General features: G+C 38.8%; 3 protein-coding genes across 5 annotated transcripts in view; all 3 read right to left on the bottom strand.

The window, feature by feature from the left end:
* Positions 1-4,320: 4,320 nt before the first annotated feature.
* Positions 4,321-10,292, bottom strand: ube2ia (ubiquitin-conjugating enzyme E2Ia). Of its 2 annotated transcripts, none has more exons than XM_041217772.1 (7): positions 10,118-10,292; positions 7,202-7,277; positions 6,722-6,805; positions 6,336-6,408; positions 5,933-6,042; positions 4,851-4,930; positions 4,321-4,615 (listed from the first exon to the last, which is right to left on the bottom strand). In XM_041217772.1, the coding sequence occupies exons 2-7, from the start codon at positions 7,265-7,267 to the stop codon at positions 4,552-4,554; spliced, it is 477 nt and encodes a 158-aa protein (XP_041073706.1). In that variant the 5' UTR covers positions 7,268-7,277; positions 10,118-10,292; the 3' UTR covers positions 4,321-4,551. The 2 variants fall into 2 exon arrangements, with proteins under 2 accessions (XP_041073706.1, XP_041073707.1); XM_041217773.1 differs by lacking the exon at positions 10,118-10,292 and adding an exon at positions 9,841-10,074.
* Positions 10,293-15,610: 5,318 nt separating this feature from the next.
* Positions 15,611-34,654, bottom strand: LOC121330949 (BTB/POZ domain-containing protein KCTD5-like). Of its 2 annotated transcripts, XM_041277956.1 has the most exons (7): positions 34,371-34,654; positions 26,344-26,452; positions 25,985-26,076; positions 24,919-25,014; positions 23,441-23,557; positions 21,104-21,229; positions 15,611-18,194 (listed from the first exon to the last, which is right to left on the bottom strand). In XM_041277956.1, the coding sequence occupies exons 1-7, from the start codon at positions 34,590-34,592 to the stop codon at positions 18,165-18,167; spliced, it is 792 nt and encodes a 263-aa protein (XP_041133890.1). In that variant the 5' UTR covers positions 34,593-34,654; the 3' UTR covers positions 15,611-18,164. The 2 variants fall into 2 exon arrangements, with proteins under 2 accessions (XP_041133890.1, XP_041133891.1); XM_041277957.1 differs by lacking the exon at positions 23,441-23,557 and having other exon boundaries at positions 34,371-34,653.
* A 3,821-nt stretch (positions 34,655-38,475) lies between these two features.
* Positions 38,476-53,213, bottom strand: part of LOC121330948 (3-phosphoinositide-dependent protein kinase 1-like) — a 16,323-nt gene continuing 1,585 nt past the window's right edge. Inside the window, exons 2-14 of the mRNA XM_041277955.1 lie at positions 47,672-47,974; positions 46,413-46,455; positions 45,859-45,996; positions 45,365-45,509; positions 45,083-45,180; positions 44,821-44,896; positions 44,631-44,699; positions 43,336-43,432; positions 42,896-43,069; positions 42,269-42,486; positions 41,918-41,975; positions 41,281-41,433; positions 38,476-40,572 (exon numbers count right to left, since the gene is read on the bottom strand). Coding sequence (XP_041133889.1) covers positions 40,459-40,572; positions 41,281-41,433; positions 41,918-41,975; positions 42,269-42,486; positions 42,896-43,069; positions 43,336-43,432; positions 44,631-44,699; positions 44,821-44,896; positions 45,083-45,180; positions 45,365-45,509; positions 45,859-45,996; positions 46,413-46,455; positions 47,672-47,974 — 1,686 coding nt within the window. The 3' untranslated portion in view covers positions 38,476-40,458. The remainder of the gene's footprint in view (positions 40,573-41,280; positions 41,434-41,917; positions 41,976-42,268; positions 42,487-42,895; positions 43,070-43,335; positions 43,433-44,630; positions 44,700-44,820; positions 44,897-45,082; positions 45,181-45,364; positions 45,510-45,858; positions 45,997-46,412; positions 46,456-47,671; positions 47,975-53,213) is intronic.

Genomic DNA, 53,213 nt, shown 5'->3' with positions numbered 1-53,213 from the left:
CAATTCCATTCATGTTAAAAATACATCTTGACAATGCGTTTCCTGGGGATTTGATGTTGTTGCAAGTAGTAATATATCAAGGTGATCTGGTTACAACAGCACGGTAGTTTTAATTCATGAAACACCAACAAATATGTTATTAAATGTGTTGACAGGGACTGCAATAAAATTGTAAAGACACATCTATAGCGGAAACTATCACGTCATGATGTAAGGCCATTAAGCCACCCTTTGTAATGCCAGAGTTCCACGTTTATAGCATTTTGAATTTCTGTTAGTTGGAGATGAACTGGTAACTATTTAATGGAGGAATGGGTAACATAACTTGGTAGGCCAACGGCAAGTTTAATCAAGAGACACCAAATTGCATTCAACAGGATTATGTACAGCAGGCACCACCCAACTTGTGGTTCTGTTTGCAGTAGCACTGCAAAGTTGACTTTTTAATATGTCAGATCCCCAAGAGGGGTCACATGTGCAGTGTCTTTCATGCCTTCTGCCACTAGGAGGCGTCCGGAGTAAACTGCAAATTCACAACTTGAAGGGCAGGGGTCTCCAACCCTGGTCCTGGAGAGCTACAGGGTCTTCTGGTTTTCATTTCAACCCAGCTTTCACTTACTTAATTGCACCAATTATTGGCTTAATTAGTCTATTAACAGGTGTTCCAGATCCTAAGCCACTGATGATGTAAAGACACTTAGAAAACCTGCAGGATTGGGGCTCTCCAGGTCCAGGGATGGAGAACCGTGCTGTAGGGTATAGTCTCCCTGTTGCTCATTAGTGACTAATTAACATGCTTCTGTAAGTTCCACCCCAAAAGACAGGAGATAGGCGAAACAATGGTGTATTTAAATCTAATTTAAGGAAACACATATCCTGGACATCAAAGTAAGTCCTATTTAACATGCTAATCCCTGTACGCAATTAAAGGAAGATGGGCCTGAAACATAATTAGCCCAATAATGGAAACGAGCAGAAGCTTTGTTTTATAACCCCGTTACATTGTTTCCAGGCTATCATGACGCCTACGCAGGACATTAAAAAGACTGAACTTTTGTTTTTGTTCTGAAAACATTTGCATACGCAGGAGTACTATTTTTATTTTTTCAAAATAAAAGGGCAAAGGTACTGCAAGTTTCCTTGCATAAAATATATGACAGATCTTTAATTTTTAATTTCCAGTTGAACACACAACAAATTTGTTCCACTCTGTTTTTAATGTGGTTGTGTATTTCTATTCTTACATGTAGGAACACAATTACTGAAAACAGAAGGAATTCATGCACTTGGGAAAATAAAAGTGCAGGAGACACTAAGCAGAACAAGCATTGTGTGTGTGAGTAGTTGTATGCAGTTATTGTTACTAGAGAAATATCTTTTTTTTTTTTTTTTTTCCCCCAATTCGCCTTCTTAAAAAAAAAGCTAACAGAAACTGGGAATTGGGAGCAATGGGCCAAGCCCTTTTTCATGACCTTGTCTTTTTAATATAACATTAGCTGTCATATAATGATTAAAGTGCTGGTACTAAATATTAGGAGAGCAATCAGCAGCTGACATTTATAGGAGGTGGTGTCTACAAGCTCAGTCCCTCACAGAGATCTCAACCCAAACTCAAGCAGCTTACTATGTATATCACTATTTGGCTAATGGCATAGTGGAAAAAAAGTCAAAATGTCCCAAAAAAGTATTTATATAAAAACAAACGAACAAAAAAAAAAACACACAACACACTGCATTCACGTAACAGATACAGAACGTTCTGTTGTTGCTCAGGAATAAATACAAACCAGTGCAGTTTAAAATGCCAGACCTTTAAAAAAAAAAAAAAAAAAAAAAAAAAAAAAAAGCTCTCATCAACTGTTCACTCAGTGAGCATTATTGCAATTGAACAACTACTTGCACTGTAAACAGACTTGACATTCATTTAAAGGGTATAAAAAGGACCCTGCACACCATGCATCACAAGGTGATGGACCACTACATCGCTGTGCCAGACTGATTAAAACAGTTGCAAGGTATAGAACATGGCTTTGCAGAAGCACTACCACACCACAAAAAAACAACAAACAAAAACCCCAACCCTCAAAAAAGTGAATGAACAAAGTTGTGCATTTTAGACTGGCACAAGACTGCTTCAAAATAGTTTGTGTGCTTCCATTTCTGCAAAACAATTTTTATATTCCATTTAGGAAATTGTAAAGTTAATGAAAGTACAGTTTGGTAGCAAAGGAAATAATATTTGTACATCAAATAATAAAAAAATCCATGCAACCAGCAGGTTACTTCATTTCTAGAACAATGGATTCGGTATTCACAGCTCGAGGCCATCTGTGAGCGACTGAAGCAGCACATCAAGGATGTTCCATTTCCTCTCAGCGAGCAGCAGCGTAGGAGAGACCCACTTTAAGGTACTTGAATTATACTGCAGCAGGCCTGGATAGAAAAACCTCAGAAAGGTGCAGAACACTGTGAATGCACTCAGACTGTCTCACCTGTTTACAAGCACAGAAGAGCTGCACTCAGTTCTTTAGTAACCCAGTAGGTCAGGATAAACTACCCAGAAAAACAGACCTTTCAATAGAATGATTGAGGACTAGGAGATGGCCGAACAATCAAATGCCTCAAACTCACTTAGTTTGAGGGTTTAGTGCCTGGCATGCTGGATGAGCAAGTACACCACCCTTAAAAGATGGTACCAAGGGGTAGCTACAAGGGTGGAGAAGGGGGAGGCAGACAGATGATAATGAATCCAACACAGTCCATTGGAGGTTTCTCTGGCCGGAAATGGGATGACACAATGGTGTGTAGGGGGCAGTTTCAAGGTGCATCAGGGGCAGAATACCACCATTGGTACAAAAAAAAAAAAAAACCACACACCACCCACACCTAATGCAACAGGCTATATGGGGGAGGGGGGGATAAATTGCAGTCCAGAGTTGCTTTCTTGCTAGTTTATTATAGCTGAAAAATTGATTTTTTTTTTTTTGTGCCAGAATACAGTCAGGCCCTACAGATGTACAAGCCTGCAGACAGTTCTGTTTCATAGTCTATACATGCTGGAGTAAAGCGAAGATCACTTAGGTAAGAGCTCAGAACCAGGGCTTCTCTACTTTACAGTATCTCATGCCACGCATGACCTTCATTATACCCCCTCAAAACAATATTCTACATTCTGGAGAGCAGGGCTCTTACTTTGATCACTAAACATTATGGGATTGAAATAATCTGAAGAAAATGCCCCCCCCCCCACTATTCAATCTAAAACTATATAAACATACAAAATGTAAAAAAAATACCAGTGCTGACAAACAAAATCCTTCATAAATTAAAACTGTCATCCAAGTTTTTTTGCATTTTTTTGAAGTGAAACACTTTACCGTACGAACTAAAAATGAAGCCATTAAGCAATCAAGAGTCTGTCACTGTACCCTAACCTAAAATCTGGAATGAATGCCATTTAAACGTATAGTTTAGCATGGGACTTCAGAACAGCAGAGACCAATATGTAAAAGAAAAGTTGGGTTTGTGGTCCAGCGGTTAAAGAAACAGGCTTGTAACTTGGAGGTCCCCGGTTCAAATCCCAGCTCAGCCACTGACTCGCTGTGCGACCCTGAGCAAGGCACTTAACTTCCTTGTGCTCAGACTTTCGGGTGAGGCATTGCTGTAAGCAACTCTGCAGCTGATGCACAGTTCACACCCCCTAGTCTCAGACTTGTGATGGTGACCCACTATGAAAGGTGCTATATAAAAAAAAAAAAAAAAAAAAAAAAGAAAGAACATTCCAAATGTATTTGGTTTTGCAGAAGTATTCTCTTCAAATAATTAACAAAGAGCACAAGCTTTGTATAAACAGTTTATTTACTCTAAACACTTACATGAACAAAACACAATCTAAAAAGACAAAGAATCTGATGCAGAAATAAGCCATTGCCTGCCTTTGAATCACTGTGGCCATTGTGCAGCACAAATGTTATAGTACTCCGGTTTTTTTGTCAAGGCAGCAAAACGCTCTATATTACAACATGCTGAATACAAGGCTGCATCAGAGATGGAAAGTAATCTATAGACACTAGTGTATTCATAGAAAGTATAAAAGTTCGTAATTTTACAGCAGTTGAAATACTGACATTAAAATAAAAAGCAAGTTTTACATCATTAAAACCATGAAAACAAAGATACAAAGACTGAAGGAAGCAACCCTGTGTGAAGGAAAAGTGTGTAATTGTATTTATTATTATTTTTTTAATTTATTATATATATATATATATATATATATATATATATATATATATATATATATATATATATATATATATATATATAATCTCACACACACTTAAGCCAATTTAGCAAATACTCATTCTGGGACTTTGATGCGAGTGGCAAAAACATAGTAAATGGCACACAATGCAGTTTAGCTTCACCAGTTCTTTAGTGAGTCTGCCAAACCACAAGAGGGTAACTTTTTGGAAGGGAAAAAAAAAAAAAAAGTGAAGAAAAAATATATAATCTTGTCAAACCAATCCCTTCCATTGTTGGTGAACTTGATGCTTATGGTGGGGAGAACTTTTTGGCTTGTGCTCGAACCCTCTTTTCATATTCTACTCTGTTTTGGCTGAAAGGGAAACAAACACTTTAAGAAAAACATTCAAGAATGAGTTGCTGACAGACTGGTGGTGAAGACCTCATCAGCGCAAATCAGTCTGATGCATCACTGTGGCCCTATTCCGCCATCTCCTTAAACACATTGGATATATGTCTTAAGACATTCATTTAATCAAGCTGTTCCATCTGGGTGAGGAGGAGAGACGAGAAAGGGGGAAAGCAAGGTGCACAGGACTGAATCTTACCAGTAAATTGTATACGCCTCTGCTTGAGCAGGATCCTGGATATTTGGCTCATTAAGAAGTTCTTGAATTCCTAACAAGATCTGAAAAAGGTAGAGAAAAATAAATAAAATTGACCCAAATTCAAAATATGCAATTGATATATATATATATATATCTATATATTAATATATATATATATATATATATATATATATATATATATATATATATATATATATATATATATATATCTCGCTCTCTCTCTCTGATTACCCGTTGTGAAATACCCGGATCGTTCTCAGGTAATGACTTGAATAATAAAAACCCACTTAATAGGCCGTATTCCATTGTTGTTAACTGGCTGTTCAGTTTTAAAACGAATGCAGTAATACAGCAGTCGCAACAGCTACCGTAAGTTGAGGCAGCTGGGTTTTGACAGCAGTCACAAGAGTTGGGACGTGTGTCTGTTTGATTGTAACAATAAGAGTGCTGTTCCGGATCACTAAATTCTGTCTTGTGAATACATAACAAAGGCATTCAAGCAAAGCATTGGGTGGAATTTCTATACCAAGCAGCAGAAAACTTAATTTGCAAACTCCGCCAAAGAAATATTTCATTCAAAAAGGAGGAAGCACACCGTGTTCCACATTATTTTTATTCTATTTATTTGCTTATTTATTTTAAGAAAAGGCTACTTATTTCATCTTTTTGTTAAACTGCACAATAACTGTAGAATAAGCATTCCATATTAGAAGCCACACTTAATGATCACATTATCACCGACATAAAATCAACAGGATGTTATGTTTTCATTCCCATTTAGTTCCGAGGATAGTCGCCGCAGTTATTATTGCGGTGTACTTGCAGCTCGCTGTGTGTTACTGTTTTCTGTGAACACTGATTCCCTGTCAGTTAAGAAAAGGCTTTATGCAAAGCTTGTTAAAGTGGTCTTTATTAAACTGGCCAGAGACCCCGTGCTTCCAACTATGTTGTCATATTTTCTACATTCTTAAATTCAAGTTAATAAAATCGAAACCCGGATAGTAGAGAGTACCGGGTAACCGACCTCCAATTTATATATAAAAAAAAACTATTGTGTTCACCTGCTTAATCGTAATTGCTGGCCTCCAGTCTTTGTCTTCCTCTAGAATCGATAGACACACTGTGCCAGACGGATATACGTTAGGATGAAACAGAGGGGGCTCGAATTTACCTGAAAAATAGTATTGTCCATGATTACACATATTCACACAGTAGAGACACCGTTATCTGTAATTATTCCAATAATTGCACACTTCAGGTCACAAGATTAACACTATACATTTAAAAACACTGTACTGGTTAAATGCACATTATTTCAAATTAGGGCATTCAGTTTCAAGTATAATTTGGTTGCCTAAACAATCCAATGCAGCCACTAATAAAATGAGGTTATGCTACATCTTAGACCAGTGGTTCTTGCAAGAGAGGGGCAGCCGGATGACTTCATGGTGGAGCAGAACTTACACTTTGGAGGGGATGAAGGGTAATCATCCTTGAAAAGCATCCGCAGTTTAAACAAGCCTCCTTCCCATGGAGTCTGGAGAGAGAGAGGACATTATTTCAAATGGCCGTTGACAGTAAACTTTAGGATTTATTTATATCGCAGGCATGCAGTCCAAAAGACATTTATACAGGAATACAACCCTGGAGAATATTCCATTAAAACACCCATCATTGTATTCATTTTAGTAACACTCCTCTTTCGGCAGTCAGGCCTTATGCAACAAACCTATAACAATGTCTTTGGACACTAATCTTAAAACGGTTGGACAGCTTTTTGTGCAATTGCCAAGTTGATTATATCAAATAAATAACAAAAAGCTCAATTTCATTGGTTGCTCCAAACCTACCCCTTTCTTCCCTGGAATGGCACACTCCCAGTTCATGAGATTCATCGTCCCATCTGGGTTTTTTGTTGGCACAGCCACAAACCCCTGAAAGAAAAATAAACATTTATGCAGCTGCCCCTGTCAAAAAGCTCTACCTTTACAAACTTTTGCCCTTTTGGGTGGGATATGTGCTTAAACATACTGAGCTCAAGCTTATTATACACAAGGAGCAACCCCCCGCCCCCGGGTGGGTGGAAATTGCAACGTTAGGGGTGCAGTAAACGAGGACGTAACATTTTTAAAATTTTCCGTAAAAATTTTACAAAATTTTATCTGGTCCGACCGAAGAATAAACTGGTCTCAATGGATTTACACATTCCTAAATGTTCGTACACTCCCAGTCATGAGGCCACACCATCTACTGTATGTAAACATACATTTAGTTCGGGGGGGGGCGGGGCCCCGGGATTTATAAAAGGGAAAACAGTTCTTTGTACTTACAAAGGGATGATCTTTCCGCCAGGCTTTTCTTTCCTGTGCAAGTCGACTTAAGGCAATACCAGACATGACTTACTTCCTGAAACAAAAATGCACTTTTAGGAAGGCCTGATCAAGAGGTAGCACATAACATACATATCTATGCAAGGCAATTGCACATGATTAAGATGCAGAACCTTACATTTGTAAATTTATTTAAAAAAAAAAAAAGAGTAGAACTGTGTTAAAAACAAAAGTGGACACAATTGTCTAACAGTGCCACCTACCGCTTGATAAATGCTCGTACAACTCATTACATAAGAGGAATAACCGCTAACCAGAAAGTAAATAAGCAACATGGCTTTGTACCTACAGACTGCATTTCAGTAAACTATGAAACATATTAAGCATGCCAAGTGACCAGAGAGAATTCCAACACATGCAGCGCTCCAAGTACACCCAGATCTCGGGCAGACACCAAGATTTCATTTACAGGCCTTCACAATAAAACGCATCTGAAGACCTCTTAGATGTGCCTCACAACACGCTACAGAACTGCTTGCACCCCACTATCTAACTGAAGTTCAAGTTGACTTGGGTCATATTAAAACATGCATTGCATGCTTTCTCTCCCAGGAACAAGTTCCTTGTCTACCTCTTGAAATCATGCAATCAAAAGCTTGCTGGTTCAAAAACAGGTCGTGCAGAGTTGCCAAAAAAAGACTGTAAAAAATACTCCTACATCCTTGTAGTTGTCAGACATCAGAAGAAACCAGTCACTTAGTGGCAGTGAACCACACTTCTGACTGACACACTGTTTATCCCAACTGTATACGGTCCTATTAATCCAATGAAAGCGAATGTTCCATCGTCACATCCGTGAGATTACCACATCCTGAAAACTTGCTTCCGAAATCATGTGAATGGCTATCACGTGGCTTCAACATGTGTTCATTGGGCATCAATTAGAGATCGCACATTAGATATTAGTCCTCTTGCAAGGTTAAGAGAGTGATCCCCATAGTTGCCCCTTCCTGCAATTGCAGAATGTGTACAGTAATCTGTCTCACATCCGCCCGAACCGTTTATCCACCATGTTCAACCTCTTCAGCAATGTTAGTTTATTACTGAACAAAAGACTAGTTCAGAGATTCTAGAGCCTACCAAAGGTTTTCCTACACTGGGTTGTATATGTTCTGTGTGCAACCATTGTTGGTAGTGTCATGTGAGCTGTTCCATGTGTGACATGTAATTAAATCCTGTTCACCTGCAGGGCTATCAACTTCAACCTCGGTCTCATTCCTGTCACTCAGCAGGGAATGAACGCACCCACACGACTATTCTGTCAAGCATTAATACCTTATCTTTCGAAACAAGGGATTTAGGGGAGCTCCCTAATAAACAAACAATCTCAAAACAATAATTGTGTGAATATTAAATTGTTACAGCTGTGTATAACAGTACTGAGTATTCATTTCTCCACCTTTTTACATACCCATTCTGGTCCCACTGCAGTCGGATACTGGATTTTGAAATTTATGGTCAGTCTTTATCCAAGATTTTAAATTATATAACAACTGTCCCATAAGTTATTTGACAACGGGCATGTTGCTACATGCTGTAGAACACACATGGATATGCAATGTTAACATCCTTTGGGTTGTATGGAGTAATAAATGCCCCACCCAAAACCTGGCCTTTCCTCAGTACCTGAAAATACTACACTGAAAACCACAAAACTGCAAGCTTCTTCAAAATACAGACAGACCTCCATTGCAAAACCAAACGCATCAATACAAAAGATTACCTTCAGGTACCTTGATTTTTAACGCAGGCACATGTGATAGCAAAGTACTCTGTCGGTCTCTTCTGACACCAAGACAACTTGAGCAACGACTTGAATATTTGTAATTTAACAGCAGTACTGAGGTTAAAGTGAGCACTTGTCGATTTCTATTCAAAACCAGTCAAAAGTATTTGTTGTAGAACTACACAAAAACCAATACCTTTGTGGTACATACCGGTACACCACATGCATCGGTATTATCACAGTTCTAGCACTTTCTGACCATGCGAACAAAAAATATATACGCCAAGTGATAGAGTCAGAAAAGCGATGTTTACCGTCCATTAGACTTTTGAATTCGCCAACGAAAGCGCACGACTCCATGAAATAATTAAAAAAAAAAAAAAAAAAAAAAAAAAAAAAAAGAAGAAAACGTGCAAGGCTGCAGCGGAAAGGCCTGTGTCGATACAGAGACAATCGCTGACCCCAAATTAATTATTTGATTAGTTTATTTACGTTTATAGCAGCGCATATCGAAACACAATCCGCTAAAGTGCTGGAATTACCACCGCTAGGTAGAAAATAAACTTGAAACAAAATGCCCGATTCCTTTTTCCGCACTTGCCTCCACGCCAGCGTCCATATCTATTCACAGACCCGTCTCCCTGGTAATCGAGGGACACAGTCTTACTCCCGGTGCTTTCCACTGGATGTACCCCCCAGTTAGTGCTCAAATAACACACGGCACACATTACCGTCACTTACACCTTTTGCCTGGTCTCTCTCCTTCCCTAACGCACATTTCTGTTTTCAATTTAACCCTATGCTAGTATGCCACCATAAACCGGTATCAACAAGGAGGTAAAACGACACATACCCGGATTGTTGTTTTAGTAATCTCGGCACTGATTCAGTTTATTTAACTAGTTATTTATTTGTGTCCCCCGAGACAACTTTCAAAGCAGCGTTTTAAAAAGCTGAGGCTGCCCATTTTAGCCCGCGTAAGACAAAGAAAGAAGCCAGACCATGCCTCCCCCCCCCTAGCCAATCCGCACACCAGCGGCGTTTCTCCTAACCACGAACAAACTCTGCGGATAGATCCGAGACAAAATGATTTTAGGGTAAAAACATAAACGTACCCGACAAGCGCTTACCTTATTTATGTAAAAATGTATATTGATTACTTTAAAGCTTATATATCAATAGGGTTTTATTGTATTTCTTATTTTATTATAATTGTTATTATTAATTATTTTTTTATTTTTTATTTTTTATTTTTTTTTTTTTATCTCGGGACAAAAACCCGTGAAGTTTCCCTCCTGAAAAAGCTCCGAAATTCAGAAATTCACCCAGGCTAAATAGGACCTCACGTAAATCCGCTGCCCGCCTGAATTCTATTAACACCTTTTAGGACCATTTCATTCAGAACTGGAATCGTTTGGTCTCTTTTTAAAAGGATGTCATCAAAATACGTGTTTCTAAACTCTAGTCTTCAATCATTTGTTTAATTGATCAGGTAAACCACGTTTTAAAAAACGACAAACGTCACACTATACATTTCAACAAAACAAGACTAGTCAGGAAAAACAAACAAACAAAAAAAAACAAAAAACAATCACATTTTAATAATTTGTAATTTCAGCGTCCATTGTGCATTTTAAATGAAACAATTTCATGTCATTAAACGTCTATGCAGGCACCTAGTTAGGCGACTATATATTTAAAGGAGCCGCGTTCCCTCTCAAAGGGAGTGTCTAAAAAGAGTGTTCAATATTCAAATCCGAAAAAAAATGGAAGTACCTTTACAATACAATTTGACAAGTAACGCTATTTTCAGTAGGTGCGTAATAACCCAGCAGTTTAGGATTGTGTGTGCTTAACGATTAAACACGGTTCTCAATTCAGTACAGAATTTTTGCAGGTGTTTATGCTAACATTGCTTGATTTAGATCTGTGTGGTTTGCTCAATTTAATTCTGTGGGTATCCCCAGATTATTCCTATAAACAAGTGGCTGCAAATATTCAGTCTGGTTCACTGGTGCTGTAAAATGCTCCAAAAACCTTGCTGTGACTTGGGTTGCCACTTTTGAGGTACACAAAAGGGACATCTGAACACAATGGGAGGTTATCAAGAATTTAACCTCTCTTTATAACTCCTACATTCACCCAATAGGAAATATTGATAATATTACTATTCTAGCACTGACAATCAATTGACTTGCACAGGTGGTGAGAGACGATCTACTGTATTTTACTGTACTAAAACAACAAAGCCAGAAAGCCACAAACACAATACAAATCAGCATGCTGCTTGTATTTATTAGACCATTCTGATCATATTGTTTTTGGATTAGTTTCATGTCCATTTGATTTGCATGCCAGTTTTCCATAAATCTTCCACAGGCAGCTTGCAAGGAGAAAATCGTGGTTGAAACCTACACCTGGTGGTGCAGGGTTTGTCCCATAGGAATCTTTTTCTTCTTTATCTAGTGTTGCTTTGAGTACTGAGGAAGGGTGTCTGTTGCTAGTTAAAAATAAAATAAATAAGAATAAATAAAAACATGTTATCATTCCATTGTGGGGTTTGGCGACATCATTGCTCTTGTGGTTTATAATGTTACCAGAGCCCCTTAATGGAATTCAAACTTTGGAAATACCTGTGCCCTTTCATTATTATTATTATTATTATTATTATTATTATTATTATTATTATTATATGGATTCAACATTGCAAGTGTGATCTTCCTAATAGCTGGGGTTTAATGTACTTTAATAAGAGCAGGTAAAGGCACTTGGCACATCACTCTCATTGCTACCATAACAAGCAATCCTGTTTAATTCCTTTCATATTTAGCCACCTTATAATTAGCCACCTGCTATATTTAGACATGTTATATTTAGATGCCATCCTGACCAGTGTCTGTGTGTCACCAGCAGCTTGATCCTCAAGTTTTGTGCAACCAGGCTGAACCCCTGAGCACAGAGAATACGCAATCCTGGAACTGGAGCTAAGAGGCTCATGGCTGCTGGTTCTGATTAAGAGGGGCGCTTAACAGATCTACTATCACAGCAGGGGTAATAGCAGCTACCTTGCAATTAGCTACCTGGTCACAATTTTATAAAAAGCATATCAGGGAACCTACCACTGTACATTGTGTAAAACATGTTTAATATTTACCCCCATTAGAGTTTTTATGCCACTGTTTTATTTATTTTTTATTTTTTAGCTAAATGGGAGTCTTTAGTGATGATCCCTGGAGCCACAGGCCTGCCTGCAGTATATTTCTTTGATAAGGAAGCAGTTTATTTATGCGGTGCCTCTAATTTTTTTTTGGATGTCTGTATAGCGTTTCTACAGTTATTCCCTGTTCTTATTTTAAAATCCATGTATTATATGTGCATATAGCAATATACTATATAACTTCAAGAAAGATCTGCTCCTGCCTGCATCCCACTGTCTCCAGTAGTTTAATATTTACACATTTATCATCGTGTGATACAGCTGTTGCGTAATATTATGATGTCATAGTCAACGCCCCTCCCCCTGTCCGCAGGGTGTGAAATATACATTTTGTTGTGTCAGTGCCTCAGAGTTTCATGTATTTAAATGAGGATTTTTTTCCACTTATCTACACACCATACTCCACACTGGTAAGGGGAAAAAAGTTTTTATTGAGAAAAAAATTATATATTAAAAATACAAAACTGAAAGATCATAATTGGATAAGTCTCCATCCCTCTGAGTTAATACTTGGTGGAAGCACCTTTGGCAGCATTTACAGCTGTGAGTCTGTTGGGATAGGTCTCTACCAACTTTGCACACCTAGATTTAGTAATATTTGACCATTCTTTACAAAACTGTTCAACCTCTGTCAAGTTCCTTGGGGAGCATTGAGTCATGCCACAAATTTTCGATTGGATTTAGGTCAGGGCTCTGACTGGGTCACTTAAGGACATTTACCTTTTTGTTCCTTAGCCACTCCAGTGTAGCTTTGGCTGTGTGCTTTGAGTCGTTGTCATGCTGAAAGCTGAACCCCCGTCCCAGTTTCAGCTTTCTTGCAGAGGGCAGCAGGTTTACCTCAAGGCCGTCTTTGTAAATTGCTCCATTCATTTTCCCTTCTATCCTGACAAGTGCCCCAGTCCCTGCCGATGAGAACCATCACCGTAATGTGATGCAGCCACCACCGATGGTGTTCTTTGGGAGTGTTCTTGCGCCAAACAACAATTTGCCTTTAGGCCAAAAAGTTCCATTTTAGTTTCGTCAGACCACAAAACTTTTTGCCATATGACTACAGAATCTCCTGAGTGTTTTTTTGCATATTTCAAAATAGGATTCAAGGTGGGCTTTCTTGAGTAAAGGCTTCCTTCTTGCCACCGTACCATACAGGCCAGATTTGGGAGTGCTTGGGATATTGTTGTCACATGAACACTTTGACCAGTCTTGGCCATAAAAGCCTGTAGCTCTTGCAAAGTTGCCATTGGCCTGGTAACCTCTCTGATCAGTCTCCTTCTTGCTCGGTCATCCAGTTTGGAGGGACGGCCTGATCTAGGCAGGATCTTGGTGCCATACACCTTCCACTTCTTAATAATCATCTTGACCATGCTCCAAGGGATATTCAAGGCCTTTGATATTTTTTATAACCATCCCCTGATCTGTGCCTTTCAACAACTTTGTCCCAGAGTTCTTTAGAAAGCGCCTTGGTGCTCATGGCTGAGTCTTTGCTTTGAAATGCACTACCCAGCAGAGGGAACCTACAGGAACTGCTGAATTTATCCTGAAATCATGTTAATCACTATAATTTAACACAGGTGGAGGCCACTTGGTGTGTGATTTTGAATGCGATTGGTTACACCTGAGCTAATTTAGGATTGCTATTACAACAGGGGTGGACACTTATCCAACCAAGCTATTTCAGTTTTTATTTTTAATGAATTTTCTACAAATTTCTAGAATATTTTTTTGGGGTAGGATGAGTAGATTAAAAAAAAAAAAAAAAAAAAAAATGCATTTTAATTCCAGGCTATAAGGCTATTTAGGTATATTTAATTTCCAGTGGGACCAGTCTTTTAAATACTACAGCAATAGATGCAGTGAAAATTCGCTACTACATTATAACAATGTCTGAATTTCGATAGATGGAATATAAAGTATATTGATCCCCATGTCATAAATCGTTTACCTATTAAATAACTACCCAAATACATGCCAGCCTGCAAACATTTTTATTTATAGTAGTGCTAACGAAGGTTAAAGCTCAAATTAACAACCCTGCAGTTTATATAATAAGATCATGAAATAGATAGTTTACTTGACTTAAGTGTTGCCTTGCTAACACTAGAGGGTGCATCAACACAAGGGTTCACACACGGATTGAATCAGTGAGCTCAGTGTTCTATTTTTCTGAAAGTGTTTGCTGTCAAATGTTATCAGTATAACAAAATAAAAAAAATAAGAGTTTTTTTTTTTATTTTATTTTTTAATGCAAATGCCACTGTAGCCTGCTTGGCTTACAGAGTGTTCCAGCGTTCGTAAAGCTACTTTCTGGGAACGTAAACAAACTGGTCAGTCAACACGCTTTCTGACAATGTTTACACAAGGCAAAAACTCCCAAAAAACATGATGTAAACCTGGGTGAGTGCCAAGGGAGTCATTGAAAGTTTCCTCTCCAATCAGACAGCGCATAGCTTCCTGCACACAGCCAGGAGACTCATGCACAGCAATACAAACATTGACAACTCAACCGAGACTTCCTCTTCTCTTCCGTCTACCCACCAGACCCAGAACTGTGATAAAGCCATCGCAGTGAGCAGAAGTCTACTTGTTGCTATATTTGATAAGATACATAAAAGGTGTTTCTTGATTTAATTCTCCAACCATGTGACTCAGCAGCGAGTGTCTTCCACATGAGCCCCTCAGCACGTCCAGATCGGAACAAATACAGGTTCTGCAATTCAGTATTGCAGCACTACACGTGCCTGACCACTGGTAAAAACCACATTAACGGATAGAAAGTGGTTAGAAGAAAAAAACAAACACACACATGATTTGTTTCCACTTAGATGACTAATTCTATTACTCGCGATCAATCTCGCTCATTTTAAAAAAACTAAAAATGCTTTTAGGTCACAATAAGAAGGTAATAGAAACCTCTACTCCCCCACCCTCACCCTCACTTCAATTACAGTCCAGCTTTATATCTACCATTTAGATAACTAAAAAACTAAGTGATATTGATTGCTGATCAACACTTAGAAAAAGGAAGGACTTGAAGCAATGTGAATAAAATACAATAGGTGCCTGTTACATTTCCATTTACCCCTGGGACCGACTTGAAAGCGGTTTGAAGTCAGACTTGGTTCGTTTCCATCAGCAGCAACTCGAGATCAGATCAGTTTCAACTGGGACTCTTAGCCCCAGTTACTGCAGGACTGCGTGCTGGAAGAACTTGATCTCTCCAGCTGGCACTGCCAGTGGCTGGTATAGAAACGAGACGAGATTGAGACTAACAGACTGGTTTCCTGGTGTGAATGGAAATGGGGGGGGGGGGGGGGGGGGGGGGGGGGGACAACGACATTTTGAAACAACGTGATTTATATTACATGTGATACCCCAATGTGCATTACAGGGTTAAAACAAACAAAACTACTGAAAACCAAAAGCAATTTAATAAAAACCAGGATAGCAGTATGCACAACAGAAAAGAGACTGTCAACAAAAAGGTAGTTCACAGGCCACATTTCTGTGGGTCAAAGGGTATTTTATATATAAATACAAACCTTATTAACAGAAAATAAGATATAAGAACTAAAAACACAGTACTGATATTAACAAGCTGGTGCAAAAGTTGTTTAAAAAAACAAAAATGAATTCAAAAGCATCATTAGAACACATAATAGAACGTCAAAAACAAACGTTGCCATGTGAAGTCAAATATAAAAAGAAACACACTAGATACTTTGACTAAGCTAGTACAGCCATGCAAAAATATATATAAAAGTACCGGTTCATTCATCATTGTAAATAGATTAACTGCTTTTAAATTTTATTTTTTTGTTACATTGAAGGCCATATAAAACTATAAAAAGGAGAATGTTTTTGTAAAAGAAAAAAAAAAGAAAAAAACATTCAATATGCAAAAAACAACCCTGTCATTTACAGAGTATAAATAAGAGGTCTAAACCTCATTTTGCAAGTCATACTGAAAGCAGCGTGGAGCACTTCAAAACCTGGAGCTGATTTTAGAAGCTCTTTTTACTGTGTTCAGTTGCATAGAGCACACTTCACCTAAACCAGTTGAACAGGTAAAAGCTGCAGCAGTTAGAAGATGCAATGTGTGTGAGAAAATGCTCACACTTCTGTTAATATGTTCGATCCAAACGTCAGTTCTCTCCTGCACACAACCTCTTCCTTATCAGCATATACTACTGGTCTCTTTCTGCGTCAACTGAATATATCCTAAACTGGAAGGATCACTTGTTAAATAAATAAAACCAATTAATTCAACTGGATTACGCAGCAGGTTTTATTTCATATAAAACCAGGTCAACAAAAGACGAAAAAAAAAGTTTATTATTGAAATATATTGGCTTGGTACTTAAATGAACTTGCTTCTGTATAAAACTAGGGAATGCAAGGTTTTCAGCCAAACCTGTAAAATGTATAACAATATACAACATTTATTAAAAAATATTTAGTACTAAAAAAACTGGTTTGGTATTTTACACTGAAGCGTTCCTGCATGTGTGTGCGTGTTTAGAAGTTTATGACAGATACTCAGTCTGTTTGTGTGCGTCTGTGTGCACACTGACCTTAATTAAGGGTTAGTGAAACTATAAAAAGCCTTTAGAAACCAATTCAGTTTTTCTTTTTATATACAATAAAACCAGTCTGAAATCACCGTCTTCATTAAGCTATCTTTCCTCTCAGTAAATCGTGCCCTTTATTATTAATCTATACACCCAATAAATTGTACAAATGAGGTACCTATGCCTACCTTCTATGTATCTATCTGTGTATTTGTACACACACAGAATAGTTCGAATTTTAAAACATGGCACATCTGTACAGTAGATCAGTGCTGTGGATATGTCCATTTTCAGTTAACACTAAGTTAAACGTATGGTCTAATTTGCCATATGGATTTTTGTTCCTTATTAAACGTATGCATACTAAAAAAAAAAAAAAAAAAAAAAAAAAAATCAAAAACCTAAAATTAGAAATCTCTGTATTTGGGCCAGGAATCTGTTCTTTCTATGCATGTTTGAAAGCTCTTCAAAATATCTTAACACACACACAAAAAAAACCTGAACCACAATTACCTATATGTGTCCTTTAAAAAAGCATTGCTACTGTACTGTATATGCGACGTTCCTTTGGAAAATGATCAAAACGTGTAATTTAAGTGAATGCATTTCTGGAGGAAGCATCGTTTTAATTAAAGAACACTGTTCTGCTTTTCAGTAAACTCACATTTTACATTTTATTTTTTTAATGCACCTTTTTCTGACTTGGTCCTTAACAGAAATATAAAATCATTTCAAATCTATTCTACTCCCTTTTTGATAAGTGAAGAAATTTAGTGGACCCTATACATTTCTAATCCACTCCTGTAGGGTTAGCTGTCAATACTTTCAAATGAATTGATATAGCAGACAACACACAACAGAGTATGACCTTTGTGTGTTTTCCATGCCTGCTTCTCAATCCTAGATGAGGGAGCTAGCTTTGTTTGTGCCAATCACTCTGGGAACAGAGCGAAAGAAGCATGGTGCGATCCTTCCCTCACAGCCCTATTGAACACTACTGGGTCAACAAACTTGACACACATTTCAAAACGGTGGAAACCTACACTACTGGCTGGCTTAGATTGCATAATGTACTCTGCTCAGCCCGCTGCATTGCAGTTTGTGCAAATGATCAGACTTGCAAGACTAAGTCAGTAATCTCTCAATATTTACTGTTTGTTAGAAACTTGGTCCTGTACACTGAACAGGCAAAAAAATGTTTAAAACCAACTTGTGGTGTTTTTATATATGTAATCTTTTAAATCTTTTTGTCTGTAGAGTATATATACAAAATCTAAATTAAAAAAAAAGTTCAGCCTAGTAGTTTTCATCTATGCCAAAGCTCTTCAGCGCGGTGATGTGTTGGCTTTCTTTCTGTGCTTGAAAATCAAAAGGAAAGTCTTCAATACTGTGGCTTCACATTCTTGATCCCCTTTCTTGCAGAATCTGGAAGAAAACAAAGGCACGTGTTATCCGTTTACTAGCCCTGATGCAAAAATATGGTGCTTCAGACCGTCCTGATGCACTTGGGTGGAATTTATCAAACCCATTACCTTATTAGAGCTCCAACGAACGCAGAACAACCTGGAATTTTATCACTTGGCCAAAATGCAAAAAAACAAAAATTAAAAAAGGGAGCTCTGAATGACGGAGCATCTCAGTGGTCTTAAGTAACACAACTGGACAATGTGTCTTGCTTTGTATGTATACATTAGGAATTTTTTCAGTTTGAATCATGTTAAATATTGCAAGGGATTTCTTGTTTCTGAAACTCTGCAAATGTTTAAGAAAGTTTTCCCCTGGAAAGAATACTACTACTAAACAATGAAAAAAGGATTATTCAAACATTTAAAAAAAAAAATAAAAAATTCTTGCATAAATTGATGTTTGTGCAATAATTCCAGAAGGGTATTATAACACACACATGTAGCATTATACAGTACAAGACTAACGATATCTATTGCTGTAGAGACTGGAAATGCTTCCCACAGACACATTTACAGTAACACTGCATAAAGCTTCCATGGGGGGGGGGGGGGGGGGGGGGGGGGGGGGGGGGGGGGGGTCTGGAGAGATCATTATGACAGATAGCCCTATAAATATCTAAAAGGATGCAGCTGAAACAGGGCGATTAAACATTGTTAGGCATTTCACCAAACCAGAGGGCCGGTTAGCTAGAGAAATGGCTTCCGATCAATACAGGACAGTAAGCTTTTTAGCCATCTGTTAGTACTTTGTATGAATTTTCCCTGCCATTAGCAATCAATGGGCAAACACTAGCAGGCTTGTACACAGTTAGAGCTCTGTAAGAGAGCCAATGACACAGACTAGGGCAGGGCTGTGCCAAGACAACCACTTGAGGACTGTGTGGAGTTCACCGGAAGGCTGTTTAAAGGGGCAGATTGTACTTGCACTGCAGTTTACAGTCATTACCAGAACAACAAGTATTAACCCTACTAATGCACAGCAGCTAGGTCGATACTGACAGTCCTGAAAGGACACCAGGATCATGAATCACCCGTCTCCCTGGCACACAAAACAAACCACAATCAAGGTCACGAGGCTCACCCCAGCAGCACACAGATACACACGAGGAGCGCCTGAAACAGAACATGACTGGGTGTACTCGGAGGTCATGCTACTGCATCTGAAATAAAGACACTGCCTGGATTTTAAAAAGGGGCACTTTCAAAACACGAGGTAGAAAACTCTTCCTGAAGTTTTAGTTTCTACAGAGCTCATAGTACATAGGATCGTTTTGTTACCACAATAGGGAGGCAGAAGGAAAAAAGCATGGAAATGAAAAAAAAAAAGTTCCCATACAAGTCAAGTGTGATCGTAGATTTCGGTAACTGGGTGCACAGGAGTCATGGCGATAAAAAAAAAAAAAAAAAAAAAAAAAAGAAATGCAGCTGTTTCCAGATGACTTAGTTCCATTTTAAAATAATTAGGTCCGCCACGTATTTAATTATCCAGACACCTAATCGTTTTCTATACATCTCTACCTGTGTTCTATTTTGCATAGAATTCCTCTGCAAACTGGTTTAAAAACATTGCTGCAAAAGAACCAAAAAGGAACCTGGAGTTTATTTAGACATCTAGTTCTACATCAAAACAGGATGATCTAACGAGTCTGAGTGAGGGAGAGTAAAACAAGGTGACAGCTGGCTTGGTACTGTACATGTGCAGATAGAGATAGACAGATAGAGAGAGATAGAGTCTACATGGCTTCTAGGGGCAGCTGTTGTGCTCACCAAGACATTACAGTTCAAATTTAATCAGAGTCATTCATATCGTAATCCGTCTCTTCATCCTCACTCTGAGTCAGCATGCAAGAGGAAAGAAAAGAAACAAAGGAAAGAAAATAATTTGCATCACTGCAAGATTAAAAGTGCAGTTGTTGGAGATGAAAACCAGACGCCTATCGTGTATGAGAAGTTTCCCCCCATTCACACGGATCGCTCTTGTAAAAAAAACCTCTACTTTAGGTCTTCACGTATGAGCCACCTACCCTTCACAACATGTGGGTTCTTGTGCCTTCACAATCCCAATTACAAATTGTATCCCAGCACTCATCAAGGGTCTGTGAATCACAACCACATTACACAGGTGTTGAAGTTAAAAATTTTTGATGTAAAAATCTACTAGAAAGTCCTTGAACACTAAGTTGTTTCTTGTTAGCGTAAAATTTATCTGTCTGGTGTTTGACCCTCTAACCCTTTTATAGAAATTCAACGGGGGGGGGGGGAGGGGGGGAGGGGGGGTGGGGTGTGTGGGGGGGGGGGGGGTGGGGGGGGGGGGGGGGGGGGGGGGGGGGTGGGGGGGGGGGGGGGGGGGGGGGGGGGGGGGGGGGGGGGGGGGGGGGGGGGGGGGGGGGGGGGGGGGGGGGTTGGGGGGGGATAGACTTGGTGTAAGCCCCCTCACACACTGTAGGTAAATGTGACCAACACAGGGGGGGGGGGGGGGTGGGGGGGGGGGGGGGGGGGTGGGGGTGGTGGTGGGGGGGGGGGGTGGGGGGGGGGGGGGGGGGGGGGGGGGGAGGGGGGGTGGGGGGGGGGGGGGGGGGGGGGTGGGGGGGGGGGGGGGTGGGGGGGGGGGGTGTGGGGGGGGGGGGGGGGGGGGGGGGGGAGTGTTATAACCAACACTGTAGCACTTGTGGCCCATCTTACTGCCATGTAAACAGGCAACACACGGTAAGGTTATGAAAGTTAATCTCCGGCAGGGAGATTCTAACAGCACGAGTCCAGGGAGGGTTAATCATTTAAACAGTATCATTATGCAGATTAGGAACATGCTGTAATCATTTCAGTGCTACAAAGCCTCCCGCTCATACTGTGCTCTCGAGTTGTCCTTACCTTGGCTTTCTCACTGGGCTCGCTGTTGGTGCCGTAGGCGGTGTTGTGCAACTCCTTGGACACCACACACAAGAACTCTGCCTGGTCTTCATTTCCATAGGTATAGGAAGAACCAATACTGACCAGCTAGGAAAAAAAAACCCAGAAAAATACAATTCACACATGGCAATGTCGTTCTGTTTTGAAAACATTTCCATTGTTGGTTTTAAAACATCTCTCCTAGCATTTAGTGCTTATGCCATTTTAAAATTAAAAAAAAAAAAAAAAAAAGTGAACACAAGGTATTTTACAGCAGCTGGAAATCTTTCAGCAAACTTACTTCAACAATAAAATATTTATATTGGTTATACAAATAAGACCATAGCTGGTTTAAACAAAACTACAAAAAACATTTGCACAATAGATTTCCATTACAGTTCTGCTTCCTAGATTTCCTGCTGAGAACAAATACAATGACACAGATTATATACTAACGTTACCACAATGAAACCTGCTCAATGATAAGGGTTTTTAAAGAAACAAAAATATCTCCATGCATTTTGTAAAACCCAGGAAGATTTTAATATTGACACAGGCACATATTTTTAATGTTGGTCTGACTGCATTTAAAAACAGCAGCCTGGGACACGTATCCAAGCTGTAAATAGCATATAATGCCTCTTCTCCTTTTGTTTTACACTCGCTCTCACCCAGGGAATTCCAATAGATTTTCTCCTCTTTCGGTTGCTTAGGAAAATAGGTCTCAGATCTCTCAGCTGCAATTAAAATTGCTGCCTCCTGCTTGTGCACATTTGGCACAATGGTAGAATTAATTCAGAAATCAACATGAAAAGATATAAAATATACCCCTCCCCCATACGGTCTATGTATGTAGCAGATGGTTTTGTAAGCAATTGTAACCCAACAGCCATTCTTTCGCTTACTGCACAGTTTTTAGTAAGCTGTAGCAAACGTGTTCAAGCCCTCTTGTGCTGCTGGCTCTCCAATTGAAAATATCTTGTTTTTTGCTGCACATGTCCAGGCATGCCCGACTACTGTAATGAATATAAATCAGCTTCTAGATCCTCCTGTAAACAGATCTTCTGCAGGGCTCTGAGGTGACCGCACCATGCCAACCTTAATTCTGGCAAGTCGAACTTACACAGCATCTTATTAATATTTTCTTAGTAAAGCCGGCAGAGAGCAAGTACAACAGAGGTGTAAAAACCTTCTATTTAATAGACTAAGCAAACTTTAAAACCCACCCCCCCAAAAAAACACCCTTGATTCCATGGCTAGCAAGAACAGTCTTCTACAACCGAAGGGGAAAAAAAACCTATTCTTTACTTCAGGAAATAACATTCCCTGTAACAGTGCTGTACAAAGTTTAAAAACACCAGCTTGCCTGCACCATAGAGAAAGACTACAGCTTTTCCGTGATCGGCGCTGTGCATTTCAATGTTTAGATACTGCCATTTGTAGATATGATAAACAAACAAACAAACAATCTGTAACATATTGGAAAAATAAATCCCACAGCAACTTAAAACAATGTTGTGTGTTTTATAAAAACGCATTGACTAGTTTTGGCTAGAAACACACACTTGTTACAAAAACAGGCACAGCCACGGAATCCCTTTGTGCTGCACTGCCTGTAGTCATACCATGCAATGCTAGCCTGAACTCCAGCCCATCCAACACCTTCACAAACTGCATTACACAGAATTAGAAGATTGTCTTCGCATTCAATTTTAATCAGGTTCTTAGAATTCTTTTTTTTTTAAACAAATCATGGAAGGGGGAAACATGAATTGTGCATCACAGTCAATATTCTTAGTTTCAATATTATAGAGGTGTCCATTCAGGAACACCCATAGCTTGGATGGAATCAGCATGAAGTACAGCAATCAGCAGGGTATTTTCAAAGAGGGCAGGCAATAGAGATGCGTAGATGGGTTATGTAATCCATGCAGGTCCACCCAATATTTTGTCTAGGTTTTAGCAGAGTTGAGCCAAAGCGCTAACACACCAACACGTAGATAGTGCACGAGTCATGGGCTTTATTACAGTTCAAAAGAAATCTGCCTGAAGGGTGGTGTTCACCAAAAAAGTTAATCAGAAAGGGTTCAGTGTACCCTGAAACCTCGCCTTGGCTAGCATTAAACTTACACACATGCACACACTTTGATAGATTTAATAGAGTTAATAATAATAAATAAATCCACATGCACACACATGACGAGGTGGTGGACACCTGACAGAACAGTGGATGAATGCAGAGATGGAAGCAGCAGGAAGGCAGGCAAGCCATGCAAGGCAAACCCGAGAGGAAACTCGGGAGGGAATGGTGAGACACACCTCGCCGCTGCTGTTCTGGACACTGGGCTCCTCCCCCTTCACTTCCCTCGACACAATCAGCAGAAACTCTGACTGGTGGTCCCGGCCATAGCCAATCGGGGAACCTACACTGACAAGCTGCAACGACCAATCAGAGCACAGAGTGTGGTCATTCTGCATCGAATCAACAGGCTGCAGATAAAAGAATAAGGCCCCCCCCCCCATGCCTTTTTTGAAAATTTTAAAAAGAAAATACATATATAATTTTTTTTTTTTTTTTTTTTTTTTTTTTTTGCACAAAATACAGCCTATAAACAAAAATGCACAAAAAGAAGCGTTAATGTCACAAGAGCAGACTTACGACAGCCAGATTTCAGGGCTGCTTTGTGCAAGGGATGGGGTCCAGAAAACAGCAGTCGCAAGAGTTGGTTACAGAACCCCCCCCCCCAATAATAAAAAATAAACAGGATTTGCCACATACAAAATCTCAATGCTCCGGATTTCCATTCCAACAGAGATATAAAGAACAGACCTGAACATCAACAGGGTAACATGTAATCGGATTCAGCAGTGATGCAGAACAAAGAGCCCCCCAGCCCCACGTCCGCAAAAAACAAAAACGCATAAAAACCAATTTTATACAACGGGCACATTTACCAATAGGCATTGAAACATGACACGTGTACTTTTACAATTCCAGAGCTTGTCTGCAACAGAAACGGAGCACACACACACACAGATGCACGCTATTTGGCTTGAGCATACTTCCAACAACTTTGAAGCGGCTTGAATTATATACAAGACTCCAGGTGGATGAAATCTAGTCTAGGAAGGTACACGACACACAGAGGGACGCAGGACTGTTGTTCAAGTACTCTAGAGGCACACTGTTGTTGCAGCTTTTTAGAAATGTTTTATTTTTATGACTGGTAAGTCAAATCAGGCATTGGAATCCAAATGCAAAGTAAATGGTAGAGACTTAACTTGTCACTCAATACCAAATATTATAAATGATAATAAAACACATCTTAGATTTATATTTTGCTAACAAGAAGCCCGGCAGAAATCTTTGCATTTGAAGACTTTACAGGTGGTGTGATGTACTCTCTCATCTCATTAAAAACTACGTTGCCTTAAATAACCCCCCCAATAAAAAAACAAGACCCCCAAACAACAGGTAAAGTTCTAAACTACATGACAGGCTTTGCTAGTGATGTCATGCAGCACTCTCACAAAGCATGTGATTGCAATATACACTAATCATGTGAGCCTCAACCTCTGGACTAGTCTTCAGCAGAAGTAGCACTATTGACACAGTGAACGTGAAACTAGCTTGCAGATGAAGTTAGTGTAGGGGTTAGTGCAGAATCTCTCTATTCTAATTTTAAAGTTACTCTGAAAAGCAAACTGTATGCATCTGCAGCACTTCTGTAGGTGTGAAAATCAGCCTTGCAGCACTCAGACTGCCAATGAAGACTCTGCTGCCAGCATCGCTGTACCTGCTCAAACTTCCAGCCGTCAGACATGGTGGAGACCATCTGCGTTAGTTCTTCTTCCTGGCATTGTAGAACTCTGTAAACGTGTTTCACGGGCACCTAAAAAAGAGGAAATAGTTAATAGTTAATAGAAATAGGTAATAGCCTTTTACAGTGTTGGATGCACCCTACAATAGATTCACAGCCATCTCCGGTGCAGGGCTACATTCGGAACTGAAGAGGTCTACTGTATAGAGTTGCACAAAATCAGTATTCAGATAGGCTCTCCACAGATGAGGGCCATTGGGGGGGGGGGGTGATTGCAGCTTAGACTGTGGAGAGCAGCGATCCACACAAACCCAAGCAGCTGTTACTTCACTTGGAATGATAAATTAGCCAAGTCAACACCAATGACCCTGATCATATATATTTCTAAAAGAAAGGTCTACAACAATACCAGCAAAACATCCTGTAAAATCATAATGACCTCGTTTAAATTGTCTGTCCCGTCGTCACATTCACTTCCTGCGATTCTTTGTTAAAGAAAACGAAAAAAACAGGCCTGTATCAGCTGTACTGTACTCTAACTTAACTGTTAAAGTATAGACTTTATTTAAATATCAAAAGGGAGATTTAATGTGATGACGGGAGCAGTGGGTAATGCACTGAGCTATTTAAAGCGCAAGCTCTTTTCTTTTTAATATAGAACACTCATGAATAAAACAGTGATAGCATTTCAGAATTACCTCTACTCTGCTGGACTACCTATACAGCTTCCAATCACTTACATCTGATTAAAGCAATACAGCTATTATATAAAAATAAATAAATAAGCATCCAGTAAAATAAAATGACCAAACCAGAAATATATAACCAAGGATTTTGATAATCTCGTCCACGTGTCTTTTTATACAAACTTCCTTGAGGTTCCACTGTTTGTTTGCAATCACAGTGTGGGAGGATAGCAGAGTTACCTCCCCATAGCAACAGAAAGTGATCTTGCTAAAGCCTGTTCCTGGCAGCTCAAGCACAGATGTGTGACGACGCGAGCTACAGCAGAAGCTGCACAAAGAACCTCATTCCAACCTACCTGTGAAGGTTTGCAGTCTCTTTCTCTGATCTTGTCTTTGATTAGTTTTATTAATGACGTGATGTTGTAGAATTCTGCCTCCTCCAACACTCCTGGTAACAGAAAAAAAAGAGACGCATCATGCAGAGAAACTTCATAAAATAATCCTAATTTGCTCCGTTTTAATCTGCCGCTTTGTAAAAAGAAATGCAATATTGCCTGAAGAAATAGCATTGCACCATTAGGAGACTGCAGCAATGTTCGTCTTAATGCTTTTTATAGATTTGGATAAAGTGAGTTATAGTGGTATACAGAGGTAGAGGATTCAAAAACCGCTAGTAGACACTTCCCTTTTTTAAAGCAGATATAAAAACACACACCTTCTTCAGTCAAGTGCTTGTTGAAGACCAGCTTCCCATGTCTCAAGTAATTTAGCACTGGACCAAAATACGTGGGGTCTCTGTCTATAAGATAGGCACCTGTTTCATCCTGGAGAACAGAAAAGTGTCACAATTAAAGTTATGTCTATGCAGATTTACAGGCAACACTAAAATTAATAAAGCATCTAAACATCTAAAAATGTTACAAGACGTTTAATAAGCCAGGCTATACTAGGGTTAAGGACATGTAACTACATAACAGAACGCACACGTTTACAGTATTTAACAGCTCTTTATTGTAAAATGTACTTATGAAAACAGTTTAAAAGAACTGCAGTGAATGAATCAATTACAGTATACAGTACTGTAGAAACTCTGTACAACTGGTATAGTTCGATTGAAATAAGAATTAATAAAATAACCGCAACTGTTGATTATACTTTTAGGTATTGGCTTGTTTATTAGCTTAAAATAGCAAAAGTTAAGCAATGTACATTATACAGAATTAACTCTGAACAAAAACAATAAAAACTTAGTTTCACACAGATATCAAACCTTGTCTATTGTTTTGCATGTAAAAACATGCGCTTTGAAAGTTCTGCTGACAAGCTTGTAATCCTGAATAACCTGAGCTTTAAAGCTGCGGATGAGTGAATTAACGAATGAATGAATGAACGATCCATTTCCAATCAGAGCTCAGTCACATGAAACGAGTGAAGCAGAGTTCAGTCATGTGAAACGACAGGGTCGAGTTATAGTCTTTAATAGTTTTTATCCCTTCAGTACCGGTAAAAAGTGTCGAGTTACGAGTAAAGTGTGGCGTCAAATTAAAAAATTAAGAGGCAGGATACATATTTCACATGGAGAAAATTTGGGACCAAGACTGTCTGTCGAATTAAGCGAAGGTGTCGAGTTATCCCCCAGTCGAGAACACAGCACAGAGCAGAGAGGGTCATATTACTGTTCATCCTATTTGCTTGAACATCTTGTAGCAATGCTGTCGAAACATATCCAAAATGGCAAACAGCCAAGGCTTGCATTTAAAATAACCATTTCCTACTCAACACGTGGGTACATGTGGAGACAGGGATTGCCAACTACTGGCCTGGTTTCAACATCCCACTTCAAACAAAGACGCACATTACCAGGCTACACAGCTGTCTTGCTCCACGCATTCTACCGAAGATTTCAACTCAAATCATGATCACACTTCACATTTTTTTTTCTTTTTCTAAAATAGCTAACTCTGGAATTAATGGTAACGTTCTTCAAAGGGACTGTCTTTTAGAGAAAACTACCTGGCAAGTTAGGGGTTAAAAGAGATGGTCAAGCTTACAGGCCAAGAGGGGCGTTATGGGAAATTTGTGTCCGGGGGTTGGTGGGGGGTTGGCATCTCTGTTTGTTATTTGAATATTCAAATATATTTAAAATAAAAATCACTGCATTACCATACAGAAAGAGTGAAAACATGCTGTCATTTTTTATTCCAATACTGTAACTTTTGCCATCAGTATTATAAGCTGACTTCACCAGGTGATCAGAAAAGCAGGACTCTGCTGGCAAATCGTGCCTGATGGTTATAGTGAAGCAATCCTGAGTCAACAGCTTCCACTTCCCAGGCAAAAGAACGGCAGCGAGACACTCCAAGTGGAGAGTGACAGGACTGGAGCAGGACAATGGAAAACTTCTTCCAGTTTACGTCCATTGCTGGCAAAGACCTGGTTCACACTAGACTGGCAGAATTGCCATGTAGGTTTAAAAAAAAAAAAAAAAAAAAGTCTGGAAAGTGCTTGGTCGTTAGCAAAATCCTCAAAAAAAAAAAAAAAAAAAAAACACCTTTGGGAATGTTAAAAATGAAGATGATTTGGGGTTTGAAAACCAACCACTCAAGTCACAGGCCAGTTACCAATGTAGGACATTCCACTTTCTGCATCTGAGATTTCTCAACAGTCTTTTAAAGCTTTAGCAAAGTGAAGTGCCTATACGGCAGACTTCAACCATGACACAGACAGGTGTACCTGTAGGGCGTCCTTTCTGAAAATCATTGGAAAATAAATAAATGTGGCACTGGTCATTTATTCTCATCCTTTCTGTAAAGCCACCCTAATCTTTAAAACAGCAGGTGTGCAGACTGGAAAAGGGGACGGAATGCTGTGTATACAGGTTTATCCGCTTTATAAATATCCCCAGATCTCAAGCATTAGCTTCTTTTCCACTGCTGTGAAGATGCAAGCTCATGATACCGAGTTTACTGAATATTAACCTGCAGAACACATTGTTTACAATACAGCTTGTTTCATATATACAGTCCCTATTTTATTTGTGCCATTTTATAAATGGGACAGATGGAAAAAATGAGCCCACACATGCTTCTACTCTGTGAACATTAAACTGCCTGAGTGACAGCCGTAACCAGTTTTTAGTTGCCAAATTGAGCAGCCCTTCCATAAGTGAACAGAGGTGTTTTATTCACTAAAGTAAGCAAGGAGCTGGTGGAAGAGGGTCCTGGACTGTAACGGATTGAAAGACACAAGCACCACTGTTCTGGACCAGGCATTGGCACTGTGACTGCCAGGCACACTGGAAGCAGTGAACAGCTTCCGGACCTGGATGCAGGTTTAATTGCTTCAATTCAACCATTAGCACGGTTAGAACAAAGACATTGCGACCACTTCAATACAACTGACTGAAAACATTAAAGTCACGGCAGGGGATCAGAATGGGAGCTGTACTGGAAATCAAGTGCAGGGTCTGTGCATCTTACAAAAGACACAACAGTGCCATACATAATGTATCACTTTAGATTCCTCTAAAAGTTAAAAAAACATAACAAAACAAACAAACAAAAAAAAACACACACCAATAAATAATTGGCACACAAGAAAAAAGGAATGCTGTGGAATTCAAAAACATTCTCCATTCGGTCAGAAATCATTATCCTTTATATATTTTGGAGTGGTCTGTTGGATTTCTATCGTACAGCCAAAAGGTCTAAGGAAAAGAAATTCAAAAGGCAGCGAATGAGGCAACATTATTAATACTTCATGATCAGTAATCTTATCCAATTTGATATTGCCTTTTACTTGCAGAAGTAAAAACACACACAGAACAGAAATATTATTTTAATGAATTAAAGTGGACCTAAATCACAAATGCATAGCTTTCCCACAGAATAAAATCAAGCTTTTATTGTATTAGGCCAAATAAATATTACACACTACCTTCCTGCCTGTACTGTGGGGTTGGGGGAGGGTAGACAGTCACCATTTAAGTAATGCAATAAGATGCAGCGCGTACCAGGTGTTGGAGAGGACATAAACAGTGGGGTGGACTGGGTGATAATTCAGCACTGCTGTGGTGTCTCTGAGCCCTAGTGAAAGCAGTGATCACACATACTGCAGGCTACCATCGGAGAGCAGCGATCACGCACGCTGCAGGCTACCATCGGAGAGCAGCGATCACGCACGCTGCAGGCTACCATCGGAGAGCAGAACGGAGCCAATGTGATGAATGCAGAGCAGTGCAAGCAGGATCTGTGTCTGAAGAGGCTATTGATTCCCTGTGCTGGGAAATACAGTCTGGTCTTTATAAAATGGGAAGGCAATACACACTGGGGGCATCAGTAATGCTTGCACACTACACACACGGCAGTCTGCAGACACACTGAAGGCAAGGTTAATAAACACTACACACAGCAGTCTCAGCTCTTGGAATTGGGTATTACCCACATAATATTGTTTTCCCTCCCTGGCAAACTTACTACCAACTACTTTGTAAGAGGCTGCAAACTGCCTACTGTATACATGTATTTAGCCTCCTGCTGGTATTAAATTTGCAAGCAATCAATTACGTGCCCTTTTTAGAGTGCATTTGCAAGTTTAAAAAGTTTTGGAAGAGATTGAAAAGTGGGGAGGGGAGCAGGGGAGACGCAGGATAATACTGTATGTCACATGTCTATGAAAAGTAAAAAAAACTACAATATTGGGAAACAAAGGACGTAACTGGAAAACGCAATTCCCAGCAGCTGAAACATCAAGTTGCAGAATGTATATTTAATTAAAAGTGGTGCAAATAAATTTTATAATGGGTTGCAGTGGGATGTATTCCCCTATGTGACCAGGCAGTAAATAGGAAATATTCAGTAGCAACCCTTTTAGGACTGCACCTTTTTGCTCTCATGCGGGTTATATAGTGCACACTGTAATTTGTGCTTTTGTTTGCAAGCGATTAAACAAAGACAGGCAATGGGACCAGCGTGTTTGTGTTCTTTTTAGAGCTTGAGATTTTCAAACCCTGCTGCGTTTCCTCCTTAATAATCAGGTGCATGTCACAGATTTTTCTAGAGAAGCAGTTCAGAATTATGAACCCCACTGAGAAAGCATCTGTCCTTTACCAGCGTTTGCACACCCTGCAGATTGCTTTCAGCTAATCTACAACCAGGCATGCTACAGAAAGGACCGAATGACACACAGATCCGACACTACAACCAAATTGGAAAACACAAGTTAGTTCAAACACCAGTGCTTCACACTGGCTAAAATGCACAGTACCAAAGTGACCAGAGCCCAGATTTGCTATGTGATACGAAAAAATAAATACTAAGAAACGTATTAGCATTAATCAGCATGCAGTATCCAGACAAGTTAAAAAAGGTTATTTGGTAATGTGTTACTATGAAAGCACCATTCTTATTTGTAGAACAGTCTATTTCCACTGAAGCAGCAACTGCAGCAGCAGTATTAATGGGGTTTAGTTGCATGAGTGTCATCAGAGGCAAGACAAGCCTGCAGGTCAAACCAGAAGACCGAGTAAGCAATGTGCTACAGTCCAGCTCAAGTTCTGGAAGGTATAAAATGCAGGAAAGATTTACACGAGTCAATCAAACACTGTATAGGCATTCCACTTGGCCTAATCAATCCCACCAATGATCATGATCAATGTGTACAGTGCGCTGCAATAGGGGCAAGCTTTGCTTTTTTCCCAGCAGGCTTTTGTAACCTCTGTGACCTCACAATCCCCACACAGATGTGGAATTCTCACTTATCAATGGCAGGAAACCCAAAACAATCGACAGCCCAGCCTCAAGAACAATGCAGGATGAGGGGGAACTCTAAACATAAACCAGCACAAACACGTTCCTACATGCAAGAACAAAAGCAGGGAGGTTACGTTACCAGGACTGCGTTTATTAAAAAAAAAAAAAAAAAAAAAAGTACATGCAGAATGTCACAGCAGCCATTATTGGAGGAATTTAACAGAAATGGGCAAGGGGGGGCAGCAAAATAAAATAAAAAAGGAAAGGAAAGGACGGGAGACCAAACCTGTGGAAGTCTTGATGATTCACCATCTAACCAAAAAACCACAAGAGGACTGAATTGCAAGTGGAAGTCTACCTAAAGTTTTTTTTTTTTTTTTTTTTTTTTTTTTTTTTAAACTAGACCCTCCCCCAAAACAAAACAGTGGTTTGCTCTGTGTAGACACTGAAGCTTAGCAACCCAACCTGGTGTAGCAGAGCAGGGGGGTGGGGGTGGGGGTGGGTGTCAGATTTGACTAGCAAAACAACCATGCAGGACAGGAATGGCTAAGGGCTCCATTACATTACATCACACACACACCCACGCATTTACTATAAAACAATAAGAAAGGTCTACAGTAACACTCACTACCAGTGGCTCGTTCTTAAAAAGATTAACACATTATTCGCCAGCAGTTGAACACAGAGCCTCTGCTACAGCATAAAAGCAAGCGGCAGTGAATAAACAAGCCAAGATGAGAAGCCATGGCGTCTGATGCTTATCAGAGCCAAACTTCAAACAAACTCTTAAAAGGGCGGGTAGTTCATGAAAGAAAAAAAAAAAAGAGACACTGGCTGATGAAATGAAATGTTTGTGCACTCATTTGGCTTACTAGAACATGAATTGTTTTAAACATCCTTTACAGATTACATTCTAGATTTACATCCAAGACTTCTGCACTGCTGCCACCAGATGTGCACAGCTGACGTACTTCCCAGCATGCAGTACTTACTTCCATTTGCATATTATATTAATTTGGCTTTTAGTTTTGTTTTCTTGATTTAGTAACGTCACGCATAGGTGTCAAAGTTCTCCATTATACTGCAAGAAACGTTGCTGTGTGACAGTTCAACCTCCTCTCACAGTGCGATCACGCAATACTGCCATTATTGTACATGCAGAGTTTTTTTGAAAAGGCAGCCTGTGGTGGCCACTTTCCCAGTGTTCTGTGCTGATTCATTCCTGCTCCCAGCCTTTCCCACACTTCCCATTCCCAACAAACGAGACGACAGTGTGTGAACAGGAATCGGACTAATCAATTAAATATGGAACACAAACCAAAAAAAGGTAGACATCTTGATAGCAGTCACCAGAATGGAAGGATATATAATTTCACAGAACAGACAGGCAGTACCAGCCCAACAGCTGGTGCATGGAAACAGCAAGTCAAGTACCTTGAGGCAGACCACGAGCGGGCTTGCAAATCTACCTCCACCTTCAGACACTGCAAGTGTCTTCACTACTGTAGCATTCACCTGTGTGTACAGATGAACAGGCTGCCATTTTTGCACATACATTACTCTTCCAAAATAAATAAATAAATAAATAAATAATGATGCACTATTCGCCTCACAGCTACCTTAGAAATGGTTTTAGCACTGACACGTTCACACTTCAAACCAGTTAGTTCTAAAAACAAAACCAGCACGCACTCATACTGTACAGACAAGTGACATCAGTTCCTCTTTTGTTGGAAAAAAAAAACAAACTTGTATAAAGGGCACATTTGTGCCTACTGCATTGCAAAGCGTCTGCAAAGGACCTAAAAAGGTGCCAGTTGAAAAACACTAAAAAATAAATCTGTGCATTTCTTCTGACTTACTGGGTACAGAGCATGTGCAAGCAGTTCATAAAACGAAACAATTCTAAATAAATAAATACAGAAATCGCGAGCTGGCGCTTTAATCGTATGCCCCGTGGTTTGCTGAGAGAAAATGCAGCGCATTCATTATTTCTACGGTAGGCTGGGGCTTTGTACAGTATAGGTTTTTATTCCGGCCCGCAATGGTGCATTTGACATTGTTAGAGAGAGTGCCTTTGTCTCTCGAAGTCAGAATACACAGAAGGAAAAGGATTCCCGAAGACTCACTGCCAAGCACCTTTTCTTCCTCAGCCTAGCCACACTCAATACATACAGACTTGTCTCTTAGCCAGTGCTGCAGAAGCACACTAGACTGAGAATGTCTACATTACACTTTGAAAAGCACGCATTTGTTGGATGTGCTTTTTGTAATATGCATGTTTGCTTTTATTACAATGTATCGCTTACAACACAGTACTGTAGTAAACATACCACACGCATTAAGTTTATTCATTTAAAAAGCGGCGACGTTTACAAGCAACACAAGCGGTCTTTTGTCATTGAAACTGTTATTAATAAACAACGCGCAAGCAACGTGGTTTAACCGCTGCTCGCCAGCTCAAAACAAGCTGTCAGTAGTTGCTATAGTAGCGGAACAAAGTAAAAATAAAAGCCAGTTCTCTAGTCACGCCTTTCTTCCCCGGCATTCCCGACTGGAATATGAAGTTATACAAAACAGATACAAAGCAAGTCAACACAGCTTAAAGTTAAGATGCACAATTCCAAGCCAGGCGCATTGCGTATCCACCGCTCGGCTCAGACAGCTGATTAGAAGCTGCGCTCGCCCTAGTAATTAAAGTGTATCTGGGTGGAATTAATTACAGACGCGCTTAGTCGTCATCGTTCCGTGAACATGGTTAAAGTTGTACACGTTGCGCAATTGTTTTACTGAATTATCTAGTTAACTATAGTATTTTTTTTTCTTCCTGTGGTTAAATAATGTTCTGACTCTCAATTCTGATCAGAATGTTATATCACTAAATAAACTACCCCCCCAAAATATGAACCAACTCGTGGTATGCTGTACGTTAACATTTAACACCACAGCGTCTGAACTGCCCCGGCTTAACCGGACCCCAGTCCCCTAGTACCTTATCAGAGTCGAGGTCGGGGTCGGCCTGACACAATCGATACAGGAATGATTTCGGGTCTCGGCAGAGTGTCTGCCGTGTCGTCAAGAAATACGTGCCCCCCACGTTTAACCGGACCCACTTGGACGCTCCAGCGCCGGGGGTCTGCGTCAGTTCTCCGGGAGAAAGGATGGAACACCTCCGGCAGCCGGAGCTGCTAAAGTCACAGCTATTTTCTGCCATGCCTCTTTCTCTCCACTCTCGGGCTCGGCTACAGGAACTCTTGTGAGCTAGCAGGCAGGAAGTCCCGTCTTTAACATACTTGCTCCCTCCTACAAGCAAAAGCCTCGTTGTCCCTCCTATTTTCTCCCCTAGCTGCACCACTGTAACGTAAATTTTTGCTACTTCGCCAAAAATTGATACATGTAGCAAAATATGACAGGTATACGTCAAATGTTGCTACCTGTACCAAAATTTAATCTGTAGCTATAAAAAAAAGTGTTGGTGGTTATATAGAGAGTAGTTTGAAAATATTATATATATGTAAAACTAAAATAATGTAACATAATTAACATTACTTATTTTATATGATCAGAATTTACACCAGGAAATATAATAATAATAATAATAATAATAATAATAATAATAATAATAATAATAATAATATCCCTTTGCAATACAATTGTACAAAGGTACAAAAGGTTACTTCGTGTCAAGAAAATACTACTTCAGTGTAAAATGCAGTCTGCGTATCGTTGCCTTTTTATTAAATTTCTTTTTTTTTTTTTTACCTATCTCTATAATACACTTTACCGTTTGTTAACACCAGCTGTCTGTATTTCATATAAAACTAATTATCACATTTGGAGTAAGACGCAAAACACCTAGGCTACTTTCTTATCCAAAAATCAGTTTTTGATGAGCGTCCTCGGTTGTAGCAAAAAACTAAAACAAAGTGGGCATGCGCAGTACAGGGTGAAAATAGCCTGGACAAGCGCAGTACGCAAAGAAGGAACCTTTGACAGCTGGCTGATTTTACGTGTAGGTCTACTGCCACAATATTCTTCTCTGGCAGATTTTGCTACTGTTAATAATTTGTGGCAGATATAAATGCCAAAATTTGGCACCTTGCCAGAAATTGCCACCCCTGTGTGTTTTATATATAGGAAAGGAAGGTAGTTACACTGCAGTGTCAGAAAATACCACCTATACATATTGAATTGTGGCAAATTCTATTTTGAGGTCTTGTATATTCTGTAAGATAAAGAAGGTAGTGGTAGTTAATTATGGCAAGTAAGCAGCGTACTGCTAGACCAAACACACCTACACTTTGTAATAACCCAATGACTATTAAAAAATGATCTGTATAAGCCTGTCTATCTTTTATTATCCTGTTATGAAATACGATCAGTAACTATATTAAGCAATGTTTTCTATGTAAAGAACAGAAACAAATAAGTTGTAAAACTTAACATTTATTCACGTAACTCTTGACATTAACAATGTTAATAAACAAAGTCCTATATTCGGTACTGGTGCCATTATCTAATATACATACACATAACAAATGGCCTGTTCTCATTTTAAATTTCTTATATTCTAATAGGATAATTAAACAAAATAGGTCCCTCAAAACTGAGGCTACATTGCACGCTTAGCACATATAAATTCCACATCAACGTTTTTGAGGTCTTTACTGGCACTCATTTGTGCTGACGCAGGTGACACAGCTGGCCCATCGTGCACGCCTGAAACACTGCGCCTGCAAAACATGACACAAAAGTAAAGTGGGAGGGTTTGCTGTGTGCTTTCTTATCTTATCTTCTTCTGTATCTAAGTGCCATGTAAGTGAGTCCCACCAGAAAATCACAAATGTTTGTGAAGAGGTGAAGAAAATGATTGTACCTTTCCTAATTTAAAAAAACAAAAAACCTAGGTAAAGATTATTTGCATTACCACGATGCTCTGGAACCACTACGAAACAGCGCGCCACAAAGCAGATTAAAATCACTATTTTACACTGTTATGGAAGAAAGCTATCCCCAAATAAACTTTAAAAATAAGAGTCTCATATAGAGGAATACTGCCCCGGTCCCGGCCCCGTCTCCTTCCTCCCGTGCTCACTTCCCTAGTTAACGGCTGTCCTTAGGACTGTTCAGTCTTTTACTGCTTTGTGTGTGCGTGTGTTAAATCAAAGGAAGTAATGTTAAAACTTTACAATGCATTAGCAAGACCTCATTTTGAATACTGTATTAAGTTCTGGTCACCTTACATACTAGTATGTTTATTTATATTAAGACACAAAGAAAAACCTCTTCATGTGACAAAGAAATATCCAATAAAGTCTGTCACAGGTCTACACCTTCATTTATCAAATAAATGCTTAAGCAAGCGAATTGCAGAATACTTGCTTTTGGAACCAGGTGCAAATATGCAGAGTCATCTTTGCAATAAATCTCAATAGAGTTCATAATGAACAGCGTGTCCAATCCATCTTTTTCTTTAAAGCGCTGTGCTTGTTATACTTTATATGCATCATTCTGCCAACTGCTGTTTACTGTATACAGTAAATCTAACCTTCTGCTCCTCTCACTTTAAAACACCTGCATCCGTTCTGCGATCTATTAAAAGCAAAATACCACAGTATGCAATGTGAGTAGAAAAAAAAAAAAAAAAAATTCTGTAGGTTGTGGCTAAAACCACTTCTCCCTTAAATCTAATGAACATCTGGCGAGACCTGCTGGCCTAACACAGAACTGTAATATACTCAAGATGGATAGTTGATTCTTGAGTTCAAGACAGTGTTGTGGGGTGCAGAAAGCAGATAACCGAATATCTGAATTAGGATGGTATTTGAGAATATCCTCTGTATTAACCAGTCTGCATCTAACACCACGTATAGATTTGTGGTATTTTAATCTCGGGCGAAGTCAATCTACATAACGATTTACCTATCACATCGTGTTGGTTACCAATGGTACCATAGATCTGTGATTCTACAGTATTATTGTAAACAAAGATATAACCCCCATTTATATATATATACTATATATATAATATATATATAATATATATATATATATATATATATAGGGTATCCATATCCATATCCATAGCTTGCACTTTTTTAAACCATGGATACTACACAAAGTGAAAATTCGAATTGAATTCTTAAAGCCTACCATCTATTGGTCCCTTAGGTGCACTGAAAACCATTTTTCGTTTTAACTTTAAAAAGCTGTCTTCTGTGAAATATCCTTTCATAGGATTCAGTGTACTGTCCAATATAAACCACGAAAGGTCAGGATGTGGTTGCTGCTTAAACGATAAAAGAAAAAAAAAAAACCCTTGTGCGTTTACATAACCTGCTGGACATGACTAGTAAGTGCATCTGAAATTCAGTCAATATCCGAGAATTACATCATACAAAAAGAGATAGATCGTATTAACACATACAGAATGGCCATTCATTTATTTATAATGTTGTTTGGACAAGTAGGTCTTAAATAACAATGGATTAGTTTTAAACTCTTAAAACGACACTCACACACCAAATCAAATGCATTACCTGTTGAATATGCAAGCATTTTAGTAATTTACATTCCATTAGTTTTGCTCTAACCCATCTTAGTGTGGTAAAAACAAGAGCTACAGGTAAAACTTGAACTTGCATTACTCCACTTGCCATTCAGTCCGGTTCCCAGAAGCCAACTGATCCAAGAACATTGACGAGTTTAAAAGGATCCCAAACAGTAACCCATTCCATGCATTCATCTCCATGCAAACAGTAACCCATTCCATGCATTCATCTCCATGCAAACAGTAACTCACTCCATGCACTCATCTCCATGCAAACAGTAACCCACTCCATGCACTCATCTCTGTGCAAACAGTAACCCACTCCATGCAACCCACTCCATGCACTCATCTCCATGCAACCCTCTCCATGCAAACAGTAACCCACTCCATGCACTCATCTACCAGCAAAAAAAAGTGTTGTGAAGGTTTGGAACCAACACCACTTTACCCCTTAATTCAAACCAATAAGGATAGGACTGAAATAAGTCTGGAGGAATGAACAGAAGAGGAGTATCTCAGGAAAACGGGAATAAAATCAACAGAGCCATTTTTATTGTATGCCTAGACCCCTACATGCTTTTATTACAGGACTATTAAGCATTACGTGGAAAAATCATCATTCAATAACTACACCTAACCACAAATACCAGAAAGAGAATGAACAGATTCATTAAATTATGAGAAATATGATTAAAATCACTGACCAAATAGAACATATATATATAATAAAGCGAGAGAAAAAACAAGTTGTAAAATATCATAGTTTACAATAATTATTCACATTCAAAGGCTTTACATCAATACATACACAACATGGCCCCTGAACATGACTTCAATCCAAATATAATAATTCATATATTAGAACTTAAATAACACAGAATGGACTAGCGGCTAAAAATAGCCGGCAAATAACCTTATACAAGAATAAAAATACAAAAAGTGTGTATCCTAATATCATTGCATTACTTGCTTCGGATTTGAATTATACGTTGTCTGTACATCACAGTTCTAGTCGGCTACAAAACCAGGTAGAGTATTAAACACACACTGTAACCGACTTGCCAACCTGATTTAAAAAAAAAAAAAGAAATAAAACAAACTGTACTATAGCAAGAGAATGAAACTCTTCCTGCACTTGCTAATCTTAATAGACAGATACAGCAATTTCTACTGCTTAGAATTCACGGCTTCTGCAGACATCCAAACACGTGGACTACATAATCTGCGGCTGCTTCTATAAAACACAAGTCACACAGAAATTCACGGCAGACTGACTGGCTTGCAAGAACATTGCAGCCGGAGACTCTTCGTGGAGGCTTAAAATAGAGCGTGGGCTAAAACAGGGTTTGTGGTGATGCACAGAACAATGAAAAGCACTAGAATGCAAATCCTTGATTAAACGTGAAAATAGGAATTGCCTTATTTATTAGCCCACTTCAGCACTGTATTGCACCAATAAACATTTTTTTTCGATTAGTCTACTTTTGACAACTACTTTCTCTGCTTGCCTGTTCGTATAGATTTTGAAGAAGTAGTACACATGTGTTAAGCCCGTGCTATCTATACAGGTCTGTATTGATTGTAATGTTGTTTTGTGGATAAAGAACACGGTAAAGAATATAATAATAATAATAATAATAATAATAAAAGCATATCCTTATTATTGGTCTCAACTTGAGAACTACAATTCTCCCAGTGTAGTTTTAAAAGACATATACAAAAAAAAAAAAAAAAAAACTCAAACAAATGTGTCCAAAATGTACTGTTGTACATACAGGAAACTTCTACAAGTTTCACTGTTCCTGTGATTGGAGACCTATTTCACCTTGCCACTTCCTGATAATATACATCTATTCCATTTACAGTAATGCCTGCCCAGAACGCACACTTTGCACAGAGATCAATGTTATATTTAAGTACCACTGTAAACCTGCAATCAATTCTAGATTTAGAATGAAACAAGGGTGTCATGGACAAGTGCAAGCAGCAGATCTTGAGTAAGCTTCCACGCCCCCCGCAAAAACAATGTTAGCGTTAGCAAGAACTTTAAAAAGGCTCCTAACAAACACAGTTTAGATAAAATTTTAAAAAGTCACAGAAATATTTGAGAGAGAGAGAGAGACCCTTGTGACTACAGGGCTCCTGCTGTACATTGTTTGGGAGGTGTGTACGTGTGGATTCATTTACCGAAGCTGCTAAAAACACATAAGTGGAATCTTTTTGTATTCTGTAGCAGTAGTGTAGAGCAGAAGTGCACAAAAGCAAGACCCTCAAATCGCACAGGACGATATGCATGTGAAGCTGCAACAAAAGCACGCAGAACAAGCAAAGAAACCCTGAATTCCATTATTGGAGAGAGAGAGGAAGAAAAAATTCAGAAGACAGCCTTCCTAAACGGATGTTAAAATGCCTGTGTTCCAGGCCATTGTGGTGGACGGCTTCCTTTCTTCGCTCCGTGACCGCTCTCTATCTGGAAACGAGGTCTGGCAAGACAGAAGTGAGTAGAGGTGGACCCTTCCTTTTCATGCCACTAGACGGCAGCATTCTGGTGCCTGTGGTAAATCTTCCGCCACACCTCCTGGATCTTCTTGCACCACCTGTCTGCATTCCCGCTGGGGTCCATTAGGTAATATGTCCTGTTGGGCTACAAGCAAAAAAACACCACATTAACTACTATCAAGTGCTTTTTAAATTGTAACACCTGGTTTATTTTACAGTTAACCCTTTGTGGTCCTTGTCGGATCAGGTCTGACATTAAAATTTTCCCTTTCCAGTCACATGTCAGATCCTGTCCGACATCAAAAAGACGTAAAGCACAGGTCAAGTCGTTTTTTTGTCTGGAAAAAGCAGAAAAAACCTTTCAATGGACGAGTGACCGATAGGAGCCAAATGAAGCCGAAAAATTGCATTATTGAGGAGTTTGGCGATAAAACCAGTGATCAGGAGAGGATTTATCAGTAAGCACGTCTATAAAGAGGTATGTGAAAAATACAGCGAACAAGGGGTGGTGCTTGGCTACAAATAAAGTACTGATAAATTGGACCTGACGCGCATGACAAGTGCCGAATAAATAGACTGCAAAAGGTTAATGCATCATCCTTGAGGTTCTAAGTATAAATCTTTCCTTCCCAATCACTTGATCTTAAATTACCGAACAGAAGATAGCAACATCATTTACAGTCCCCCCCTTCGGGGGCAGCAGTTTTCCCACCTTATTCGAGTAACACCATGTGACATGCATGCATATAATTGTGTCTATATCATACTCCGTGGGGTTTTCTAGATGTGCATTTTATGCAAAATTGGGAATTTTGTTTTTGGAAAGAAATCTTATATATATAAAGCCACTTACTGTATGAACAAAAAATGTTTTGAAATTCTTGGCTTCTGGGCGCAGCTCTGGAGACCACGGAATCTCCCCTTTCAGAACTTTGTTGACAGGATCCACGTAGTAGAGGTGGGGTCCTTCAGTGAGAAGCAGCTGGCGTCGACGTGCGAACAGTCCCTAAACGAGACAAACCTGGGTTCAAACAAAGCATCAACCTTGACTCTTTCAAACCTGTGAAACAGAGTCTTTTCGAAACGGCAGTCCTGGACTAGGGTGTGCCGCTACATCATTTTGACAGGTCCTATTACATGCAACTTAATTGTAGTGGGGTTACTTTGTGCTGAGCAGGGACACTTAAAGTAATAGTTGGAAATGCAGTAGATGTAACATTTTATTTTTTGTTCCCAATAGATTAGTTATTCAAAACTTTTCATATTGCTACTCATTTTTTACGTCTAACCTATCAGAGGCGTACAGCAGAGAGATAAGGGCAGGAACAGGCAAATTATGCAAAATATACAAAACAGACACTTGATTGCAGCAATAATAACCAGTCCTGCTAGATGGCGCTGTTCTACTTTGAATGGCAAAATGAGTGATACTGCTTAGACATCACTTTTGGACATACTACACCGTTGCATTTCTGTAAACTTTTACTTACCTTCCTTTTGTCCACTGGACCCATCTTGAGTATTAAATTATTTTCTACAAATTGGTGCCTGTATATAAAAAAAAAAAAAAGTTTAAAAAAGGGAATATGTTAAACAAGACTCGCGAAACTGTCAATGGAATTGAAAATAACCATTACCTTGAAAACATTTAGCTATAGAATAAAAATATGGCCAGCGGCTACAACCCAAGATAGTACACCCTTAGTATCTGCATTAAGCGAACATTTTTAGCAAGGAGATTTAACAGGGGCACGTTTGTTGGAATGTTTATTTTTGCTCCTGTTGTCGATCTCTAATAACAACCAGGGAACTTGTTGCAGTTCACTTTAAATACTCTTTACCATTGATTTCCACCTGTCTGCTTCTCAAGCAAAAGCTGTTTCTCTTCATCAGAAAACTGCAGGTCCAGTTCGAAGGAGTTGTTATCCAGGTCGTGGATATACTGCTCAATGTTACTGCTTGATCTTTTCGGTGGCTCCGACTCTGGGACGGCCAGTGACTGTGAAGAGCTGGATTGGGCTACCTGCATGCTGCCAAACTGGCTCAGAAGGTCATCGTACTAAAACAAACATGCAAAAGCAGTATGAGATTCTGGAAGCACTGTAGGACATCCGCTTCTTGACAATTTGAAAAACTAAAAGTATTGCGCGATTACTAACTTCTCTCTCTACACTTATTTTCCCAAATAAAAGCTATACTACTTGTCATCATTACCCACAACAGGGGTGACTAGATTACTGTACACTTCCCTGTTCTGATTAATTAGCAAGGGTGTTTATTCTTTTATAGCTGTGGATGACGGTCAGAAACACAAATGCTGCTGATGGAGGTTCCTTCTTATCCCCAGATTATAATATTCTCAATCTCATTTGGCTACAGTACAGATTACAAGGATTTTATTATTAATATTTATTTTTAACAGGGTTACTATTGTCTTATGGGCTGCATAAAGTGTAAGACGCACTCACATTTCCATAGCAATCCTCGTCGTCTTCAGACATAGCTGGTAAATAGGGCGTAAGTTTTGGTGCGGTTTCAAGGTGAAGATTGTTCCATGTGATGGATTCGAAGAAAGAATGGGCTTTGAGAGGTTCGTAGCCCCCCATCTCATCACATCCTATACGTTTTGAGGGTTCCAAAGACTATATAAAAAAAAAGTGTATAATTACAGAGAGAGATTATATATATATATATATATATATATAAATGTTAAGGCGTGTTCTGTACAAGGTAAAGCTTCCTAGTGATGCATTTGACAACTGCAGAAATGTAAATGTAAAAAAATAGCATAAATCATAAGACTCTACCTATAGTTAATAACAGCATCAAATCCACGAACATTTCTTCTTACGCATGCTTATGATTCGTTTAAAATTGTAAATACAATTTTATAAAAAGCATAATTTACCAAAAGCTGTTCCACAAGATCCTTTGCTTTAGGGAAGAATTTTTCTGGAAATTCATACTCCAGTTTAATAATCTTCTGGAATATAAGGTATTCATTTCTGAAAATAAACAAACAAATAAATGAATAAACAAATAAATAAATAAAACGCGCATAAGCAGCTTTCCTTGGATACACCACTGCAAATTCAACGCTTCCTCTCACAACTCTGACAAATTACAGCAGAGCAAGAAGGTTTGAGGTTTTGTTTAAATTAATAAAACAAAGTCTAAAAACAATCCAAAATGTAGACAAGTAAAAAAAAAAAAAAAAAGAAAAAACCATCTATTATTTGGTATATAAAACTCCGCATTATAGGACGTGGAGTTTTTTATATTGGTTCATAGAATCTTAACGTCATAGAGGTTATTATTTACAATAATACTTCCGAATGATTTAAAAGACATTAGCTGAACTCAAACCACAAAGCGGTATGAAATTCAATATGTTAAAGTAACAATTCAGCAGCTTTAATTCGACTTTATGAAGCAAAATTAGTAAATCCTACAGAGTGATGCAAAACTTTTGGGCCACAGCTGTATATAAAATGTACTCCCTCAATGCTGCTACACAAGCAGTAATTATGAAGTAGAGCTCAGTGGTGATAATCTGGGTCTGTAACACCAGCTGTAAGGGCCGTGTTCATGGAAATAAAGGATGAATAAAACGTCTCCAGCTCATGCTTTCTTAATTATCCCAACTGCAAATTCACATAGTCCACCAATACGATAGCAATTTCTCGGTCGCTCCATACAGAATGGTAAGGACCAACACATGTTCCCCCTATACTTTTTTAAAATGACCCAAATGATCCGGTTTTGTTCGCATTTACTGTATAATGTACAATAAATAACCCACCTTCTGTGCATTTTATTTGCACTTTAAAAACGTGTTAATCTGCCAGTTACACTTTAACCATGTAACAAGCCAGGCATGTGACTGGCTTTCTTTAACTCTCCAGGCGTTGGTTACACAAACAAGCAGTAAACATCACAGCTTTTACTTCCTGTTATTTTGCAAGGTGTTTTTGTTCACCTGTCTCTCTTCCCTGAACAACAGCCACCTAGGGCAAGGTACAGAGCTGCACTGTTGACAAAAACAAATGTGTAGATTGCCCTTAACTCTTTGGTGCCTTGCCTTTCTTTTTCCTTTCAAACATGTTGCAGCTTAGTTTTATCCTAGGTAGAAACTTCCCTTAAGTTATTATACAACATAAGCAGATAAAAAAACACATTTTGTTAACAATTGTGGTCACTTACCCTGCTCTAAATGGTGGTAATCCAGCCACCAGCTGGTAGATTATACAACCGAGAGCCCAAAGGTCAGAGCTACATTAAAAAGAAATGCACAAAACTGTTAAATTCACTCCCAGCCCCCTCTTCAACTCCACCACCAAGAAGCAAATAAAAGTAGAACAATATTAATTTAGTAATGACAAGTATGCATTACCTTTTGCAAGCAGATTTCTCTGTCAGCAGTTCTGGAGAAACATACTGTGCTGTTCCTACAAAAGAATTTGCCCTTGCTGCAGAAAAAACAAAAAAACAAAAAAAACAATTGTCTTTTACAAGGCAGAGTTTGTGCAGAAGTATCACTTAGATGGTAGTTTTACTCAAGACTACGAAATGCAAAAAAAAATTAGCATTCAATGGATTTACTGTGGTTCCCAATCTTTTTTTGTGTATTCTGTCTACATAAAATGCACCCACACCTTGTTTGCTATCTGAAGGTAATTGTTTTGCTGTTCCAAAATCTGTAATTTGAATGTGCATCTCCTCATTTAGTAAAATGTTCTCTGGTTTCAGGTCCCTAAAAGAAAAAAAAAAAAATTAAAACATTATTTGAAAATGTTAATGAACTATCGATTCACATTTAAAAAAGAAAAAAAAAAGATTTACACATATTTATGATGAAACAAAAGTTTAATTAACATAACAATCCATAGCAAATGACTTTTTAGGCTACTTTAAGAAAGTTCAGGCTTAAACATTACCTGTGAATAATCCCCTTCTGGTGTAAATATTCTAGCGCGCAAACAATTTCAGCAGCGTAGAACCTTGTACAGGTCTCGTCAAACGAGCCTATTTTGCGAATGTATTTTAGGAGCTCCCCATTTTTAGCATAACTAAGACCAAAGTCTTATATTCAGAGTTAAGGAAAACACTTTATTGAAGTATAACTAAGCATCATTTGTAGGTAACATGCAAAATGTTGACACAGTACACCCACACAAGACAGAAAAAAACATCAAATGAAAAAAACAAAACAAAAACGCACTCAAATAGGCAAATAAATTATAATTTCATATATATTTTTAAAAGGCATACACATTAGTGTGCTCCAGTCGGGTATTATCACCTTCCACATTATTAATGCTAGTTAAATTGAATGCGTTAATGTTCATGGCATGGCCCCCACTGCTGATCTAGCCACATTTTATAAACAAATGAATTTAGAGGAAATACATCTCTTTATCTGAAAGGATACACAGCTTTTCGTCATCTTGAAACGTGAAGTAAAGTTTTACAAAGAAAGGATGATCCAGATGAGACATGACATCTCTCTCTCTCTTCACGTACTGTGCCTTGTTCTCCTTCATGATATGACGTTTTTCCAGAATTTTAACTAAAAAAAATAAGTTCCGAAAAATGTTTCTGCCTAAACATGATGAAAATATGTTGATCTTATTTCATACCAGAAGGCAAAGCAGGGAATTAAAAAAAAAAAAAAGTGAGATCCTGATAGAGTAAATAAAAGAAATAAGTAATGTATAACCTACCAAGGACTGCCCTGGTATTCAAATTACAATTAACACAATCGAAAACATTGCAACGTTTTACACAGTTACCACCATATACGGTACCTTCCTAACTTCACAAACGGAACTAGTGCAAATATCTTCATTTTAAACTAAAAATGGTTTCAAGATTTGCAAGTTTAAAAAACAAGACGCAGAACCCGACCGCTTCCAGTTACACCAGTAGCCATTTCACTTCAGCAGCTTGAACACTAACGCTTCAGAAATAAAGATTACTACTTACTTGCATATTCCTTCCCTGTGGATTGTTCCCTTGCCAATACAACCTAGATAAAAATAAAACACAAATTATCCTAAACATAGCTTACAGTTCCTTTGGAACAATAATGGCTTTAGGTTAATGGTGTATTATTAATCCCTACATTAAACTAATATGAAAATTTAAAGAAAAAAAAAAAATCAAGAGAAGCCATTACAACTCTGGCACTTTCTGTATAGAAACTGGGCATGCGCTTCCTCAACACAGTTGTTGATGCTTTAGTTTGCATTGCTACATTTTTGTAATATACAGAAATAAGCAGTTTTGGCTGTGCAAGCTTTGTACTCATGTTGGTGTTTCTGCAGCATGTAAACAGTAACCGGCGTACGCTTCAAACGTACAGATGAAATCAACCGTTGTGAAAAAAATTTCTCCAGACACGAAACAGTACAACCACAAAGACCTAAACAATTTGTCAGTGAGGCTCATCCTCCAGGTGCTGTCCAACCTGATCTTGACTAAAGATAGGATCACTCATATAGTACCAGATAGCGTATTCAATGAATCATCTACACTATCATTACTGATACTATGATCAAAGACTAGTGTTTCAGCAATCAATCTTTATAGGGACAGTAATATGGAGATTTGGTTTGGTCATACATCATGACTTCAGTATGAAGTCATGGAATAGTATATAATATATTTAAAAATATATATATAATATATATATATATATATATATATATATATATATATATACACACACACACACACACACACACACACACACACACACGTGTGTGCGTATTGTGCACGCACTGTTTATTGTGAGACCAACATCACTGATGTGACAGCAACTTAGAGATATCAACCAAATTATCTCTGCCATGGAAAGCAAGGAGGCCAGGTGTTCAGGTGTGCACACTGTGGCAGGGAAGACTTTCCTGTGGCTTTATGCAAGGAAAATAAAAATGAGCTTTTACACTTGCTCCAAAACATGACCCCTAGAGCTTTCTTACTAGGTCTGCACAAGGTAACCTTCTTTGGAAGACGTGTGACTATTTGTATGCTTTCTGATAAGTTGCTTTGAAGAAACACCCTTAAAAGAAGGTTAAACATGACTGCAAAACTAAAATTGATGTTTTTTGTTGACAGCATTTTTACAGGAAACACCTGTTTGTATAGGGTACAGTAACAAACCTTAAATACGTAAAAACTAATAATAATAAAAAACACCTTCGACATTATCTACAAAAAATAAAAAATAAGACAAAACTTACGGTCGAGAATGAACCTTCCCCTAAAATTTTCCCAAATCTAAAATCTTCAGGCCTTTTTTTCCGTGGCTGCAGATGCTGGCGTATTGATTGTTGCCGCTGTTCTGAACTTTGTTCGGAGGTTTGAGACGTGGACCTCGTTTCGGCTGCCGTGCCTTCCATAGTGGACCCGTGGCTGCTGCTGTTGCTGCTGCTGCTCACGCCTGCTATAGCAAGCGGCGATCTGGAATCAGACTGATTTCTTACCATTGATGGAGATAAGCAGGAACAAATAACACCACTGGACTGAATGGGAACAGCATCATACTGCAAGATAAGAAAAAAAAGTGGAGGCTAAAATATTGCTCCCTCCTCAATCAACAGCTGCTACATAATCACTTAAAACTGTAGAGGAAAATAACAGTAAAAAACAGTATTTGATAACCAAACAAATATTATTGACTATGAACAGGATCAAATATGCTGAATCCGCTTGCCAAACATGGAGTCCCCTTTAAATTTATTTTCAGGAATTTCAAATTTCCATCAAAAAACCAGGAAGATCTTTACCTTTGAATTGTCGTTAATGTATTTTGATCAGCTTTTGCAGTTATAAACTTTAATAAGCTTTTGAATAAAAGGAAATCATACGCTTGGTTAAGAATCACACCTCGGCGTGAAAGTTTATATAAACAGAGTTGTAATCGCTAGTAAATAAGCAACATACGTATTGGTACTTTCCAAACACCTGCTGTAGCGGCCATTGTTCTGGCATTGCAACAACAATTGCTATCAAACCACTGAAACCATCCGAGTTAGCCCCTGAAAAGTCATGCATGTCAAAACAGGTTTCAGTATAAAACAATACGGCAATTCACTTTGTAAAACACATTCAGCAAATCATCACGCCCTCGTTTTCTGCAAACCATATACAGTACTGTCCGTCACTTAACAGGAAAATGCTATAGATCAAGCTACAGGAAGAATACCTGGAACAGCCCCTCACAGGTACCTAGGAGCAGTTGTGAAGATGTACTTGGAGTGTGAGTGTGGCATGCTACAGTACATCCTGGCCGCTGGGGTTCAGTCAGTAACACCTTTTTTTAAATTATATTTTTTAGGCAAAAAAAACCCCCAAAAACATGCCGTTTACTATTTAGGATGGACCCAGTTAAGGCGAATGCACCCTTTTCACAATGCACGGTGTAGCACATTTAACAGTACTCCAAGAGGCATTAAACTATTAAAAAATAAAGCCCTTTCTGGGATGTGGAAGACCCGCCCCCCCCTTGGGTACTAATCCAGTATTAATGAGTCATTCCCTGCATCTGTATGGTGGATTTAACTAAATTACCTAGCAGTAAAAGAAGCTTATACCAGTATACAAAACTACCTTGAGAACAACAAACCAAATGTAATGCTGTTTTGAGCCAACAGCTTTCCATCACATAATGCATTTAAAAAAAGTTCCTACACAAATGACAATTTAACATATACTCCCCCTTCATAATAAGGTGTTTCACCCTCTGTATGGAAGCTGCACAGCACAGCAATAGTAGTAGCTGTAGTAAACATGCTTATAGAATTAGTGCAATTATGTCCCTGAAATCCCCATTGGGTTGTGCAGAAAAACAGAATTAATATTACCAGAAACATCCCACATATACAAAGTGGCTGTAAGAAAGAAAGCCCTTGCTGGCTGAACACCTGCGTGCTTGTTGACTCATATAGTGCGTAAAGTAAAATGAGAACTAACAGCAGGGTTTCCAAAAAGCTGCAGGACAAACAAGCACATGGTTATTTTTATATGCCAATACATTTTCAAAGTAAATATTTGGTAGTAATCTTTTTAATTACATAATGAACAACAACAAAGAATCAATACTAGGAGACGTGCTCGTAATAACCCTTGCTGATTAACTTCCTCTGCACACACATACACAGCAACGCGGACAGTGGCTGAGTCTGAAACACAACAAAGTTTGGTAACTGATCGTTTTGCACAGAAAGGCATATCTGTCCCCCCCATCCCATCTTTCTCTTTCAGTTACTCAGCCTAGTTCTGTATTTCAAAGGATTTTTCTAACCATTAGCCTTTGTTCTATTATAAAAGGTAGCTTCTATATATAGAAGTAGCTTTTTCTGTTAAATTATAAATCTTAATCTCAAAGGTTGCAAGACCTCTCCTTTAAATAGAAGAGAGAGCAAGAGAGAGCGAAGAGAGAAAGAGTAAAAACATGTCTAATAAATTGGTTTCAAATAAAACTTTAAAAAGTGCATGTGGACCAGTGATCAGACCGTTGGTCATCAGTCAGTGTGGAAGTGGACCAAGCCCAGGCTATGACCCGTCACAGAATGGGAGCAATGTGCAAAGGCAAGTCTGGGTCTTGGCATTGACAACAAGCTCCAAGATCAAAGTCCACAATTTCATGTTAACATCACTTTCATTCTTTCTCTTCATCTTATAACTTTCCATTTTAAAATCTGTGCACAGTCTTCATTTTTCCATTTGAAAACACATGGGCAAATTCCACAGACACCTCGTTATAAAACCCATCTCTTAAGCACTTTGTCAGGCTCCTGTTTATTTTTTATTCTACTACTGTAATCATAGGAGCCGAGCTGGGGAGAGGCACTAATCAGCTTTAGAAAAACAGAAAGCCTAACAATTTCCTATCACAAAAGTGACAAAGACCATCTGTAAACGGTACTATTGCTGGCAATAAAATCATATCACCTTGAATGCATAAACAAGCATACGACAGGAGTAAAGCCCTGGAAAGTTCATACACAAGGTCATTCAGCTACTAAACAAATAACAGCGTAGATCAGATGCTGTACTAAGTGAAAGCATTTTATGAATGGATTAGGTCATTGTGGTTTCCTGATCTGACATGCCTGTGTGAATAAGCCCAGCTCTCATTATCCCTTTAATGCACAGCTCTTGGGTAGCTACTTTTGATTTAAAAAAAAAAAAAAAAAAGTTTCTTATTATTAATATATCCGTGGTTTAGATACTTCTCTATGTGGCCTCTAAACCGCAATACTAGGATGCATGTACCTTTTAATGTTCTGTACAGATAGTGAGTGAGCTATAAAAGGCACATTTTTTGAGCAACAAGCAATAGGATGCCCCTTCTTTTACACCAGCAATTGCTGAACAACCCGCATCAGTACTAGTACAGCATTACAATAAAACAGCTTATTTTCTGTGCATTGCTGATGTGCAATTCGTTACAAAAGCTACCTTTTGCACACAGCGTGTAAATATTCTTGCAGACACTCGTGTAAATAAGCGATAACTAGAGGGCTCTTTTTGAGTGAATGAAGAGAACAGTCTTGAGCGTGGCTAAAATCAGAAGACAAAAGCCAAGGGAGAGTTTTGTATGGAGGAACACTGGAAGCTTCTTTTAAATTATAGTTATTATAGATTATAAGTGGCTCATAAACACACCTACCCGAGAGACATGTCTTTCACGGTGCTGACACAGTTCAAAACACCAACAGTACAGCCAGGTTTACTTGAAAAACCTTTTGTAGATTTTAAATACACAATTATACCACATACATTTACCTTTTTGCAATTACCTTTTTGTAAAACTGGAAGGGAGGGCACTATGTACACATGAAGCAAAGGGATGACTGCAGTGTATTCATTCACACCTACCATGGTTCCAGCATGGTTTTGACTTACAGTCACTGCCTGCTCCTGACCCAGATTTAGCCTGTGCAAGATCAGTGACTCACTGAAACGGAAACAAACTGATCTGGTCTTATGCCAGCCTTTCCCAGCACTTGTATCAAAGCAGGGAATTAGGATGAAGCAGAACAACGGTGTTATGTAACTCCCACAATGTTACTGGGGCGCTCCAAAGCACTTTAATTCAAAATGAGTGGACCACCAACGTTCTTTTCTCTTACATAATGAGAACTACAGTAGAACTAGACAACCTTGCTTTAAGTAGGCAGGACAACAGGCTAGAACCTTTTCACAGAAGAGCACCGTGTAAAGAAGCAACCAATCAGCATACAGGCCTAGTTCTGTCACTAAAACTGAAGGAGAATTTGTTGAGGTTATCGTGCAAAAACTAGGTCTGTTTTAGAACTAGAAATGGAACTTTATCTCACAATGTGATTGGTTAAAATGCCCGAGAGTGATGCTCCTGGTCGTACTACTGTAAAAATGCTGAAATTTAACAGCAGACGCCTTCTAACAGAACCAGCTCATAGCCCCAAGCTGCTTTTTAAAGAAAAGTGATCCGCAGAACAGACAAAACCATGGCAACTCTGCATCAACAGAGCTGAAAATATAGCATACAACAATACTGTAGGTACAGCAGCACACAATTATTATGCAGATAAACAGTTGCAACCTGTTTTTAAATCGACGTTTTAATCAGTTTAGCTACAATAGGATGCGATCAGATAATGTAATAAGGCAGTAGTTTGCAGTAGACTGCTTGATAGCACCAAATACATCTAAAATCAGAAGAAAATCACCACTGAAGAAAATGAAATGTCTATCCAGCAGGCGCACCTTGAGCAGATCACAGAATCTAGGTCTGCTTCCTCATGCATCTCTGCAGTTTAACGGTGTGAAGTTCTTTGGCTAGATGTGCCTTTTATACAATTCAGACGCAGTCAAATAAAATGCATGCTTTGACTACCATATCATAAGACAGTAATAACATTTAGAACAGCAAATAACCTTCCTTCAAGGTTATTTTTAAAATCTATTGTTCTGCGTATATACACAACATGTAGCCTAATTATATTTTAGTACTAAGGCTTTTATGAACTATAAAATAACACATCAAAACATGCAATTACCCCAAATTGTTTAAAAAAAAAAAAAAAAATCTCATGTGCGTAACAAATCAGTCATTTTGCAGTCTGACCTGTGAACTCTCGCAAATGCAATTCTGAACCTTGCTTTCACACTACTGGAAATGTGTGCCATACATCTTGGCATTGACTTTCACTGTTTTATAGCAACTAAAGCCTGATGTTGTGTAAGAGATATTTAAAACAAACAAACAAACAGAAAAAGACATGGAGAAAACTGTCAGACCATTCTCAAAAATTCAACTTAAATGTGTGCTGAACAAAGTAAGCAAATGATGCCTCTAATTTATGTTAAACTGTTTAAATTACTCAGACAGCAACATCATAAAACCACCACAAGAGTTTCATCAAAATGAGACTCAACTGCGTTCGGGGTGTCCTAATTGGTGAGGCAATGAACCAATAGAAGCGTGGCATATGTCATTTAGCAGAAATGAACTGTTTCAATTGGCTACTGGTTACCGAAGAGGATTGAGGTTGGGGCAGCAAAGACAGATTATTGCCAAGCTCCACCTATTTTGTACACAATTGAACCGATTTTACTCAATTCTGTCTACAGTTAACTGAACGGTTGTAGATGCACTTTCTGGGCCCATGTTGTGACATTTAGCTATTGAACGATAAAAAGAAAGACAGTTTACTGTACATGCTCAAATTGACCGGAATAAAAACAAGAACATTTAAGATAATGATCAAAAAGAGTGGTCACTGAAACTAGACC

The sequence above is a fragment of the Polyodon spathula genome, chromosome 18, assembly GCF_017654505.1.
Source record: "Polyodon spathula isolate WHYD16114869_AA chromosome 18, ASM1765450v1, whole genome shotgun sequence".
Taxonomy (NCBI): domain Eukaryota; kingdom Metazoa; phylum Chordata; class Actinopteri; order Acipenseriformes; family Polyodontidae; genus Polyodon; species Polyodon spathula.
The sequence above is the reverse complement of the archived record's forward strand: the minus strand, read 5'-3'. Positions and strand labels throughout refer to the sequence as shown.

Excerpts from the sequence above, each read along its gene's own strand:
- ube2ia (XM_041217772.1), bottom strand. The coding sequence starts at position 7,267 with ATGTCTGGTATTGCCTTAAGTCGACTTGCACAGGAAAGAAAAGCCTGG. Across the intron at positions 6,409-6,721 it reads CCATTCCAGGGAAGAAAGGG|ACTCCATGGGAAGGAGGCTT; the intron begins GTAGGTTTGGAG and ends CTCTCTCTCCAG. Across the intron at positions 6,043-6,335 it reads CCCTTCATCCCCTCCAAAGT|GTAAATTCGAGCCCCCTCTG; the intron begins GTAAGTTCTGCT and ends ACTATTTTTCAG.
- LOC121330949 (XM_041277956.1), bottom strand. The coding sequence starts at position 34,592 with ATGGCAGAAAATAGCTGTGACTTTAGCAGCTCCGGCTGCCGGAGGTGT. Across the intron at positions 26,453-34,370 it reads CCGACCTCGACTCTGATAAG|GATGAAACAGGTGCCTATCT; the intron begins GTACTAGGGGAC and ends TCTGTTCTCCAG. Across the intron at positions 26,077-26,343 it reads CAAGCACTTGACTGAAGAAG|GAGTGTTGGAGGAGGCAGAA; the intron begins GTGTGTGTTTTT and ends TTCTGTTACCAG.